Source organism: Salvelinus alpinus, chromosome 4 (assembly GCF_045679555.1).
Source record: "Salvelinus alpinus chromosome 4, SLU_Salpinus.1, whole genome shotgun sequence".
Lineage (NCBI taxonomy): Eukaryota > Metazoa > Chordata > Actinopteri > Salmoniformes > Salmonidae > Salvelinus > Salvelinus alpinus.
The window spans coordinates 38,698,589-38,770,677 of record NC_092089.1 but is presented as its reverse complement, the minus strand read 5'-3'; the positions used below and the strand labels follow the sequence as shown (position 1 = coordinate 38,770,677).

The following is a 72,089-nucleotide window of genomic DNA, read 5'->3' as shown; positions in this document are numbered from 1 at the left end:
TCACATCCTCTTTGAGGAAGACTTATGTTACCCCTGGCAGAGGTAGACTTGGAGAGTAAACCGTCAGCCGTGGCCACCAGGACCTCGGAAGCTAGGAAATCTTGTCCTACCAGACCTGGAGCTGCAGCCAAGTTCCCCTAACCCAGAGGAAGCATCTTAGCCAGACAACATACCAGAGCCTCAGCCCCCTCCTCTCAGAGAGAGAGATAAAGGTAGGAGAAAAATAACTCCTCACACATTGACAACCAAAGCTAGTAAGTGTAGTGTAAGTGTGCTTAAAAAAAAATCTGTTGTATCTGGAGGTCGACCGAGTATGACTTTTCAACGCCGATACCGATTATTGGAGGACAAAAAAAAGCCGATAACAGTTAATCGGACAATTTTATTTGTATTTTATTTGTATTTTCTTATATATATTTTATTTATTTATTTTTGTATTTATTTATTTTTTGTCTTTTTTTTTATTTTTTATTTTTAATATTTTTTGTATTATTTTTATTTTATTTTATTTTATTTTATTTTTATTTATTTTTATTTATTTGTAATAATGACAATTACAACAATACTGAATGAACACTTTTATTTTAAACTTAATACATCAATAAAATCAATTTAGCCTCAAATAAATAATGAAACATGTTCAATTTGGTTTAAATAATGCAAAAACCAAGTGTTGGAGAAGAAAGTAAAAGTGCAATATGTGCCATGTAAAAAAGCTAACGTTTAAGTTCCTTGCTCTGAACATGAGAACATATGAAAGCTGGTGGTTCCTTTTAACATGAGTCTTCAATATTCCCAGGTAAGAAGATTTAGGTTGTAGTTATTATAGAAATTATAGGACTATTTCTCTCTATACCATTTGTATTTCATATACCTTTGACTATTGGATGTTCTTATAGGCACTTTAGTATTGCCAGTGTAACAGTATAGCTTCCATCCCTCTCCTCGACCCTACCTGGGCTCGAACCAGGGACACATCGACAACAGCCACCCTCGAAGCATCGTTACCCATCGCTCCACAAAAGCCGCTGCCCTTGCAGAACAAGGGGAACAACTACTTCAAGGTCTCAGAGCAAGTGACGTCACCGATTGAAACGCTATTAGCGCGCACCCCGCTATCTACCTAGCCATTTCACATCAGTTACACCAGCCTAATCTCGGGAGTTGATAGGCTTGAAGTCAGAAACAGCTCAATGCTTGAAGCACAGCAAAGAGCTGCTGGCAAACGCACGAAAGTGCTGTTTGAATGAATGCTTACGAGCCTGCTGCTGCCTACCACCGCTCAGTCAGACTGCTCTATCAAATATCAAATCATAGACTTAATTATAACATAATAACACACAGAAATACAAGTCTTAGGTCATTAATATGGTCAAATCCGGAAACTATCATTTAGAAAACAAAACGTTCATTCTTTCAGTGAAATACGGAACCGTTCCTAAATATTCCTGTTACATTGCACAACTTTCAATGTTATGTCATAATTACGTAAAGTTCTGGCAAATTAGTTCGCAACGAGCCAGGCGGCCCAAACTGGTGCATATACCCTGACTCTGCGTGCAATGAAGGCAAGAGAAGTGACACAATTTCCCTAGTTTAATATTGCCTGCTCACCTGGATTTCTTTTAACTAAATATGCACGTTTAAAAAAATATACTTCTGTGTATTGATTTTAAGATGTTTATGGTTAGGTACATTCGTTCAACGATTGGGCTTTTTTCGCAAATGCGCTTTTGTTAAATCATCCCCCGTTTGGCGAAGTTGGCTGTCTTTGTTAGGAAGAAATAGTCTTCACACAGTTCGCAACGAGCCAGGCGGCCCAAACTGCTCCATATACCGTGACTCTGTTGCACAGAACACAAGAAAAGTGACACAATTTCCCTAGTTAAAATAAATTCATGTTAGCAGGCAATATTAACTAAATATGCAGGTTTAAAAATATATACTTGTGTATTGATTTTAAGAAAGGTGTTGATGTTTATGGTTAGGCCCACATTGGTGCAACGACAGTGCTTTTTTCGCAAATGCGCTTGTTAAATCACCCGTTTGGCGAAGTAGGCTATGATTCAATGATAAATTAACAGGCAATCATGTGTAGTTAACTAGTGATTATGTTAAGATTGATTATTTTTTTTATAAGATAAGTTTAATGCTAGCTAGCACCTTACCTTGGCACCTTGCTGCACTCGCATAACAGGTAGTCAGCCTGCCACGCAGTCTCCTTGTGGAGTGCAATGTAATCGGCCATGATCGGTGTCCAAAAATGCAGATTACCGATTGTTTTGAAAACTTGAAATCGGCCCTAATTAATCGGCCATTCCGATTAATCGGTCGACCTCTAGTTGTATCAGAGTTAGAACTATATCTAAGTAGTATAGCACATAACAGTACTACAGTATAAGTCATAACACTAACATTTACCACATGTTGCTGTGTGGTTGTACTCCTGATTCAGACTAATGTTGCTATGTGGTTGTACTCCTACCAGGTCCAGCCTGTGGTGGTCTGATGGTGGGTGTCAGTCCTTCGCTGCCTTAATGTTGGCTACATGTTGATGTGTGGATGTTCTTTAGGTCCAGACTGTGGTCTGATGGTGGGTGTCAGTCCTTCGCTGCCTTAATGTTGGCTACATGTTGATGTGTGGATGTTCTTTAGGTCCAGACTGTGGTCTGATGGTGGGTGTCAGTCCTTCGCTGCCTTAATGTTGGCTACATGTTGATGTGTGGATGTTCTTTAGGTCCAAACTGTGGTCTGAGGGTGAGCAGTGAGCTGGTGGCGGGGGTTCAGTCCTTCGCTGCCTTCCTCCAGCAGCAACATCAGATGAAGACGAGAGGTCGCCAGGATACCAGTCACACGGTCTCCTGGGAAACCAAAGGTCAACAGGAAGCCAGCCAGACTCAGGAGACTGAGTGTCCATCAGAGAGGAAAGTAAGTCAACATACTGGAGTAGTTTTTCAGTCTGTGGAGCATCAAGTTCGTTCATCAGTGTGCTGCAATTTCTTTTCAGATAAGTATGACTTTTTCTCCATTCACCTGGTCATATGATAGGGGTGTGACTTCTACTTTGTTGAGTTGTCCAACCCAGCTGATTGCTCCTTGCTCTATCATAAGTCTGATGGACTGATTTTAGTTTGGATCTTATGTAGTCTCAGGGATGCAAATTAGTCACCTTTCGCCGAAATTCGCCCTTTTGTCCAAATTAAGTGACCTACATGATTCGTGTAGATCCGATGAACGATATCGAAGAGGTAAGCTTTAGGTGAGAAGCCTGACCATGGAGACAGGGGTGAGAAGGTGATGAAGCGTACTTCATGAGCTGTAACCGAAAAACGACAGATATTTTGAAAGTTTGAGGTTAAGGGAGAAAGTGTGGTGGAACAAGTATTAGCACTGTTAAGTATCTTGTTAGCTGGATCGAATTCTTCGTTAGCTAGACAGAGAAATATTGAGCAACATTAGCCAACTTATCTGATCAAATCATTTCGTTTATGGTGTGAAAATTAGCTTTCTAATAAAGTCAGACAGCTAACATTAGCTAGCTAACGTTACAACATCAGATGAGCTAACATTAGTAACCTAACCAATTCACTATACTATTAACTGGTATACCGCTCCTTGCCGTTCAAGTTATAACGCATTAGTTGCTTACTGGACCCTGGCAATCTGTGTGAAATGTTAACTAGCTAACGAACTAACCACTATCTGTTAACTAATGTTTTCCCTCTACAGTATGTGGTACATTTTTAGAATGAGAGAATTAGGTGAAAATGAGGCATTGCTTGTTAAACAAGTGGATTCAGGGATCAAGTGGAGCTGGAGCTGGGCCTGGCTTAAACTGGATGCCACTATAAAGGTGAAAGGAACACCACATACTTTCCCTCTTTCTCACTTTACTGGCACATTGTAGAACAGATGTCCACAGGCAGAACGTGTACAATGTAATAATGTGCAGTGTAGCCCAAAGATATTGTTTTTGTTGTGTTTAACTTGACAGTAACGTGTGTGTGTGTGTGTGTGTGTGTGCGTGCGTGCGTGCGTGCGTGCGTGCGTGCGTGTGTGTGTGCGTGCGTGTGTGTGTGTGTGTGTGTGTGTGTGTGTGTGTGTGTGTGTGTGTGAGGGGGGATTATATATTTTTTTACTCTGAACGTTATTTTTGCACACATGTAGCCTTGTGCACTTGATCGATGTCTGTAGTGGCCACTATAATAGAGCAAAAATAGAAAGGCTGTTTGTTTCATTCTACTTCTACTTTAAGATGTTTTTTTCCCCAAGTGCAATATTTATGTGTGTGGTTACTGGATAAGAGCGTCTGCTAAATGACTTAAATGTAAATGTAAATGTAATGGTTACAAGCATTATATTATAAAGGCTGTCATGTCTAACTGCAATATTAGTGTATTGTTTTTTTCTCAAGACTTGAGTGTGATTTGCAGTAAAGTCTAGGCAACAAATAACATTGGATTGCTTTCTTTACATTTTTTAGCTGTGTTAGGTTCACATTAACCACTTTTTATTTTACACACAGAGACTGGTCATGCAGATCATATTCTTTGTTGTTTAATTTGTTAAAACCTGCATTTCCCCCTAGCAGGGATGTTTTGCATGTTTCAGTGCAAAAATAAAAGTGTCACCTTTTTGGGCCCTCAGCAGTTTGCATCCCTGGTATCGTGTGTGTCTGTACCTTGATGACTATAGCAGTCAAACATTTTTGCATTATTGGTGCCTAATTTTGTTTGTGCTATTGACAATTATGCCAATATTATGGCCTTCAATACACGTTGAAGTGCTAGCAACTATCCATTATAAAGACTCTAACCATGTGTTACCCCTCTGTCTGTCAGAGTGAGCCCAGGGAGGAGGGCAGGTCTGGGGAGGTGGAGGAGAGCCCCCTAGTGTCCAGGCTGAGACTGCAGCTAGCCCAGAGGGGGAGAGAGCTCCACACCAGAGAGGAAGAGCTACTGCTGCAGCATGACACAGAGCTCAGCTCACTGAGACAGGAGAACTACCTCCTGCAGAGCAAGGTAGAGGGAGACACACACACACACACACACAGTTACATTCACAGGGACAGTCATGTCTCTAAAGAGTATAGATCCAAATGTTTGACCACCTGTGTCTTCCTACATCCTTCTATTGTAACAGAAAATAACATGTTCTCCATGACTGTCGGAACAGTTTAAAACCCCTACGTCAGCACTCCTGTTGCTATGGCACTGCTCATTTTATTTAGCTGCTTTGTGTGTCTGAATTTTGTAATACTGTTATTCAAGCTATTGAATAAAGCAGTTGTGAAGGACCCAGCTGACACAGGAGCAAAATAAAATATTCCTTTAAACAATAGCATGTTATCTAAGATATCTCTGCCATTCACTGAAGGCCAGTTAAATTAGCTCAAACTGTATTTTGTGAACTCAAAACTGTAGTAGATGCATACATCACTTGTGTGTTATTTGTGATGTGTACTGAGTCTTGTCCCCTGTGTTTCAGCTGCACAGTACGGAGGAGGCCAACAGCAGGAAGAAGGGCCGGTTGGGTCGCGGTCTGGACGGGCCCTTGGACCCCCTCACTGAGGACAAACTCAGACTGCTAGAGAAAGAGGTGAAGGAACAGGAGACCATCATCCAGGGATACCAGCAGGTCCGTACACATGTCTATTTGTCTCTGTCTACTCTGTGATTGTTTGGCCGTCTCTCTTGGTCTTTTCTCTTCCAGTCTGTGTTTTAAGGAAACAAGACTTAATTGTACTGCATTTGTTCAGCGCCAGGCCGGCGGTGACTCATTGGCTTTGAATCCATCCCAATTACCCGGAGTCTCTGCGACTGCAGAGGTTATATATACAGGCCACTGTTCAGGGTAATGGAATTCCTCTGTTCACTGACTTAATTCCAGGAGGGGGTGTGGGTTTGTTGCAGGCAGCACAGTTAGCCTTTTTTCCTCCAGATTGTGAGCAGCTTAGCAACACTGTCAGAACCTTTCATAATTACAAAGCCTACAGCCGAGCTCCTAGAATCAGTGGCTACAGTACACACACCACCAAGGTGGAACTGTAGCAGTTCTTATTTAGGCATGCTGAATGCATTCCCTCATCTCACAGCTTCTAGTCATATTCCTTTCACGTTTGATTTGATGTAGGTTAAATGCGTAGAACAGGTATTTCTGATCAAACTAATTTACCCAGATGGCCTATAGTTGAGACAATGTGATTCTCTCTCTCTCCTTGCGGTGTGTGTGGGTAACAGGAGAATGAGAAGTTGTACCTGCAGATGAAGGCTCTTCAGGCTCAGAGTAAACTCAATGAAGAGGCCATGTTCATAGAGAACCAGAGACTGCTAAACAAACTGGCCCTTACCAAGTGAGTTGACTCATACATATGCACAGACACGTACCTATCCACGTCATTGAATGTTGACACTGGCGCTTATTTATGCCCCGGGAGCAGATGAGCAACTCGCCGAGGAACTCGCGCATCACACAGCTGCTGGGCCAGATGCAGGGAGCACAGGTGAGTGTTCAGAGTCATGTCACACAACCATCTCTAAAAGGAAGGTCTAGATGTTGCTTTGTAGATGAAACAATCAACTCATCTTAAAAGGGAAGGACCAGTCTCACCTTCGACCGTCTGCATGTGTGTGTGTGCAGAGGACTGAAGAGAGACTGGTGGAGGAGACCCACAGGCTGAAGCAGGAGAAACAGGCCCTGGAGGTGGACCTTCAAATGATGAGGAAAGAGAGAGACCTGGCCAAAGCGCAGGTCGTCTACACCTCAGGTTAGTGCGTGAGAGACATGGAGGCTTGACTGTGGAATCAAACCTCTTGTTTCTACTCCCAAAGGACAATGTTCCCTGTTGCAAATCCAGTGACTTTTACAGACGTGTGTTTTAAACCTCCGTTAAAACATCCCATTGTTGTGGTTGACAGTCAAGTGGAGCTCTGACATGCTGTGGTCTGTATTGTCCTTGTCTCTGCCAGGGGATAAGAGCTTTGAGCTGCAGGTGGCAGAGGACAGGCATAAGGAGGAGGTGTGTGTTCTGAAGAAGAGGCTCCAGTGGTATGCTGAGAACCAGGAGCTGCTGGACAGAGACTCTGCCAGACTGAGGGCTGCCACCGCAGACACACACAAACGCACATAGCAGGTAGGACCCAAACGCACAGAGCAGGTAGGACCCAAACGCACAGAGCAGGTAGGACCCAAAGCACAGAGCAGGTAGGACCCAAACGCACAGAGCAGGTAGGACCCAAAGCACAGAGCAGGTAGGACCCAAAGCACAGAGCAGGTAGGACCCAAACGCACAGAGCAGGTAGGACCCAAATGCACAGAGCAGGTAGGACCCAAAGCACAGAGCAGGTAGGACCAAAAGCACAGAGCAGGTAGGACCCAAACGCACAGAGCAGGTAGGACCCAAAGCTCAGAGCAGGTAGGACCCAAACGCACAGAGCAGGTAGGACCCAAACGCACAGAGCAGGTAGGACCCAAACGCACAGAGCAGGTAGGAACCAAAGCACAGAGCAGGTAGAACCCAAAACACAGAGCAGGTAGGACCCAAAGCACAGAGCAGGTAGGACCCAAAGCACAGAGCAGGTAGGACCCAAAGCACAGAGCAGGTAGGACCCAAACGCACAGAGCAGGTAGGACCCAAACGCACAGAGTAGGTAGGACCCAAACGCACAGAGCAGGTAGGACCCAAACGCACAGAGCAGGTAGGACCCAAAGCACAGAGTAGGTAGGACCAACTCAACCTTATTTGAGAGTGTGTATTGTATTACTGTCATTTCCTGTAGGTCAGTATTTAGAATGAAACGTTTGTTGCTCCAATCAGGTGGAAAAGCTGAAGATGGAGGTGGGGAAGAGAGCCAATCAGAGTAAGACTAAAGAGCGAGCTGGAGACGCTAAGAGGATACAGGACCTAGAACGACAGGTGAGTCAGTTGAGAAATATTTCCTGTGCATGTGTGCGCGCATGTATCCCTGAATAGCGGCATACCTCTCCTTTCTCTCATGACTCATGCCATATTTCTGTTCCCTTTCTCTCCCAGGTGAAGGAGATGGAGAAGATTCTCAGACAGAGGAACCCTAACTCCCTCCCAGCGCTCATCTACGCTGCAGCCAACGCACCTGCAGTGGATGAGGATGTAGGGGCCACGAGCTCCCCGCCCACTCAGACCAGGGCCCTATTGGAGCGGCACATCCAGAGGCTGGAGGCGGAGCTAGAGAGCCGTGACGACGAGGCCAAACTCCGAGCCATGGAACAGTAGTACCAGCGGATTAAGGTCTGTTCATACTCTCAGCTGAGTGGCACTGTTATGTACTCATACAACTCTGTGTTACCATTCCCTGTCACTAGGCCTCACAGTCCTGTACAAATTAACGCACTACACGTACTTACGACGACTTACTCCGACGTACATGGCCTTGCTGTAAACACAACCGCTTCAAACTGGGTCTTAGAACTACCTGAAGATGTTCATCCTCAACACAAAACACTCTGAATGTCCTCTCTCACACAAAGGAAAGATAAGAACAGGGTGATGAGTCCTCGCTGTTCCCCCAGTTCTCTTCATGTCTTTTTAGAGAGGGGTCAGAGGGCAAGTTCCAACAGCCTTGTACAACACAACACTTGAATTGACAGTTCTGTCCGACACTCACGGTGGAGACCTTGGGGATGTCAGTGATTCATCCTCTGTATAATATTTGTTATCCTTTCCAAATGTGTGATGTCATTAGTCATGAAGCCTGAACTGGAATGTGAAGCTAGCTGAAGCTGGCTAGCTTTAGAAAACCCTGAGTAAATCTAGCTAATATCGTAGTCACCCCTCTGGAGCGCTGGGTTGGAGGATGCTAGATGATTCATGGTGGTGTATCTACCTGTCCTGCAGGGTACAGCAGCATTCAGCAGAGCAGGTGTCCTCTCTCAGGGCTGACCATCAGAGGGAGCTGGAGCGCCTGCTTACCGGCCACGCCCTCGCCCACTCCTCCTCTAAAGTGGCCGAACTGACCAATCAGGTAACCACGCAGGAGGTAAAGGCTCACAATGGACCAATCACATGTGAACTGAAAGTTATTGGTGGTGGTGGTGTTCCAGGTATAACGTATAAACAGGTTTGTGTGGTTTTATGAACCTTCAGATCATGGTGCAGCATTTGCGTGACCAGGTGAAGGAACTGCAGGGGACCAAGGATGCTCTGGCTGTGTCCAAGCTGAGGGAGGACACCCTACAGAACCAGGTACTTGTGACTCCGATAACATTTATTGTCCTGTCACACATTCACAACTTCATCAACACACTAGTACTTGAAGTGTCATAGCAAGGAAACAACACAAGGTATTTTGTATTTATTACGGATCCCCGTTAGATTCTGCCAAAGCAGCAGCTACTATTCCTGGTGTTCAGCAAAATTAAGGCAGTTAATACAATTTTCAAACAATACAATATATTCACAGATTTCACAACACACTGTGTGCCCTCAGGCCCCTACTCCACCACTACCACATATATACAGTACTAAATCCATGTGTATGTTATCGTGTGTGTGTATGCATGTCTGCCAATGTGTGTGTTGCTTCACAGTCCCCGCTGTTCCATAAGGTGTTTTATTTATCTGTTTTTTAAATCTAATTTTACTGCTTGCGTCAGTTACTTGATGTGGAATAGAGTTCCATGCAGTCATGGCTCTATGTAGTACTGTGTGCTTCCCATAGTCTGTTCTGGACTTGGGGACTGTGAAGAGACCTCTTGTGGCATGTCTTGTGGGGTATGCATGGGTGTCTGAGCTGTGTGCCAGTAGTTTAGACATACAGCTCGGTGCATTCAACATGTCAATACCTCTCATAAATACAAGCAGTGATGAAGTCAATCTCTCCACCACTTTGAGCCAGGAGAGATTGACATGCATATTATTAATATTAGCTCTCTGTGTACATCCAAGGGGCAGCCGTGCTGCCCTGTTCTGAACCAATTGCAACTTTTTGGTTGCACCTGACCACACAACTGAACAGTAGTCAAGGTGCGACAAAACTAGGGCCTGTAGGATCTGCCTTGTTGATACTGTTGTTAAGAAGGCAGAGCATTGCTTTATTATTCAGACCGGACTGTATTTCCTGGGGAAAGCTCAACATTAATGCTTGCTTCATCTCTTTAACGCTCTGTTTAGCTGACAAGGCTGTTGGAGGAGCTGAAGCAGGCCAAGGAGTGCCACAGCCCAGAGCTCAGACACTTCACTAGCCTGGAGAGAAAGATCCACAGCATGGAGCTACGACACACTCAGAGGGAGAAAGAGCTCCAGCAGGTAAATACACACACACAGAGAGGAAGAAAGAGCTGCTGCAGGTAAATACACACACCCACAGAAAGAACACTGAATAACACATATGCCCACGGTGCTATCCTGCAGGTGATAGGTCAGACTCGGCTGGTGGTGGAGGCTGAGCAGCAGTCTGAGGTGGAGCGTTGGAGGAGGCTGGCTCAGGGGAAGACCCGGGAGCTGGAGGTCTCCTGGACGTCTTGAGAGAACTTCAGAGACAGGGAGTGGTCATCCCTGCTCCGGACCGGGCTTCTGCTGTACCCTTCAGCTGGAGGACCTGAAACATGGGACATAGGCTTTTTCTAATTACTTACAAATCTGTCCTCACCATGACCAGGCCAAAGCCAGCCTAATGATGAGCTTCCACTATTTCAGTTAAGTATTTTTTATTCAGTGCAGATAAAGGGGAGAAGACAAGGAGAGGGCAGATTTGGAAGCAATTCACACAACCTTTAGGAGAACCCATCATTGTGCTGAACAATCAGGTTATTTATTTTTGTAGATTTGTATTTTTATACTTGATCATTGGAATTTATTTTAAGTTATTTAATGCATGTTAGAAAAATAAAGGACCTTTTTGTATATTTTTTTCCTGTGTGTGTTTTGAATTTGTAACGTGTGTTCAGTAAAGCACACAGATGAAACATCTCAAAGGTGACTAACTAATTATTCAAATTCATACATTTTGAAATTGGCCTATTGTTATCCCCAAGATGATTGTTGCTGTTGACCCCAGTTGTGGGTTGTTGCTACACATTAGCATATCATCAAATATGTATTATTAATATGTATAACTTTTTTATTTAACCAGGCAAGTCGGTTAAGAAAAAATTATTATTTACAATGACGGCCTACCGAGGAACAATGGGTTAACTGCCTTGTTCAGGGACAGAACGACAGATTTTTACCTTCTCAGCTCGGGGATTCGATCCAGCAACCTTTCGGTTACTGGCCCAACTCTCTACCACTAGGCTACCTGCCGCCGTATTAGCATAACATCTGACAAGAAAAAAGTGGCTGTAGTTATTCATGGCAGTGAAGCATTTTGTAAACCCAGCCCAGGTGTCTCCTGTAAACCCAGCCCAGATGTCTCCTGTAAACCCAGCCCAGGTGTCTCCTGTAAACCCAGCCCAGGTGTCTCCTGTAAACCCAGCCCAGATGTCTCCTGTAAACCCAGCCCAGGTGTCTCCGGTAAACCCAGCCCAGGTGTCTCCAGTAAACCCAGCCCAGGTGTCTCCTGTAAACCCAGCCCAGATGTCTCCTGTAAACCCAGCCCAGGTGTCTCCTGTAAACCCAGCCCAGGTGTCTCCTGTAAACGCAGCCCAGGTGTCTCCGGTAAACCCAGCCCAGGTGTCTCCGGTAAACCCAGCCCAGGTGTCTCCTGTAAACCCAGCCCAGCTGTCTCCGGTAAACCCAGCCCAGGTGTCTCCGGTAAACCCAGCCCAGGTGTCTCCGGTAAACCCAGCCCAGGTGTCTCCTGTAAACCCAGCCCAGGTGTCTCCGGTAAACCCAGCCCAGGTGTCTCCGGTAAACCCAGCCCAGGTGTCTCCGGTAAACCCAGCCCAGGTGTCTCCTGTAAACGCAGCCCAGGTGTCTCCGGTAAACCCAGCCCAGATGTCTCCTGTAAACCCAGCCCAGGTGTCTCCGGTAAACCCAGCCCAGGTGTCTCCGGTTAACCCAGCCCAGGTGTCTCCGGTAAACCCAGCCCAGGTGTCTCCGGTTAACCCAGCCCAGGTGTCTCCGGTTAACCCAGCCCAGGTGTCTCCGGTTAACCCAGCCCAGGTGTCCCAATAATAATATTAGGTTGATTCTTCCCGATTGTAAACGAAACTGCATCAAACACAGCAGGGATTTTAAAGTTCTACTCAAGTCTCCTTTTCAACTCATTTACTTAACAAAAGGCATCTCTCAATAGGTGGTCCAGGTGAGTCATTATATAGCACAATGGGGGGTTTGGCCTTTCCTCTTTTGTTCTCTATTGCTACTCAATTTTTTCTCAAGCAAGGGGAGGCTGATGACATCACATCAAACCAACTCCTTGAATGCAATACTACTGTCTAAAAAACAGTATTTTGCTCAATGTATTTTAGTGTGTACTTTACTGTATTTATACTTGGGATATCACTTTTCAAAAGGGAAAATTAAAAACAAATTGCTGGAGGACGTCTTAAAATCCTGTAAAAACGATAATAGTGAAACAATTCATCACTTGTTATCTTCAGAATTAGAGAACTTTACTCTATTTCGTGGTTCCAAGGTACTTTGAAATGGTTATATAATGAACACAATCAGCTGGCGTTTAAATGGTTTTATTAGTCACAACCTTCTATAGACTTGGCAGACGAGACCTTGATATGACATGTAGGTAAAGCATTGACAGGAGCAACACATGGTGTATAAAAAGTAAGGTATATAACAGTTCTCGTGATTAACAGGTGTGCTACAATTAGTACTGAACAAGGACAACATTCAGACGGCTGTTGAATTGAAAACCGAAAAGAAGAGTCTTGCCTTTCTGGTACATTTTGGTTATTGTATCAAATTCTCCTTGTCCCTTCTGTTGTCTCCATCCCCTTAACTGATTCCTGCAAGGCCTCCACCACTATACGGGGGGACCGAGTGGCGCAGCATCACTACAGACCCAGGTTCGATTCTGGGATGTATCACAACAGGCCGTTATCGGGGGTCCCATAGGGTGGCGCACAATTGGCCCAGCATCGTCCGGGTTAGGGGAGGATTTGGCTGTGGTAGGCCGTCATTGTAAATTACAATTTGTTCTTAACTGACTTGCCTAGTTAAATAAATAAAAACATTCAAATCAACTTGATGAAGCTGGACTTCCAGTTTAGCGTTGAGATGTGACGTCACAAGTTCTGGCTCTGCGTAGGCAACCTTGTTGACATAAAGATTAGAAAAGTAGCTCATGTCACATATGTATATTTAAATCTATTGTTAATTAACGTTTATATATTTTGACTGTACAGTATTTTAGCCTGAACCAAATCTGAACAGAATGAAAATGTCAGGAGGTACAGTTACTGTAGGAGGATCCATAATAATCTAGAATGTCCTCACAATGAAGGTGGTGTGAGAATCTGGAACCACAGCCTAATTAGGAGAGCTTGCACTGTACATGACTGGCACAACACAGAATGTTAGATTAGGACCTTGACACAACTCTCTCTATATAAGGCTGAGGAGTCCTGTGATGTCCTCATAATTATCTATAATGTCTTAACGGAGGTGGGTGTGGGAAGTAAGCAGGACCCTAGTCTATTGTGTGATGGGCAGGACAGTCCGTCTTCTGAAGGGCACTAAGTGGCCGATGACACCGCCCCTCTAGGATGATTGATGGTTCCCCCAGTCAATCGTGTGAAGGACCCCATGGGAACGACACTACCCCTCCAGGATGATTGGCAGCACCCCAGGAAGTAGAGAGGACCTTAGTCCATCATGTGATGTGCACTGTGGGGCCAATGACACACCCCCTCCATGATGATTGGCGGCTCCCCCAGCAGCAGATCGTCCGCCCCCAGGGCGGAGCAGTGCTCGGAGTTCACAACGTTAGGGATGTTGAAGTGGGACAGGGACATTGCCTCTCTGTGGTCAGTCCGGTTCCCCCCCAACATGGCAGCCCCTTGCAGGGCACGGCTGACACCTACTTCCATCCCCACCACCACCCCCTCCTCTGGGCTGCCTGACCTGCCTCGCCCCGGCCCCTGGACAAGCCCTCCTCTGGGTGCTCCCACAACTCGTGCCCCAGCTCTAGGCCTGGACCCCTCCTGGGCCTGTTCCTCATTGATGTAGCAGTGGAAGAGGGAGCGGCTGAGAGAGGAGTCCAGTAAGGGGCGATGGAGGCAGGGCCGGTTGTCAGGGTCTGCAGGGGGGCGGAAGTCCTCCACACAGCTGGTCAGACGAACACGCTTCTTACAGGGCTCAGCTCCTCTAGACGGGGGACAGTTGAGGACCAGGAGTGTATTAGAAGAGAAATAGGTGTGACTACCTCACAATTAAAAGTGAAAAACATAAACTGCCTTAATCAGAATCAGGGAGGACAGGGAGAGGGAAGAAAGAGACATGGATGGTAGGTAAGAGAGGGTATCATGTATTCCCTTTTGGGGAGTATGACTCTTCATTCATGCTCAAACAAACAAGTCTTTGGATTGAATAATCAATGCATGTTTAGAAAGAGCTGTGTGTTGCGTGTCCGTGAGCTAATTCTGTGTATATTGGCACTCGTGTATATTGGCTCAACACCATATTTCTATCCTCTTAGCAGGTGTCTTTGTTTTATGGCTTTAGCTCAGCTCAGTATATAGCTGCATTAAAGCAGGCAGAGAGCGAGAGGAAGAGAGAAAGCTGAGTAAATGGATGTCATGGCGTTGGACTAGAGCAGTGAAGCGCTGTGATCAGCAGACCTGGGAGGTTAACAGGCTTAGCCCTGTTGGGGCCCCTTGAGGCCCCCTGACCTCCATTACTGAACACAGCAAGACAATTTGCTCCTCTACTCAGCAGCCAGCACTCATCAGCTCTCACATTCACTTAGGGCCTAATAGGCTGTGTTTAGACAGGCTGTCCAATTAATTATTTTTTGCCTGTTATTGGCCTTTTGACCAATCCTATCAGATCTTTTCACATCAGATCTTATTCAGAGCTGATCTAAATGATAAAATGACCAATTAGTGAAAATCAGAATTGGGATGCCTGTCTAAATGTAGCCATAAAGAAGAGAAGCCTGATGTGTTCTCAGCACACCCATGCAAGCATGCGCGCGCGCACACACACACACACACACACACACACACACACACACACACACACACACACACACACACACACACACACACACACACACACACACACACACACACACACACACACACATGCAAGCATGCGCGCGCACACACACACACACACGCACACACACACACACACGCACACACGCACACACTGGGCTACAATTGAAAATGCAAGACTTTGAGGGAGACTGATGGTTATCATTTAGTCTTTCATTTGTTGTTGTTATAGTCACACACACACAGAGACAGATTTCCATCCTGCTTCCTGTGCTGTGGTCCTGCAATAGATAGAGCCTGGGACGTATCAAGGTAGAGCAGCATGCAGATCAGTCACTGATCCCTGCAGGCTGTTTGTTTTCATCAGCAAGCCAGTGAGGTCTGTCTGGAAGGCAGTGAGGTTTGTCTGCAAGGGATCCCAGAGCTGAGCCTCAGCTGAGCCTGGCAGAGATCCACTCCAGAGGAACAGATACATACAGACTCACGGGCTCAGCTCTCTGGCAGCTAATGAAAGAGCCGTGGCAGCTGCCACACACACAGGGATAAGGGTGGTTCAGAGAGCAGCATAGAGCAGCATAAAACGTTCACAGGGGAAAACAGAACAGGGCTCCGGGCAGCCGAGCGGAAATGGAGGAAAACTCGCCTCCCTGCGGACCTGGCATCCTTTCACTCCCTCCTCTCTACATTCTCCTCTTCTGTCTCTGCTGCTAAAGCCACTTTCTACCACTCTAAATTCCAAGCATCTGCCTCTAACCCTAGGAAGCTCTTTGCCACCTTCTCCTCCCTCCTGAATCCTCCTCCCCCTCCTCCCCCCTCCTCCCTCTCTGCAGATGACTTCGTCAACCATTTTGAAAAGAAGGTCGACGACATCCGATCCTCGTTTGCTAAGTCAAACGACACCGCTGGTTCTGCTCACACTGCCCTACCCTGTGCTTTGACCTCTTTCTCCCCCCTCTCTCCAGATGAAATCTCGCGTCTTGTGGCGGCCGGCCGCCCAACAACCTGCCCGCTTGACCCTATCCCCTCCTCTCTTCTCCAGACCATTTCCGGAGACCTTCTCCCTTACCTCACCTCGCTCATCAACTCATCCTTGACCGCTGGCTACGTCCCTTCCGTCTTCAAGAGAGCGAGAGTTGCACCCCTTCTGAAAAAACCTACACTCGATCCCTCCGATGTCAACAACTACAGACCAGTATCCCTTTCTTTTCTCTCCAAAACTCTTGAACGTGCCGTCCTTGGCCAGCTCTCCTGCCATCTCTCTCAGAATGACCTTCTTGATCCAAATCAGTCAGGTTTCAAGACTAGTCATTCAACTGAGACTGCTCTTCTCTGTGTCACGGAGGCCGTCCGCACTGCTAAAGCTAACTCTCTCTCCTCTGCTCTCATCCTTCTAGACCTATCGGCTGCCTTTGATACTGTGAACCATCAGATCCTCTCCACCCTCTCCGAGCTGGGCATCTCCGGCGCGGCTCACGCTTGGATTGCGTCCTACCTGACAGGTCGCTCCTACCAGGTGGCGTGGCGAGAATCTGTCTCCGCACCACGTGCTCTCACCACTGGTGTCCCCCAGGGCTCTGTTCTAGGCCCTCTCCTATTCTCGCTATACACCAAGTCACTTGGCTCTGTCAAATCCTCACATGGTCTCTCCTATCATTGCTATGCAGACGACACACAATTAATCTTCTCCTTTCCCCCCTCTGATAACCAGGTGGCGAATCGCATCTCTGCATGTCTGGCAGACATATCAGTGTGGATGACGGATCACCACCTCAAGCTGAACCTCGGCAAGACGGAGCTGCTCTTCCTCCCGGGGAAGGACTGCCCGTTCCATGATCTCGCCATCACGGTTGACAACTCCATTGTGTCCTCCTCCCAGAGTGCTAAGAACCTTGGCGTGATCCTGGACAACACCCTGTCGTTCTCAACTCACATCAAGGCGGTGACCCGTTCCTGTAGGTTCATGCTCTACAACATTCGCAGAGTACGACCCTGCCTCACACAGGAAGCGGCGCAGGTCCTAATCCAGGCACTTGTCATCTCCCGTCTGGATTACTGCAACTCGCTGTTGGCTGGGCTCCCTGCCTGTGCTATTAAACCCCTACAACTCATCCAGAACGCCGCAGCCCGTCTGGTGTTCAACCTTCCCAAGTTCTCTCACGTCACCCCGCTCCTCCGCTCTCTCCACTGGCTTCCAGTTGAAGCTCGCATCCGCTACAAGACCATGGTGCTTGCCTACGGAGCTGTGAGGGGAACGGCACCTCCGTACCTTCAGGCTCTGATCAGGCCCTACACCCAAACAAGGGCACTGCGTTCATCCACCTCTGGCCTGCTCGCCTCCCTACCTCTGAGGAAATACAGTTCCCGCTCAGCCCAGTCAAAACTGTTCGCTGCCCTGGCACCCCAATGGTGGAACAAACTCCCTCACGACGCCAGGTCAGCGGAGTCAATCACCACCTTCCGGAGACACCTGAAACCCCACCTCTTTAAGGAATACCTAGGATAGGATAAAGTAATCCTTCTAACCCCCCCCTCCCCCTTAAAAGAGTTAGATGCACTATTGTAAAGTGGTTGTTCCACTGGATATCATAAGGTGAATGCACCAATTTGTAAGTCGCTCTGGATAAGAGCGTCTGCTAAATGACTTAAATGTAAATGTAAATGTAAAACTGAGCTTAAAGAAAGAGTCAGCTTAGAGAGAGTTGAGAAAAGGGAGAGTGGTAGAGAGAGAGGGGATGAAGCTCCAAGAGAAATTGAACTCAGACACCGCATGCAAACAGACTGCATCATCACATTGCCGTACGATAATTTCTATGCAATTGTTGCAATCTATGCATGGCATCACCACAATCAGAATCACACAACATGGAAGTTTTATGAATGATCTTCCAGCCACATGCCAGGTGTGTGTAACAACAGGCTACACCCCCACAACTTTATTATAAACAAAATCACCAATAGCAATATATGATACATAAAACATAATTGGTAACACTTTACTTGACACCCAGCGTCATTACAGGTTATGACACGGTCATAACCATGTCATAATATGTAATAGCAGCTGACATAACTTGTCAGAACCTATTATAATATGATCATAACACTGTCATGACACATATATATAGACCTGTTGTGATGTATATTGTGTTATTTTATGGCTGGTTATGACACCTACATAAGAGTGTCAAAACCCACAAAACCTACCACACAAAGCAAAACATTCCATTACACCATAACCTACAAGTCAACAGTGTCAATGATATGTATACAGTACAGTACCAGTCAAACGTTTGGTCAGATGTACTCATTCAAGGGATTACTCATGCCAAGAGTGTGCAAAGCTGTCATCAAGGCATAGGGTGGCTACTTTGAAGAATCTCAAATATAAAATATATGTGGATTTGTTTAACACTTTTTTGGTTACTACATGATTCCATGTGTTATTTCATAGTTTTGATGTCTTCACTATTATTCTACAATGTAGAAAACAAATAAAAAATAAAGAGAAACTCTTGAATGTGTAGGTGTGTCCAAACTGTTGACTGGTACCGTATATATATATTTCTTTATTTATGTTGTTAAAGTATCATTGTAATTGCACACACATTGATGTCAGACATGCACCTACCCCAATGCTCTGTTGATGACGAGGATGAAGTCAAGAGTAGATTTCAGGAGCAAGACCAGACCCCCTCTTTTTGACTGATGACTGATATAAGGGCATGTACGTGATAGTCTTATCTGGCTTATATGATTATGATCATAATGCTTCTTGACTTTGTCATGACATGTATTTGCTACAAGTTATTTAAAACGATGAAAAAAATATGACTGTAAAGAATTAATTTCAACAAAAACAAAGGATTTAAGAAAAACTTTCAAATGAAAGGAAACTTTTTGGCATGGAAAAAAACTAATTTGAATAAATGTAGGTTTTCACACTCTTATGTACAGTTGAAGTTGGAAGTTTACATACACTTAGGTTGGAGTCATTAAAACTCATTTTTCAACCACTCCACACATTTCTTGCTAAACAATAGTTTTGGCAAGTCGGTTAGGACATCTACTTGTGCATGACACAAGTCATTTTTCCAATTGTTTACAGACAGATTATTTCACTTATAATTCACTGTATCACAATTCCAGTGGGTTAGAAGTTTACATACACTAAGTTGACTGTGCCCTTAAACAGCTTGGACAATTCCAGAAAATTATGTCATGGCTTTAGAAGCTTCTGATAGGCTAATTGACATCATTAGAGCCAATTGGAGGTACCTGTGGATGAATTTCGAGGCCTACCTTCAAATTCAGTGCCTCTTTGCTTGACCTCATGGGAAAATCAAAAGAAATCAGCCAAGACGACAGAAAAAAAATTGTAGACCTCCACAAGTCTGGTTCATCCTTGGGAGCAATGTCTAAACGCCTGAAGGTACCGCGTTCATCTGTAAAAACAATAGTATGCAGGTATAAACACAATGGGACCACGCAGCCGTCATACCGCTCAGGAAGGAGATGCGTTCTGTCTCCTAGAGATGAAAGTACTTGCGAAAAGTATAAATCATCCCAGAACAACAGCAAAGGACCTTGTGAAGATGCTGGAGGAAACCGGTACAAAAGTATCTATATCCACAGTAAAACGAGTCCTATATCGACATAACCTGAAAGGCCGCTCAGCAAGGAAGAAGCCACTGCTCCAAAACTGCCATAAAAAAAGCCAGACTACGGTTTGCAACTGCACATGGGGACAAAGATTGTACTTTTTTGAGAAATGTCCTCTGGTCTAATGAAACAAAAACAGAACTGTTTGGCCATAATGATCATCGTTATGTTTGGAGGAAAAAGGGGGAGGCTTGCAAGCCGAAGAACACCATCCCAACCGTGAAGCACGGGGGTGGCAGCATCATGTTGTGGGGGTGCTTTGCTGCAGGAAGGACTGGTGCACTTCACAAAATAGATGGCATGATGAAGAAGAAAAAGTATGTGGATATATTGAAGCAACATCTCAAGACATCAGTCAGGAAGTTAAAGCTTGATCGCAATCTTCCAAATGGACAATGACCCCAAGCATACTTCCAAAGTTGTGGAAAAATGGCTTAAGGACAACAAAGTCAAGGTATTGGAGTGGCCATCACAAAGCCCTGACCTCAATCCTATAGAAAATGTGTGGGCAGAACTGAAAAAGCGTGTGCGAGCAAGGAGGCCTACAAACCTGACTCAAGTTACACCAGCTCTGTCAGGAGGAATGGGCCAAAATTCACCCACCTTATTGTGGGAAGCTTGTGGAATGCTACCCGAAACATTTGACCCAAGTTAAACAATTTAAAGGCAATGCTACTAAATACTAATTGAGTGTATGTAAACTTCTGACCCACTGGGAACGTGATGAAAGAAATAAAAGCTGAAATAAATCACTCTCTACTATTATTCTGACATTTCAAATTCTTAAAATAAAGTGGTGATCCTAACTAACCTAAGACAGTGACTTTTTACTAGGATTAAATGTCAGGAATTGTGAAAAACTGAGTTTAAATGTATTTGGCTAAGGTGTATGTAAACTTCCGACTTCAACTGTAGGTGTCATAACCAGCCATAAAAAAACATAATATATGTCACAACAGGTGTAAATATATGTGTCATGACAGTGCTATGACCATATTATGACAGGTTATGAGAAGTTATGTCAGCTCTTTTGACATTATGACATGGTTATGACCGTGTAACAACACTGGGTGTTAAGTGAAGCGTTACCACATAATTGCAGAAAATTATAAACATCATAAACTTCGATCTTGTACTTTTTCAAGTAAATGTATTGACCTGTCAAAAAATGTCTTGATGCTATCCCATAAACACATAGTTGAAAGCTACAGATTTGCACTGTCTTCTGTGGTTAATCTGCTTCCATTCCTGAGATCACACGGCAAAGCAATGCACAAGTTGGATCCAAAGTATGTGGCACACTGCACACACCGACCGCAGCCTAGTTCGACAGATGAGCTGCAGCGGCGCGGCTCGCCTACCATTGAAATGAATGGACTTCCGCCGGAACGCATACAGATTACCGCAGTTTGTTTGCACAAGGCTAGAGAGAGAGATGAGGGGAGTGGGAGAGAGACAGGGCACGGAGGGAGGCAGAAGAGAGGGACCACCAAGGGAGAGATCTCTGACTGAAAAGGAGAGAAAGAAGGATCGAAGCAGAGCTAATAGTAAGAAAAAAGAGGGAGCTGACGGAGAGCGAGAGAGAGAGCACAGTGTGCAAATGAGACATATGCTACAACCACGGATACAAGGGAAGAGGGATGCTAATAATTAGAATCCTTTACTAAGATGGCATCAAACATCAGAGTGCACTGAGACTGGGAGGGAGAATTGTCTCATTTACAGAGAGGACAACCAAGAGACACTCTGAACCAGGCGCTCTCTGTGGTGCTGACGCAGAACTAACCACAGCCTGTGTAAGGCTCTGCCACTAACACGACTGATGCTGTCCATGGTGCTGGAAAGAAAGTACCACAAAACTTGGAATATGAACAGCCACACTGCCAATGTTATTTACCTGGTGTGATAAATAATTGTGCATGCTAAGAAACTGTCTGTGCTGCTGAACCACCACTAACAAGCATGGTGCTATCCATGGACCTGAAAAGCACCATGAAACATGAACCAGTCACACTGTCTGCCATTTACCTACCGTGGTAAATAATTGTGGACATGTTAAGAGGCACTGGAAGTTGGTGGATTGCTAAGTAATTCACTTGATTGACATGTGATGGCTGGTTGATAAGGAGACTCACTCTGGATGTGGAGCTCCTGTCTTGGTGAGAAGCGTCAGGACAAAGAACATGAATATGACAAAGACAGCCAGGCCCACCCAGAAGCCTATCACGATGGAGTCTGCAACACAACAAGACTTGATTGACAGGTCAAATACATGTTTTAGTTCCAATGTATAGTAGGTCATTATATCTATAGAATGACAAAAACAACAGTATTTTAAGCACAATGAGATGGAGAGGAGAGAACTATGAAAATGTATTATGATCCAAGTGTCTAGACTGAGGTGACAATGATTGGTGCATGTTATCCTAGAGGAAAAATAAATGTATTGATTGTGTGTGTCTGATGTTAAAAGGCTGACACACATACAGGCCTAAACAAGGAACCCCTTTACTCAGACACTCAGCATTGACTTGCTTATATTTCTCTGCAGGGTTTACACTCTAAGGCGGTTCCCCCTCCTCTCTCTCCATAGCTCTCATAAACTACACACATACCCTCTACCTATTTGTCATTATGAAGACTATCGGCTATACTTAACTTTAACTTCTAGCCACAAATATGATTTTGATGCAATGAGCCATGGCAATTCTCACGCATAAATACATGCACACGATTTAATCCCAGTTCACTTCTACAATAAAGTCATGCATGCGTAACGCAGCGAAGATGGGTGAAAGGGGTGGAGGGGCAGCACAGGACTGACTGTAAACTGAGATCCTGTACTTACATCGGTGCGCTTTGAGTCCCTCGAACGAAACAGGCTCATCATCGTCGTAATATTCATACGTCCACTTGTAGTCCGGGTCCGGAGCGTTTCCGCCTGATAGATTTGAGTGGTTAAACTCAGACATCTCCAAAAAGATCCAAGAGCACAGGCGGACTAAAAACAAAAAAGGCGAACGTTAAATACAACACCGCATTGTGCCAAACAATTTCAAGTAATGGTCATCAGTAGATGCGCAAGATTCAGTCATTGGACAATGTTGGTGCCGTGCGTGCGCAGTGAGACAGGTTTATTCCCCCACACCAATCTTTTTTTTTTAATCTAGCGAAGTAGGCGAGGATTTCTGAGGTATAGTAAACTTCACCACACGCAGCTGTGCGCTTACACTGCGCGCTCTCTCGCTCTGTCTCTGGATTCGGAACGAGGGTGTGCCTCTCCATTGACATCATATTGAATTGCTTTCGGACTCGCGCGCTTGGCTAGGATGCGCAGAGCAATAAAGAGTTGGAGGGCGGTTAAATGGAGGGCGGTAGCTAGGATATGTAGCCTACACTTTTAGAAGAGAGGGACTGCGACGTGGAGTGATCTTATCACTATCCATCAATGAAAATATTTATGCAAAGGCACTAGTGGCTTTTAAGACGTTCTGGATCTGTGTTTTGGAATACTGTTAATAATCCATTATGTTCAAAGGTCAAGCATACTCTATTTTATTGTCACGAAAACAGAGTGAAATTAGCGAAGTAGGCGAGCGAAGTAGGCGAGGATTTCTGAGGTATAGTAAACTTCACCACACGCAGCTGTGCGCTTACACTGCGCGCTCTCTCGCCCTGTCTCTGGATTCGGAACGAGGGTGTGCCTCTCCATTGACATCATATTGAATTGCTTTCGGACTCGCGCGCTTGGCTAGGATGCGCAGAGCAATAAAGAGTTGGAGGGCGGTTAAATGGAGGGCGGTAGCTAGGATATGTAGCCTACACTTTTAGAAGAGAGGGACTGCGACGTGGAGTGATCTTATCACTATCCATCAATGAAAAATATTTATGCAAAGGCACTAGTGGCTTTTAAGACGTTCTGGATCTGTGTTTTGGAATACTGTCAATAATCCATTATGTTCAAAGGTCAAGCATACTCTATTTTATTGTCACGAAAACAGAGTGAAATTAAAGCAGCAGAATCCAGGCTATTATTCATCTAAGGTTAAACACTTAATTAATCAGTGAATGTTTGAAAAGGGATGAAGAAGAGACATTTAATTATTCTCTCTTTGTTCACCATTGTCTTATTTAAGGATTAAATATTCCGCAGGCTGTGAAGATGAACTGAATTGATGCACAAGACACTATACAAGCAAAGGCTTTTGAATATATTAATTCAGGATCGGTGTTCAGTCCACGTAACAAGAACATTTCCCAGGACATAGACATATCTGATATTGGCAGAAAGCTTAAATTCGTGTTAATCTAACTGCACTGTCCAATTTACAGTAGCTATTAGTGAAATAATACCATGCTATTGTTTGAGGAGTGTGCATAGTTTTGAACTTGAAAAGTTATTAATAAACCAATTAGGCACATTTGGGTCGTGATACAAGTCATGATACAACGTTTTGAATAGAAATGCAATGGTTTATTGGAGCAGTCTAAAACTTTGCACAGCCACTGCTGCCATCTCCTCTCCCCTGTAACTATTCCCCAGGTCGTTGCTGTAAATGAGAACGTGTTCTCAGTCAACTTACCTGGTAAAATAATGGATAAATAAATCTAGTGGACAAAATTTAAATTGCAACTGGGCTGGAATAATATATTATGGCCTTTCTCTTGCATTTCAAAGATGGTACAACATTTTTTTTTTTTTAAATGGTTGGTTTTTTCTTTGTATTATCTTTTACCAGATCAAATGTGTTATCTTCTCCTACATTCCTTTCACATTTCCACAAACTTCAAAGTGTTTCATTTGAAATGGTATTAAGAATATGCATATCCTTGCTTTGGGGCCTGAGCTACAGGCAGTTAAATTTGGGTATGTCATTTTAGGCGATTCTTTTTTAAAAGGGGCGGAACTTTAAGCTGAATATTTTGAGCTGAAAATGGAACAATCACTTTAAAATTGGTGTAGGGCTATCATTGTAGTGCATGTAAAAGATGCACAAAATATGACAATTTGAAAAAGATCAATCTAGAAAAAATTATGTTTACACTGGGTGAACTCACATTGCAGTTACAGTAAGATAGCAATTTTCACTTTGGATGGCCTCGGGCTGATCATTATAGTACACATTCTTATCCCTGAGACATCATGTCCATGCCTCTAATTGATCACCCAGAGGGTCAAGACTAAAGAGAAATCCCTATGTCTGAAATGATCAATAGCCTACCTAAGCAACTTCTCAAAGTTAATGAGACATTTATCAAAGCAGCCACGTATTTAAAAAAAACACAATTACTGTAGGCAATATGAAAGATACAATTAGTAAATGCTCTGGTCCCTTTTTACAGTTAAATTATGCCAGCAGATTATTGACTATATCTGGCCAACATGGCTATATTGCATGTGTGTAACCCTGTGTGATCTGCTGTGTGAATGGCAGGTCAGGTGTGCTGTTCTATTGAGTCATCCTTCCAGACCTGCAGGCCAGTGTTTAGCTCTTATTAACCAGAGCTCAGGGAACACAACACACACACACACACACTCTGCTACAGCGGATTGGACCACAGGACAACAGTACCATATAATTGTACAATGCACCAGGGATATAGATCTGGTAGGTACGCCCTGAGCTGAATATTTAATTAGATTCACAAAAAAATGGTGTCATATAAACTAGTTATAGACTACCATGCTTGTTAAATATGACCTTCAGGAGAACACATGTGGATCAGGGTTTTCAGTGCCGTTCTGATACTCTTTCATGACCGATAGCACAGAGAATGATTGCACTTTTCCTTTGTTGATTCCTCGAGGATCATGGCCAGTTCCCTCAAAACTTGGTCATGCCTCCATCTGAATTTGCCAAGGGAGAGGACAACAGTGCACCATGTTAAAACATTCTCCATGGTACCAGGTTTGTTGCAGAGAGGGGTGTTTGGGTTTTCAGTGAGGCCCCACCTGTGTAAGTTAGTGAGGGATGGGAGCACATCATAGACAGATCTTAAAGGGAACTGGATTCTGGCAGGTTCCATCCTCCACAGCTCATCCCAAGAGACTCCAGGCTCCCAACCTCACTGCTTTGGCCCTTCTCTGTTCCTCCATTTGCCTGACTTCCTGCTGCACCAGGTGCCTCATTTCAGGGGTGTTGGCTTTGGCCCAGCATGTAATTTGTGTTGCTTCAAGGCCCTGTCTTTATTGGCAGATGTTCCCCATTTTTTTGCTAGCAGCATACCACCCTGCATCCCACTGCTGGCTTGCCTCTGAAGCTCAGCAGGGTTGGTCCTGGCTGCTCTTTGGATGGAAGACCAGATGCTGCTGGAGGGCCAGTACGAGGCACTCTTTCCTCTTATCAAAAAAAAATATCCCAATGCCCCATTGCCCCTGCCCTGTGTAGGGTGCCATCTTTCGGATGGGACGTTAAACAAGTGTCCTGATTAACTGAGGTCACTAAAGATCCCATGGCACTTATTGTAAGAGTAGGGGTGTTAACCCTGGTGTCCTGACTATATTCCCAATCTGGCCCTCATACCATCATGGCCACCTAATCATCCCCAGCTTCCAATTGGCTCATTCATCCCCCCTCCTCTCCCCAGGTCGTTGCTGTGAATGAGAATGTGTGCTCAGTCAACATACCTGGTAAAATAAGGGTTAAAAAAATTAAAACGTTACCATGCTTCAGCCTGTTTTGACGGCTGAAGCACCACTTTCTTTGTGTCCTGAACTCAATAATGGCACCTTGTATCTTCAGGTCTTTGGAGTCCCTGAGGATCATCACCAGCCTGGCCTTTACCACTTTGAATTCTACCAGTGATGAGATTGGTAGTTGTAGCTTTGCTATTCTACTGTACAGACCCACACGAGAAGCTCAGGGGCACGCCAAGCCATCTGCGTAGGTCTCGGTTCACAATTCTCTCTAGTGCTTGTTGCTGATGAGGTGACCTCATACAGGGTTAGTGGCCAGGTTATTCGGGGGAGGACATGTGTACATGTGGATTTTCTGTCCAGTAGGGTCTAGTCAAATAACTTTCCCAGGCACTTGATGGGTTATTGACGATTGATGGAATTTCTTCTTTCTGGATCGTCACGCTGAACCTGTCTTTGTCACCTTTCCTTATCACCATGCTTCTCCATTTGCAAGGTTTATTAATCAAAAGTAAAACATTTCATTTAGTCAAAATGTTCAAGCATTTAGCATAGTTGATCATAATTACTGTCAGTTATTGTGAATCATTCTTTGCAACACGATACATTCAATAAACTGTTGAAATTAGATTATTTTTGTTCCTCTGGGTTCCTGTTTCTCTGTACAGAAAGAACAAGAAAACCTGCTTTAGCTATAGACCCATCATTTTAAGTGTTTCAGCAAAGCCTCTCTCCCTCTCCCGCTGGTCACAACTGCACTAAGCCAGAGGGGGAGTCGTGTCATCAAAGACCTAACTCAGTGGGAGGAGGCCTCAGGAGGAGTAAACCTTTCTTGTCTCCTGATAAAAGCTGCTGTTGTGTGGAACTCACACAGTGAGGGGATCACAATTAGATGACAAATGAAGCAGGGATCAAGCTCCACATCGCTGGGGAGTGGTGGTCGTGCACTTCAAAATGATGAATAATTCTGTGTGTAATAGTTCACATGAACTCATGTCCAAAGTGGATCAAACATCTCATTAAAGGAAGCAGCTCAATAAAACATGCATCTGTTCTAATGGAATCTCTCTAAAGATACTCTTCTCCACTATGTCACATCAGCTGTACGTTGGAGTGGACGGATCTGGGGAGCACTAAGCTGAATGTTAAGGGGCCAGTATTGATTGATTGATTTGCTCAAGAACAAACTTCTCTCCAACCCAGAAAAACAGATATAATTCACCATTGAAGTACCGGCCATACCATAAGCTATATTTACATGTTCTTTGCTACATTGTTTCCACATTGCAGCAGAGAGAATGAGCCTACAAGGTTGACGCCTGGAGCAGTGATAAAAACTCATGACATTTAAATTAGTTCTAATTAAATAAAAAGGATGTGAAGCACATAAAACTAAAAAGTTAGGATATATAGGATATTGATGGGATATATAGGATATTGATAGATATAGGATATTGCTGGGCTATATAGGATATTGATAGATATAGGATATTGATGGGATATATAGGATATTGCTAGAATATAAAGGATATTGATGGGATATATAGGATATTGATAGATATAGGATATTGCTGGGCTATATAGGATATTGATAGATATAGGATATTGATGGGATATATAGGATATATATGATATTGCTAGAATATAAAGGATATTGATGGGATATATAGGATATTGATAGATATAGGATATTGCTGGGATATATAGGATATTGATAGATATAGGATATTGATAGATATAGGATATTGATAGATATAGGATATTGATGGGATATATAGGATATTGATAGATATAGGATATTGATGGGCTATATAGGATATTGATAGATATAGGATATTGATGGGATATATAGGATATTGCTAGAATATAAAGGATATTGATGGGATATATAGGATATTGATAGATATAGGATATTGCTGGGCTATATAGGATATTGATAGATATAGGATATTGATGGGATATATAGGATATATATGATATTGCTAGAATATAAAGGATATTGATGGGATATATAGGATATTGATAGATATAGGATATTGCTGGGATATATAGGATATTGATAGATATAGGATATTGATAGATATAGGATATTGATAGATATAGGATATTGATGGGATATATAGGATATTGATAGATATAGGATATTGATGGGATATATAGGATATTGATAGATATAGGATATATTGATATGAATCAACACACTCATTTGTATTTTCTTTCACCTACACTACAGTGAATGGAGTCTTGTAATGCCCAACCAAGATCAATATATGCAGCAGCAGTTATTGGAGGTGGTGACAGTGAGTAATGTTAGTGGTGGTGGCAGACGACAGATAGTGAGTGCCACTCCAGTCTCAAGCACCAGTCTATGTGTCAAGTACTGGTATTCTCCTCACCTCCTACACAATTCCCCTCAGCTTTCAGTCAATCATAGAGCTGCTGCTGGTAGACTAGATGGGGGCTTTCTCGCCTGTCTGGAACAACATGCTATTTGCACTACATATGTCATATCAGTAAAACCAAATTCACTGAATTGCATCTGTAATGCCATGACAACAGATGTAGATATCAATGTGACCTCACCTCTCCATTATTTCCCTTGAAAGTACCCCATGTACAACTTAGAACATGCCCTCGCCCTGCGAAGCCACCTCCCCCTCCAATGATGCTAACCACTTAGAATTCCTAATGCCAAAGCCATTACACTCCCGTTGACAGACTCGCTCTCTATACCCCCTCCTGAAGGTAGATACCGTAAAGCTCATTGAGAATCAGAGCCACACACAGTGTTTTTCATCTATGGAGACCTTTGATTTTCATCTGCCAAGACATGCAATTTCATCATATTGCCTAGTGGGTGGGGAACCTATACTCCTATACCTACAGGGAAGGGCTGGCCACCAACATGATGCCATTTACTAAGATAACACTGTGTGTGTGTATAGACGGTCCGGAGGGCAGATGGGGGGGCGAAGAGAAACAGACAGACACAGAGAGTGAAGCGAGAGAGACTGCAGGGTGTATTTTTCCTTGGATAATTGTAGCTTTGCATATGTGTCTTTCAGTGTAAGTCTTTAAAATCCTCTACTTCCTGGTGTGGTTGGGATATCATTCCCCTGCACATTTGAATTGCCTCTTCCCTGAGGTGAAGGATTTAATTAATGAATTTACTGTAGTACATTTCAGCCAGAAGCTACTGAACACAATACAACCAGGGCTCTGAATCTTAAAACAACAAAAATGTTTAGTGCATGTTTTCATTTGCTTCAGGACAGCTCATATGACTGACATGCTTGTTATAATGTGCATGATGTACAAAACTGGATATGCATTAAAAGAGATGTGGTTAGATCAACATTAGACGAGCTACAAAACCAATCGAAATAATCAGCTTGTGTATTTCTTTAAAAACCAGAACCCAACACATTTCAGTCATTGTTTCGCATGACAAAAACAAAGTGGTACTTTCATCAAGTACTTTTCATCCATAGAAGCTTGACTGTTATAGTATTGCACGTAGCATGGCCTTGTGTGTTACGTTGACAGGTGTGATCTTTGAAATTGTTATGTTCAGTGGCAAGAAATGCTGCAATTCATTTTGTGTGAAAAAGGAAGAAAATTACCATGAGATTATGTACTTTGATGTTATTGAAAAGTAAAGGCCACGCAGGGTAAGGTTTTTAAAATGGCACTTTCCATACGTTCTACAGAGTATAAATTCGATTTTTTTTAAATGTGAAAAGGCCAAAATCACATTCATTCATGGACATCCTTAATAGATACCAATGTCCAATATAAAAGTTTCTTCCTCCAAAACGACATCTACGAGATTTCATGAAAATACACCTTCAATTTCATGGACATTTTGTTCCATTTCCACCCAGATTGACTCAGTAATGACACCTGAAAGGATACATCTAAAGAGGCAGATGGACTGACTGCAGCTGGAAACGGCCAGATAAGAGCCCCTCTGGTAAGATGTAGCTCCGCTATTAACCTAATAAGAGGGAGCACTCTTAGCATAGAACAACTCTGCAGGATTGACATAGTTCGGTCTGGCAGTTTGATGTTCCACGAGGAGAAATCACGATAGTTGGTGCCTTACCAACCTCATGTATTTCACAAGAGTGAGAAATAGTAAAGGACACATGGTCAGGGTTCCCAGACGCATTTTAGAATCATTTAACTGCATCAAACATCAAGCACTTAATCAGATCACTGTGGGCTCGAGGTATTAATGAATTAAATACATATAATAAAAATATCATTTAATTATTTAAATACATTTACGTAGGTGTGTAATGTATTGCGTAATGTATTCCCATTGGTATGTATCACCTACTGTGAGTACTACAACAACCTGTGAGAGAGTAGGAGAGAGGGGAGGGAGAGAGATAAAAGAGCGAGAGATCGAGAAGAGGGGGAGAGAGTAAAAGTACTGATTCTGAAGACTGGTCTGCTTAACCATCAGTCTCTCTCAAACAGAACCACAGGCTGCAGAACAGACAAACAGCAGCAGCACAGCCTAAACAACTATCTGAATAATAATAACTCTCTGTAGGAGGGTATATGCCAACAGCAGGCTGGAAATTCTCATTACTTCTTCAACAAAAGGAAGATTTAATGATCAGAACTCCTCATAAACAACCCCAGACCTCTCTCTCTGTGGTCATGCCAGTGATCTCTCATAAACAACCCCAGACCTCTCTCTCTCTCTGTGGTCATGTTAGTGACCTCTCATAAACAACCCCAGACCTCTCTCTCTGTGGTCATGTTAGTGTACTCTCATAAACAACACCAGACCTCTCTCTCTGTGGTCATGTTAGTGACCTCTCATAAACAACACCAGACCTCTCTCTCTGTGGTCATGTTAGTGATCTCTCATAAACAACCCCAGACCTCTCTCTCTGTGGTCATGTTAGTGATCTCTCATAAACAACCCCAGACCTCTCTCTCTGTGGTCATGTTAGTGATCTCTCATAAACAACCCCAGACCTCTCTCTCTGTGGTCATGTTAGTGATCTCTCATAAACAACACCAGACCTCTCTCTCTGTGGTCATGTTAGTGTACTCTCATAAACAACACCAGACCTCTCTCTCTGTGGTCATGTTAGTGTACTCTCATAAACAACACCAGACCTCTCTCTCTGTGGTCATGCTAGTGATCTCTCATAAACAACACCAGACCTCTCTCTCTGTGGTCATGTTAGTGATCTCTCATAAACAACACCAGACCTCTCTCTCTGTGGTCATGTTAGTGATCTCTCATAAACAACACCAGACCTCTCTCTCTGTGGTCATGTTAGTGATCTCTCATAAACAACACCAGACCTCTCTCTCTGTGGTCATGTTAGTGATCTCTCATAAACAACACCAGACCTCTCTCTCTGTGGTCATGTTAGTGATCTCTCATAAACAACCCCAGACCTCTCTCTCTCTCTGTGGTCATGTTAGTGATCTCTCATAAACAACACCAGACCTCTCTCTCTGTGGTCATGTTAGTGATCTCTCATAAACAACCCCAGACCTCTCTCTCTGTGGTCATGTTAGTGATCTCTCATAAACAACCCCAGACCTCTCTCTCTCTCTGTGGTCATGTTAGTGTACTCTCATAAACAACACCAGACCTCTCTCTCTGTGGTCATGCTGGTGACCTCTCTCTCTCTCTGTGGTCATGTTAGTGACCTCTCATAAACAACCCCAGACCTCTCTCTCTGTGGTCATGTTAGTGATCTCTCATAAACAACACCAGACCTCTCTCTCTGTGGTCATGTTAGTGATCTCTCATAAACAACACCAGACCTCTCTCTCTGTGGTCATGTTAGTGATCTCTCATAAACAACCCCAGACCTCTCTCTCTGTGGTCATGTTAGTGATCTCTCATAAACAACCCCAGACCTCTCTCTCTGTGGTCATGTTAGTGTACTCTCATAAACAACACCAGACCTCTCTCTCTGTGGTCATGTTAGTGATCTCTCATAAACAACACCAGACCTCTCTCTCTGTGGTCATGTTAGTGATCTCTCATAAACAACACCAGACCTCTCTCTCTGTGGTCATGTTAGTGATCTCTCATAAACAACCCCAGACCTCTCTCTCTGTGGTCATGTTAGTGTACTCTCATAAACAACACCAGACCTCTCTCTCTGTGGTCATGTTAGTGATCTCTCATAAACAACCCCAGACCTCTCTCTCTGTGGTCATGTTAGTGTACTCTCATAAACAACCCCAGACCTCTCTCTCTGTGGTCATGTTAGTGATCTCTCATAAACAACCCCAGACCTCTCTCTCTGTGGTCATGCTGGTGACCTCTCTCTCTCTCTGTGGTCATGTTAATGTACTCTCATAAACAACCCCAGACCTCTCTCTCTGTGGTCATGTTAGTGTACTCTCATAAACAACACCAGACCTCTCTCTCTGTGGTCATGTTAGTGTACTCTCATAAACAACACCAGACCTCTCTCTCTGTGGTCATGTTAGTGTACTCTCATAAACAACCCCAGACCTCTCTCTCTGTGGTCATGTTAGTGATCTCTCATAAACAACCCCAGACCTCTCTCTCTGTGGTCATGTTAGTGACCTCTCATAAACAACACCAGACCTCTCTCTCTGTGGTCATGTTAGTGTACTCTCATAAACAACACCAGACCTCTCTCTCTGTGGTCATGTTAGTGTACTCTCATAAACAACCCCAGACCTCTCTCTCTCTCTGTGGTCATGTTAGTGACCTCTCATAAACAACACCAGACCTCTCTCTCTGTGGTCATGTTAGTGTACTCTCATAAACAACCCCAGACCTCTCTCTCTGTGGTCATGTTAGTGTACTCTCATAAACAACCCCAGACCTCTCTCTCTGTGGTCATGTTAGTGTACTCTCATAAACAACACCAGACCTCTCTCTCTGTGGTCATGTTAGTGTACTCTCATAAACAACACCAGACCTCTCTCTCTGTGGTCATGTTAGTGTACTCTCATAAACAACCCCAGACCTCTCTCTCTGTGGTCATGTTAGTGTACTCTCATAAACAACACCAGACCTCTCTCTCTGTGGTCATGTTAGTGTACTCTCATAAACAACCCCAGACCTCTCTCTCTGTGGTCATGTTAGTGACCTCTCATAAACAACACCAGACCTCTCTCTCTGTGGTCATGTTAGTGTACTCTCATAAACAACCCCAGACCTCTCTCTCTGTGGTCATGTTAGTGTACTCTCATAAACAACACCAGACCTCTCTCTCTGTGGTCATGTTAGTGTACTCTCATAAACAACCCCAGACCTCTCTCTCTGTGGTCATGTTAGTGACCTCTCATGAACAACACCAGACCTCTCTCTCTGTGGTCATGTTAGTGATCTCTCATAAACAACACCAGACCTCTCTCTCTGTGGTCATGTTAGTGTACTCTCATAAACAACCCCAGACCTCTCTCTCTGTGGTCATGTTAGTGTACTCTCATAAACAACACCAGACCTCTCTCTCTGTGGTCATGTTAGTGTACTCTCATAAACAACCCCAGACCTCTCTCTCTGTGGTCATGTTAGTGACCTCTCATGAACAACACCAGACCTCTCTCTCTGTGGTCATGTTAGTGTACTCTCATAAACAACCCCAGACCTCTCTCTCTGTGGTCATGTTAGTGTACTCTCATAAACAACCCCAGACCTCTCTCTCTGTGGTCATGTTAGTGACCTCTCATGAACAACACCAGACCTCTCTCTCTGTGGTCATGTTAGTGTACTCTCATAAACAACCCCAGACCTCTCTCTCTGTGGTCATGTTAGTGTACTCTCATAAACAACCCCAGACCTCTCTCTCTGTGGTCATGTTAGTGACCTCTCATGAACAACACCAGACCTCTCTCTCTGTGGTCATGTTAGTGTACTCTCATAAACAACACCAGACCTCTCTCTCTGTGGTCATGTTAGTGTACTCTCATAAACAACCCCAGACCTCTCTCTCTGTGGTCATGTTAGTGTACTCTCATAAACAACACCAGACCTCTCTCTCTGTGGTCATGTTAGTGATCTCTCATAAACAACCCCAGACCTCTCTCTCTGTGGTCATGTTAGTGTACTCTCATAAACAACACCAGACCTCTCTCTCTGTGGTCATGTTAGTGATCTCTCATAAACAACACCAGACCTCTCTCTCTGTGGTCATGTTAGTGTACTCTCATAAACAACCCCAGACCTCTCTCTCTGTGGTCATGTTAGTGTACTCTCATAAACAACACCAGACCTCTCTCTCTGTGGTCATGTTAGTGATCTCTCATAAACAACCCCAGACCTCTCTCTCTGTGGTCATGTTAGTGACCTCTCATAAACAACACCAGACCTCTCTCTCTGTGGTCATGTTAGTGTACTCTCATAAACAACACCAGACCTCTCTCTCTGTGGTCATGTTAGTGTACTCTCATAAACAACCCCAGACCTCTCTCTCTGTGGTCATGTTAGTGACCTCTCATAAACAACCCCAGACCTCTCTCTCTGTGGTCATGTTAGTGACCTCTCATAAACAACCCCAGACCTCTCTCTCTGTGGTCATGTTAGTGACCTCTCATAAACAACACCAGACCTCTCTCTCTGTGGTCATGTTAGTGTACTCTCATAAACAACACCAGACCTCTCTCTCTGTGGTCATGTTAGTGACCTCTCATAAACAACCCCAGACCTCTCTCTCTGTGGTCATGTTAGTGTACTCTCATAAACAACACCAGACCTCTCTCTCTGTGGTCATGTTAGTGATCTCTCATAAACAACCCCAGACCTCTCTCTCTGTGGTCATGTTAGTGTACTCTCATAAACAACACCAGACCTCTCTCTCTGTGGTCATGTTAGTGTACTCTCATAAACAACCCCAGACCTCTCTCTCTGTGGTCATGTTAGTGTACTCTCATGAACAACACCAGACCTCTCTCTCTGTGGTCATGTTAGTGATCTCTCATAAACAACCCCAGACCTCTCTCTCTGTGGTCATGTTAGTGATCTCTCATAAACAACACCAGACCTCTCTCTCTGTGGTCATGTTAGTGATCTCTCATAAACAACACCAGACCTCTCTCTCTGTGGTCATGTTAGTGATCTCTCATAAACAACACCAGACCTCTCTCTCTGTGGTCATGTTAGTGACCTCTCATAAACAACCCCAGACCTCTCTCTCTGTGGTCATGTTAGTGACCTCTCATAAACACCAGACCTCTCTCTCTGTGGCCATGTTAGTGTACTCTCATAAACAACACCAGACCTCTCTCTCTGTGGTCATGTTAGTGTACTCTCATAAACAACCCCAGACCTCTCTCTCTGTGGTCATGTTAGTGACCTCTCATAAACAACACCAGACCTCTCTCTCTGTGGTCATGTTAGTGTACTCTCATAAACAACACCAGACCTCTCTCTCTGTGGTCATGTTAGTGACCTCTCATAAACAACCCCAGACCTCTCTCTCTGTGGTCATGTTAGTGTACTCTCATAAACAACCCCAGACCTCTCTCTCTGTGGTCATGTTAGTGTACTCTCATAAACAACCCCAGACCTCTCTCTCTGTGGTCATGCCAGTGATCTCTCATAAACAACCCCAGACCTCTCTCTCTGTGGTCATGTTAGTGATCTCTCATAAACAACACCAGACCTCTCTCTCTGTGGTCATGTTAGTGATCTCTCATAAACAACCCCAGACCTCTCTCTCTGTGGTCATGTTAGTGTACTCTCATAAACAACCCCAGACCTCTCTCTCTGTGGTCATGTTAGTGATCTCTCATAAACAACACCAGACCTCTCTCTCTGTGGTCATGTTAGTGATCTCTCATGAACAACACCAGACCTCTCTCTCTGTGGTCATGTTAGTGACCTCTCATAAACAACACCAGACCTCTCTCTCTGTGGTCATGTTAGTGATCTCTCATAAACAACCCCAGACCTCTCTCTCTGTGGTCATGTTAGTGTACTCTCATAAACAACACCAGACCTCTCTCTCTGTGGTCATGTTAGTGATCTCTCATAAACAACCCCAGACCTCTCTCTCTGTGGTCATGTTAGTGTACTCTCATAAACAACACCAGACCTCTCTCTCTGTGGTCATGTTAGTGATCTCTCATAAACAACCCCAGACCTCTCTCTCTGTGGTCATGTTAGTGATCTCTCATAAACAACCCCAGACCTCTCTCTCTGTGGTCATGTTAGTGATCTCTCATAAACAACACCAGACCTCTCTCTCTGTGGTCATGTTAGTGTACTCTCATAAACAACCCCAGACCTCTCTCTCTGTGGTCATGTTAGTGTATTCTCATAAACAACCCCAGACCTCTCTCTCTGTGGTCATGTTAGTGTACTCTCATAAACAACCCCAGACCTCTCTCTCTGTGGTCATGTTAGTGTACTCTCATAAACAACCCCAGACCTCTCTCTCTGTGGTCATGTTAGTGTACTCTCATAAACAACCCCAGACCTCTCTCTCTGTGGTCATGTTAGTGTACTCTCATAAACAACCCCAGACCTCTCTCTCTGTGGTCATGTTAGTGATCTCTCATAAACAACACCAGACCTCTCTCTCTGTGGTCATGTTAGTGTACTCTCATAAACAACCCCAGACCTCTCTCTCTGTGGTCATGTTAGTGTACTCTCATAAACAACCCCAGACCTCTCTCTCTGTGGTCATGTTAGTGATCTCTCATAAACAACACCAGACCTCTCTCTCTGTGGTCATGTTAGTGTACTCTCATAAACAACCCCAGACCTCTCTCTCTGTGGTCATGTTAGTGATCTCTCATAAACAACACCAGACCTCTCTCTCTGTGGTCATGTTAGTGATCTCTCATAAACAACCCCAGACCTCTCTCTCTGTGGTCATGTTAGTGATCTCTCATAAACAACCCCAGACCTCTCTCTCTGTGGTCATGTTAGTGATCTCTCATAAACAACCCCAGACCTCTCTCTCTGTGGTCATGTTAGTGTACTCTCATAAACAACCCCAGACCTCTCTCTCTGTGGTCATGTTAGTGACCTCTCATAAACAACACCAGACCTCTCTCTCTGTGGTCATGTTAGTGTACTCTCATAAACAACACCAGACCTCTCTCTCTGTGGTCATGTTAGTGACCTCTCATAAACAACCCCAGACCTCTCTCTCTGTGGTCATGTTAGTGTACTCTCATAAACAACACCAGACCTCTCTCTCTGTGGTCATGTTAGTGATCTCTCATAAACAACCCCAGACCTCTCTCTCTGTGGTCATGTTAGTGATCTCTCATAAACAACCCCAGACCTCTCTCTCTGTGGTCATGTTAGTGATCTCTCATAAACAACCCCAGACCTCTCTCTCTGTGGTCATGTTAGTGACCTCTCATAAACAACACCAGACCTCTCTCTCTGTGGTCATGTTAGTGATCTCTCATAAACAACACCAGACCTCTCTCTCTGTGGTCATGTTAGTGTACTCTCATAAACAACCCCAGACCTCTCTCTCTGTGGTCATGTTAGTGACCTCTCATAAACAACACCAGACCTCTCTCTCTGTGGTCATGTTAGTGATCTCTCATAAACAACACCAGACCTCTCTCTCTGTGGTCATGTTAGTGTACTCTCATAAACAACACCAGACCTCTCTCTCTGTGGTCATGTTAGTGACCTCTCATAAACAACACCAGACCTCTCTCTCTGTGGTCATGTTAGTGATCTCTCATAAACAACCCCAGACCTCTCTCTCTGTGGTCATGTTAGTGTACTCTCATAAACAACCCCAGACCTCTCTCTCTGTGGTCATGTTAGTGATCTCTCATAAACAACCCCAGACCTCTCTCTCTGTGGTCATGTTAGTGTACTCTCATAAACAACACCAGACCTCTCTCTCTGTGGTCATGCTAGTGATCTCTCATAAACAACACCAGACCTCTCTCTCTGTGGTCATGTTAGTGACCTCTCATAAACAACCCCAGACCTCTCTCTCTGTGGTCATGTTAGTGATCTCTCATAAACAACCCCAGACCTCTCTCTCTGTGGTCATGTTAGTGACCTCTCTCTCTCTCTGTGGTCATGTTAGTGATCTCTCATAAACAACACCAGACCTCTCTCTCTGTGGTCATGTTAGTGATCTCTCATAAACAACCCCAGACCTCTCTCTCTGTGGTCATGTTAGTGACCTCTCTCTCTCTCTGTGGTCATGTTAGTGACCTCTCTCTGTGGTCATGTTAGTGATCTCTCATAAACAACCCCAGACCTCTCTCTCTGTGGTCATGTTAGTGATCTCTCATAAACAACACCAGACCTCTCTCTCTGTGGTCATGTTAGTGTACTCTCATAAACAACCCCAGACCTCTCTCTCTGTGGTCATGCTAGTGATCTCTCATAAACAACACCAGACCTCTCTCTCTGTGGTCATGTTAGTGATCTCTCATAAACAACACCAGACCTCTCTCTCTGTGGTCATGTTAGTGATCTCTCATGAACAACACCAGACCTCTCTCTCTGTGGTCATGTTAGTGTACTCTCATAAACAACCCCAGACCTCTCTCTCTGTGGTCATGTTAGTGATCTCTCATAAACAACACCAGACCTCTCTCTCTGTGGTCATGTTAGTGATCTCTCATAAACAACCCCAGACCTCTCTCTCTGTGGTCATGTTAGTGATCTCTCATAAACAACACCAGACCTCTCTCTCTGTGGTCATGCTAGTGATCTCTCATAAACAACCCCAGACCTCTCTCTCTGTGGTCATGTTAGTGATCTCTCATAAACAACCCCAGACCTCTCTCTCTGTGGTCATGTTAGTGATCTCTCATAAACAACACCAGACCTCTCTCTCTGTGGTCATGCTAGTGATCTCTCATAAACAACCCCAGACCTCTCTCTCTGTGGTCATGTTAGTGACCTCTCTCTCTCTCTGTGGTCATGTTAGTGACCTCTCTCTCTCTCTGTGGTCATGTTAGTGACCTCTCTCTGTGGTCATGTTAGTGTACTCTCATAAACAACCCCAGACCTCTCTCTCTGTGGTCATGTTAGTGATCTCTCATAAACAACCCCAGACCTCTCTCTCTGTGGTCATGTTAGTGATCTCTCATAAACAACCCCAGACCTCTCTCTCTGTGGTCATGTTAGTGATCTCTCATAAACAACACCAGACCTCTCTCTCTGTGGTCATGTTAGTGTACTCTCATAAACAACACCAGACCTCTCTCTCTGTGGTCATGTTAGTGTACTCTCATAAACAACCCCAGACCTCTCTCTCTGTGGTCATGTTAGTGTACTCTCATAAACAGCACCAGACCTCTCTCTCTGTGGTCATGTTAGTGATCTCTCATAAACAACCCCAGACCTCTCTCTCTGTGGTCATGTTAGTGATCTCTCATAAACAACCCCAGACCTCTCTCTCTGTGGTCATGTTAGTGATCTCTCATAAACAACCCCAGACCTCTCTCTCTGTGGTCATGTTAGTGATCTCTCATAAACAACACCAGACCTCTCTCTCTGTGGTCATGTTAGTGATCTCTCATAAACAACACCAGACCTCTCTCTCTGTGGTCATGTTAGTGATCTCTCATAAACAACACCAGACCTCTCTCTCTGTGGTCATGTTAGTGTACTCTCATAAACAACCCCAGACCTCTCTCTCTGTGGTCATGTTAGTGTACTCTCATAAACAACCCCAGACCTCTCTCTCTGTGGTCATGTTAGTGATCTCTCATAAACAACCCCAGACCTCTCTCTCTGTGGTCATGTTAGTGATCTCTCATAAACAACCCCAGAACTCTCTCTCTGTGGTCATGGTAGTGACCTCTCTCTCTCTGTGGTCATGTTAGTGACCTCTCATAAACAACCCCAGACCTCTCTCTCTGTGGTCATGTTAGTGATCTCTCATAAACAACCCCAGACCTCTCTCTCTGTGGTCATGTTAGTGATCTCTCATAAACAACCCCAGAACTCTCTCTCTGTGGTCATGGTAGTGACCTCTCTCTCTCTCTGTGGTCATGTTAGTGACCTCTCTCTCTCTGTGGTCATGTTAGTGACCTCTCATAAACAACCCCAGACCTCTCTCTCTGTGGTCATGGTAGTGACCTCTCTCTCTGTGGTCGTGTTAGTGACCTCTCTCTCTCTGTGGTCATGCTAGTGACCTCTCATAAACAACCCCAGACCTCTCTCTCTGTGGTCATGCTAGTGACCTCTCATAAACAACCCCAGACCTCTCTCTCTGTGGTCATGCTAGTGACCTCTCTCTCTCTGTGGTCATGTTAGTGACCTCTCATAAACAACCCCAGACCTCTCTCTCTGTGGTCAGAGCAGAGGAGTGTACAAGAACAGGATGGTTCAAAAAGCTCTGGTACAGACATAGACAGACAGTGAGCTGATGATGTTGACCTGAGGGTTCAGTGCTGCTGGGTAATTGGCCATTCATCCTTTGTGTGTGATTCACCAGCTCAGAGAGCCCAGCGGTCACGTCCTAAGCGACCAGAGAGAATGACTGTCCATCCGTGTTTCAAAGCACCAGAGAAAGAGAGACAGAGACACACACAGAGAAGGAGCGAGAGAGAGAGACAGAGACACACACAGAGAAGGAGCGAGAGAGAGAGACAGAGACACACACAGAGAAGGAGCGAGAGAGAGAGACAGAGACACACACAGAGAAGGAGCGAGAGAGAGAGACAGAGACACACACAGAGAAGGAGCGAGAGAGAGAGACAGAGACACACACAGAGAAGGAGCGAGAGAGAGAGACAGAGACACACACAGAGAAGGAGCGAGAGAGAGAGACAGAGACACACACAGAGAAGGAGCGAGAGAGAGAGACAGAGACACACACAGAGAAGGAGCGAGAGAGAGAGACAGAGACACACACAGAGAAGGAGCGAGAGAGAGAGACAGAGACACACACAGAGAAGGAGCGAGAGAGAGAGACAGAGACACACACAGAGAAGGAGCGAGAGAGAGAGACAGAGACACACACAGAGAAGGAGCGAGAGAGAGAGACAGAGACACACACAGAGAAGGAGCGAGAGAGAGAGACAGAGACACACACAGAGAAGGAGCGAGAGAGAGAGACAGAGACACACACAGAGAAGGAGCGAGAGAGAGAGACAGAGACACACACAGAGAAGGAGCGAGAGAGAGAGACAGAGACACACACAGAGAAGGAGCGAGAGAGAGAGACAGAGACACACACAGAGAAGGAGCGAGAGAGAGAGACAGAGACACACACAGAGAAGGAGCGAGAGAGAGAGACAGAGACACACACAGAGAAGGAGCGAGAGAGAGAGACAGAGACACACACAGAGAAGGAGCGAGAGAGAGAGACAGAGACACACACAGAGAAGGAGCGAGAGAGAGAGACAGAGACACACACAGAGAAGGAGCGAGAGAGAGAGACAGAGACACACACAGAGAAGGAGCGAGAGAGAGAGACAGAGACACACACAGAGAAGGAGCGAGAGAGAGAGACAGAGACACACACAGAGAAGGAGCGAGAGAGAGAGACAGAGACACACACAGAGAAGGAGCGAGAGAGAGAGACAGAGCTGCTTTCCTTCCATATTCAAAGAGCCTCTGTGGGTCTCTGGCATCGCTGCTAACCGCAGGAGTCAGGTCCATCAGTTCAGTCTACAGTGCATAGAAAGACATTGTGCCAAAAAACACATTGGCCGGCAGCCTAACAACATATCTTCTCTCCCAGACACTCTCTCACAAATCATGTCTTCTTTCACACACACACACACACACACACACACACACACACACACACACACACACACACACACACACACACACACACACACACACACACACACACACACACCTCAGGCTGTAAGGTTGAGATATGTCAGGTCTGAGACTGACGCTCAGCCCTGGAACACATAAATCTCCTCTTCACTGAAACATTGCTGTCTCACCAACCTGAGAAAGAGAGGAGGGAGATTAAGAGAAGTGAGAGGGGGAGTCAGAAAGCCTAAAGGTGGGAAAAGTTATGAAAAGTTATCCAATGTTATACAAGTTAACTTCCTTGCACTACATAGCCTGAAATAGCTTGAATCTACTAAATCAACATTAACATAAAAACATACAGCATGGCCTCTATATTTAGACATTTTTATTTGTATTTTTTATTTAACCTTTATTTAACTAGTCAAGTCAGTTAAGAACAAATTCTTATTTTCAATGACGGCCTAGGAACAGTGGGTTAACTGCCTTGTTCAGGGGCAGAACGACAGATTTTTACCATGTCAGCTCGGGGATTCCATCTTGCAACCTTTCAGTTACTAGTCCAACGCTCTTACCACTAGGCTACTTGCCGCCCAGCTAAATGCCTAACTGGAGTGTGTAGAGGGGTGTGGAGTGTCACTCACCCCACAGTCAGCTCGGTGAAGTCTGAGGGGCCACACACACACACAAAGACCTTTGAGTCTTCAGGCCTAACCAGGAAGTCAGTCAGCATGGAGGCCTCAACCCGCCCCTTCCTGCCTGTCCACCCATCACATGGCTCTGACAGAATATACTCCACCTGGAACCTGGAACCATAGAATAGAGCAGAATAGAACCTATCACACGGCTCTGACAGAACATACTCCACCTGGAACCTGGAACCATAGAATAGAGCAGAATAGAACCTATCACACGGCTCTGACAGAACATACTCCACCTGGAACCTGGAACCATAGAATAGAGCAGAATAGAACCTATCACACGGCTCTGACAGAACATACTCCACCTGGAACCTGGAACCATAGAATAGAGCAGAATAGAACCTATCACACGGCTCTGACAGAACATACTCCATCTGGAACCATAGAATGTAAGAAACAAATGTATCTTCTGCCTTACCAATTGACAGACAGATCATCAGAACATACTGTACACTGACAGAGATCACGAGAGAACATTCTCTGCCTAGCAGCAAGACTACATGTACAGTAACATGTATGTGTTAATGCTGCTTCACATAAGAATCTAGTCAAGATGGTAATGATGGGGAGTATTCACACACCATGAAGACATGCAATCATAGACATCTGGAGCGGGGCAAGAACACACACACACACACACACACACACACACACACACACACACACACACACACACACACACACACACAAACACACACACGATTAGATTCACCAGAGGGTCAGTCTTGCTGACATCTAACGCAGCCAACCTCAGAATGACCACACACACACCTCTCATCTTCAGCTGCGAGGCCATCAAGTTCAGAGTGCCACAGGATGTCTCTTTCCTGTCTGTTGAAGAACATCAGCTTGGTTTTCCTAGAACACACAAAGATCTAATGCCATCAGAACAACCTTGTCCTTCACAATGTATACACATCCTCAGAAAGAGAACAAAGACAGCCGTGTCCTTCACAATGTATACACATCCTCAGAAAGAGAACAATGACAGCCTTGTCCTTCACAATGTATACACATCCTCAGAAAGAGAACAAAGACAGCCTTGTCCTTCACAATGTATACACATCCTCAGAAAGAGAACAATGACAGCCTTGTCCTTCACAATGTATACACATCCTCAGAAAGAGAACAATGACAGCCTTGTCCTTCACAATGTATACACATCCTCAGAAAGAGAACAATGACAACCTTGTCCTTCACAATGTATACACATCCTCAGAAAGAGAACAATGACAGCCGTGTCCTTCACAATGTATACACATCCTCAGAAAGAGAACAATGACAGCCGTGTCCTTCACAATGTATACACATCTTCAGAAAGAGAACAATGACAGCCTTGTCCTTCACAATGTATACACATCTTCAGAAAGAGAACAATGACAGCCTTGTCCTTCACAATGTATACACATCCTCAGAAAGACAACAATGACAGCCTTGTCCTTCACAATGTATACACATCTTCAGAAAGAGAACAATGACAGCCTTGTCCTTCACAATGTATACACATCGTCAGAAAGAGAACAATGACAGCCTTGTTCTTCACAATGTATACACATCCTCAGAAAGAGAACAATGACAGCCTTGTCCTTCACAATGTATACACATCCTCAGAAAGAGAACAATGACAGCCTTGTCCTTCACAATGTATACACATCCTCAGAAAGAGAACAATGACAGCCTTGTCCTTCACAATGTATACACATCCTCAGAAAGAGAACAATGACAGCCTTGTCCTTCACAATGTATACACATCCTCAGAAAGAGAACAATGACAGCCTTGTCCTTCACAATGTATACACATCCTCAGAAAGAGAACAATGACAGCCTTGTCCTTCACAATGTATACACATCTTCAGAAAGAGAACAATGACAGCCTTGTCCTTCACAATGTATACACATCTTCAGAAAGAGAACAATGACAGCCTTGTCCTTCACAATGTATACACATCTTCAGAAAGAGAACAATAACAGCCTTATCCTTCACAATGTATACACATCTTCAGAAAGAGAACAATGACAGCCTTGTCCTTCACAATGTATACACATCTTCAGAAAGAGAACAATGACAGCCTTGTGCTTCACAATGTATACACATCTTCAGAAAGAGAACAATGACAGCCTTGTCCTTCACAATGTATATACATCTTCAGAAAGAGAACAATAACAGCCTTGTCCTTCACAATGTATACACATCCTCAGAAAGAGAACAATGACAGCCTTGTCCTTCACAATGTATACACATCTTCAGAAAGAGAACAATGACAGCCTTGTGCTTCACAATGTATACACATCTTCAGAAAGAGAACAATGACAGCCTTGTCCTTCACAATGTATACACATCTTCAGAAGGAGAACAATGACAGCCTTGTTCTTCACAATGTATACACATCCTCAGAAAGAGAACAATGACAGCCTTGTCCTTCACAATGTATACACATCTTCAGAAAGAGAACAATGACAGCCTTGTGCTTCACAATGTATACACATCTTCAGAAAGAGAACAATGACAGCCTTGTCCTTCACAATGTATACACATCTTCAGAAAGAGAACAATGACAGCCTTGTCCTTCACAATGTATACACATCCTCAGAAAGAAAACAATGACAGCCTTGTCCTTCACAATGTATACACATCTTCAGAAAGAGAACAACGACAGCCTTGCAATAGCACAGCAGTCAGAGTACAGCCTCCTTCAGTTTCTATTCAGTCACAAGTAGAAATGAAATACTCTGCATAACATACAGTGGGGAGAACAAGTATTTGATACACTGCCGATTTTGCAGGTTTTCCTACTTACAAAGCATGTAGAGGTCTGTAATTTTTATCATAGGTACACTTCAACTGTGGGAGACGGAATCTAAAACAAAAATCCAGAAAATCACATTGTATGATTTTTAAGTAATTAATTTGCATTTTATTGCGTGACATAAGTATTTGATACATCAGAAAAGCAGAACTTAATATTTGGTACAGAAACCTTTGTTTGCAATTACAAAGATCATACGTTTCCTGTAGTTATTGACCAGGTTTGCACACACTGCAGCAGGGATTTTGGCCTACTCCTCCATACATACCTTCTCCAGATCCTTCATGTTTCGGGGCTGTCGCTGGGCAATACGGACTTTCAGCTCCCTCCAAAGATTTTCTATTGGGTTCAGGTCTGGAGACTGGCTAGGCCACTCCAGGACCTTGAGATGCTTCTTACGGAGCCACTCCTTAGTTTCCCTGGCTGTGTGTTTCGGGTCGTTGTCATGCTGGAAGATCCAGCCACGACCCATCTTCAATGCTCTTACTGAGGGAAGGAGGTTTTTGGCCAAGATCTCGCGATACATGGCCCCATCCATCCTCCCCTCAATACGGTGCAGTCGTCCTGTCCCCTTTGCAGAAAAGCATCCCCAAAGAATTATGTTTCCACCTCCATGCTTCACGGTTGGGAGGGTGTTCTTGGGGTTGTACTCAACCTTCTTCTTCCTCCAAACACGGCGAGTGGAGTTTAGACCAAAAAGCTCTATTTTTGTCTCATCAGACCACATGACCTTCTCCCATTCCTCCTCTGGATCATCCAGATGGTCATTGGCAAACTTCAGACGGGCCTGGACATGCGCTGGCTTGAGCAGGGGGACCTTGCGTGCGCTGCAGGATTTCAATCCATGACAGCGTAGTGTGTTACTAATGGTTTTCTTTGAGACTGTGGTCCCAGCTCTCTTCATGTCATTGACCAGGTCCTGCCGTGTAGTTCTGGGCTGATCCCTCACCTTCCTTATGATCATTGATGCCCCACGAGGTGAGATCTTGCATGGAGCCCCAGACCGAGGGTGATTGACCGTCATCTTGAACATCTTCCATTTTCGAATAATTGCGCCAACAGTTGTTGCCTTCTCACCAAGCTGCTTGCCTATTGTCCTGTAGCCCATCCCAGCCTTGTGCAGGTCTACAATTTTATCCCTGATGTCCTTACACAGCTCTCTGGTCTTGGCCATTGTGGAGAGATTGGAGTCTGTTTGATTGAGTGTGTGTACAGGTGTCTTTTATACAGGTAACAAGTTCAAACAGGTGCAGTTAATACAGGTAATGAGTGGAGAACAGGAGGGCTTCTAAAAGAAAAACTAACAGGTCTGTGAGAGCCGGAATTCTTACTGGTTGGTAGGTGATCAAATACTTATGTCACGCAATAAAATGCAAATTAATTACTTAAAAATCATACAATGTGATTTTCTGGATTTTTGTTTTAGATTCCGTCTCTCACAGTTGAAGTGTACCTATGATAAAAATTACAGACCTCTACATGCTTTGTAAGTAGGAAAACCTTCAAAATCGGCAGTGTATCAAATACTTGTTCTCCCCACTGTATCTGAAAAAACAGGATCAACACTGCAGCAGTATATTTGACAGGATAGGCAGAATATTTTCCATACTGCTTATACCTTTCCAAGTCGTTCATATCTACATGAAGTGCTTAGGGGGAAGGGGCTATACTAGGGGTTGTTTCTGGGTGGAGCCATGACAGTGTATTTCACCTGAGTGAGCCCAGGTCCTGGAGGGCCAATCGGATCACTCGAGCCATGGGCGTGAACCCCGTGCCGGCTGCTAACAGGTAGAGTTGAGTGACTTCACGCAGGAGGCGGAGACTGAACGGACCATCCGGACTGCTGACAGACAGGTGGTCACCTAGGCAACCAGGGAAGAGGAGAGAAGGAAACCCATTAAGCTGAGAAACCACACAAACACAAGAATAAGCAAAAACAGATAACACATAAATGTTTTTTTTTAAAGGAGTACAAATCAGGATAGCTTTAATAATGAATACAGAACACAGTGTCTGTTCATTCCCTACCATCAGCTATCCATTTCCTCGTTCATGAGGTTCCTGTTTGTACTGTACAGCTAGTCCTTGTTATTAGGTGTTATCTAGATGTACTGTATATCAGTGAAAGGCACATGGTACCGTTGTAATGGAGAATGTTTTTCTTCTTTAACTGACTGACTGGGAAATAAACATCCTCCATCTGTCCCAATGTTGCAGCTGGGCCTGCATCGCCAGGCAACCACACACGCACACACATCACTCAACACTAGGATATATTCAGGTAATGGGGGCCAGATTAGGACAATTACATAGCCTGAAGCCATGTCACTGAGCGTAGTTAACACAGAAAGATAAAGAAACATCTATTTTCCTGTCCACTTCTGTGCAGATGAACTGGTAAGACAATTACTTTTCCAGGAAGGAGAAGGTCATGGATTTAGATTGTATTGATTCCACTGTTAAGAGGACAAGATAAAAGACAAAGGCCAGGAAATCTGATTCATTGTGGGTGGAAAGGAAAGAAGGGTTACATTCTGGCACCCTGACTATGTAGAAGGCTGGACTCTGAGAAAGGGTCGGGATGATAGATGAGATAAAACAACCTGTTTATGAGTTTTTAAATAGAAACTAATTACACCATCAATCCTGTTTGGGGGCTGAGCAATCTCTCCCCCTGTAATTGATTTATCTGAATAGTGCCTACTTCTGCTGATGTATGAATAAGAGAGGGGAGAGAGAGAGAGAGAGAGAGAGAGAGAGAGAGAGCGCGAGAGAGAGTGGTGACAAAAGGATACAGGATGAAAGATAGAAACGAGAGAAAAAGATAGGGTCTAACTAGAGCTGTGACGATTATAGAATTTTAGGTAACGATAAAATGTCTTGCAAATGACCACAGTCATTGCCATAATTGTCTTTTTTGTTGAAATTTTTTTTGAGCTTGTAATGGATCTTTGAATATTAGCTATGACATACTAAATACAACAGCATTGGTGACATCCCTATCTCAAAAACGAATGGTTTGGACTAGAGGTCGACCGATTATGATTTTTCAACGCCGATACCGATTATTGGAGGACAAAAAAAGCCGATACCGATTAATCAGACGATTTATAATTTAAAAAAAAATGTGTTTATATATATACAGTGGGGAGAACAAGTATTTGATACACTGCCGATTTTGCAGGTTTTCCTACTTACAAAGCATGTAGAGGTCTGTAATTTTTATCATAGGTACACTTCAACTGTGAGAGACGGAATCTAAAACAAAAATCCAGAAAATCACATTGTATGATTTTTAAGTAATTAATTAGCATTTTATTGCATGACATAAGTATTTGATCACCTACCAACCAGTAAGAATTCCGGCTCTCACAGACCTGTTAGTTTTTCTTTAAGAAGCCCTCCTGTTCTCCACTCATTACCTGTATTAACTGCACCTGTTTGAACTCGTTACCTGTATAAAAGACACCTGTCCACACACTCAATCAAACAGACTCCAACCTCTCCACAATGGCCAAGACCAGAGAGCTGTGTAAGGACATCAGGGATAAATTGTAGACCTGTACAAGGCTGGGATGGGCTACAGGACAATAGCCAAGCAGCTTGGTGAGAAGGCAACAACTGTTGGCACAATTATTAGAAAATGGAAGAAGTTCAAGATGACGGTCAATCACCCTCGGTCTGGGGCTCCATGCAAGATCTCACCTCGTGGGGCATCAATGATCATGAGGAAGGTGAGGGATCAGCCCAGAACTACACGGAAGGACCTGGTCAATGACCTGAAGAGAGCTGGGACCACAGTCTCAAAGAAAACCATTAGTAACACACTACGCCGTCATGGATTAAAATCCTGCAGCGCACGCAAGGTCCCCCTGCTCAAGCCAGCGCATGTCCAGGCCCGTCTGAAGTTTGCCAATGACCATCTGGATGATCCAGAGGAGGAATGGGAGAAGGTCATGTGGTCTGATGAGACAAAAATAGAGCTTTTTGCTCTAAACTCCACTCGCCGTGTTTGGAGGAATAGAAGGATGAGTACAACCCCAAGAACACCATCCCAACCGTGAAGCATGGAGGTGGAAACATCATTCTTTGGGGATGCTTTTCTGCAAAGGGGACAGGACGACTGCACCGTATTGAGGGGAGGATGGATGGGGCCATGTATCGCGAGATCTTGGCCAACAACCTCCTTCCCTCAGTAAGAGCATTGAAGATGGGTCGTGGCTGGGTCTTCCAGCATGACAACGACACGAAGCACACAGCCATGGCAACTAAGGAGTGGCTCCGTAAGAAGCATCTCAAGGTCCTGGAGTGGCCTAGCCAGTCTCCAGACCTGAACCCAATAGAAAATCTTTGGAGGGAGCTGAAAGTCCGTATTGCCCAGCGACAGCCCCGAAACCTGAAGGATCTGGAGAAGATCTGTAGGGAGGAGTGGGCCAAAATCCCTGCTGCAGTGTGTGCAAACCTAGTCAAGAACTACAGGAAACGTATGATCTCTGTAATTGCAAACAAAGGTTTCTGTACCAAATATTAAGTTCTGCTTTTCTGATGTATCAAATACTTATGTCATGCAATAAAATGCAAATTAATTACTTAAAAATCATACAATGTGATTTTCTGGATTTTTGTTTTAGATTCTGTCTCTCATAGTTGAAGTGTACCTATGATAAAAATTACAGACCTCTACATGCTTTGTAAGTAGGAAAACCTGCAAAATCGTCAGTGTATCAAATACTTGTTCTCCCCACTGTATATAATATATATCATACACACACACACATTTTTGTAATAATGACAATTGTAACAATACTGAATGAACAATGAACACTTTTATTTTAACTTAATATAATACATAAATACACACACACAGCTCTGAAGTGACAATGATACTGAAGAGTCTGCTTAGGAGACAAATACTCTCAACTGTTTGAATAAAAATGGAGTTTAAGTTACCTGTGATGAATGTTGAAAACAAAAACTGTCATTTCTATATGCAGGAAATCCTATTTTAATAATGGGCATGGTAAGAATTGACGACCAAAGTGTGAGTCATAATTCCCACGACACCTTCTAGCAAAATCTGAAAAGCGGTTCCTTCATTTATTCCATAGGATATTTTTAGATTCACTTAAAATAAGGTCTGTGTTTCGTGTGGGCTTACACCCCCTTGCCAATTTCATAACTGTGTAGATATCCATAGGACAAGGTAACTCTGATCATTATTGGCTAAATATAAGCGAAGATCATTTTTTTGTAGAGTGGATTTATGAAAATATGTTGACAAACGTTACCTTATCCTAGTGAGATTTACACGGGTATCAAAACGTCGAGGCGGTTTAAGCCTGCACGAAACACAGACCTTATTTGAAGTAGATCAAGACATTCTCTATGGAAGACATGAACGGTAAAATAACGAAGGAACCCCTTTCAAGTTCAGCCGCAAGTTATTACAGGAATTATAACGCGTCGACTATTTCTCTCTAAACCATATACCTTTGACTAATCCGGAAACTATCACCTCGAAAACAAAACGTTTATTCCGTTTCGTATTTTATCTAACGGGTGGCATCCATGAGTCTAAATATTCCTGTTACATTGCACAACCTTACATTGCACAACCTTCAATATTCCTGTTACATTGCACAATATTCCTGTTACATTGCACAACCTAGTTATGTCATAATTACGTAAAATTCTGGCAAATTAGTTCGCAAAGAGCCAGGCGGCCCAAACTGTTGCATATACCCTGACTCTGCGTGCAATGAACGCAAGAGAAATGACACAATTTCACCTGGTTAATATTGCCTGCTAACCTGGATTTCTTTTAGCTAAATATGCAGGTTTAAAAATATATACTTGTGTATTGATTTTAAGAAAGGCATTGATGTTTATGGTTAAGTACACATTGGAGCAATGACAGTCATTGATTGATTGTTTTTTATAAGATAAGTTTAATGCTAGCTAGCAATTTACCTTAGCTTACTGCATTCGCGGCACAGGCAGGCTCCTCGTGGAGTGCAATGTAATCAGTGTTAGAGCATTGGACTAGTTAACTGTAAGGTTGCAAGATTGGATCCCCCGAGCTGACAAGGTTAAAAATCTGAGGCAGAACGTTCCTAGGCCGTCATTGAAAATAAGAATGTGTTCTTAACTGACTTGCCTAGTTAAATTAAGATTAAATAAAAGGTGTAAAAAATTAATAATAATAATAATTAAAAAATATATATAATAATAAAAATCGGCAAATCAGTGTCCAAAAAAAGCTATTTCTGATTGTTATGAAAACTTGAAATCGACCCCGATTAATCGGCCATTCCGATTAATCGGTCGACCTCTAGTTTGGACCGCTTCAAACGTTTGGAAATTAAGCTTCTCCTCCTGACCGTGCCGTTCTGCTCGTAAAATGACTACCAAATGTACCCATTTCATATAAAAATACAATTATCTACTTGAATATAAAAGTTGATAATTGTCCATAATTGTTGGTTACAAGATTATACGATAATTGTGCCAGCCCTAACTAACATCTGACATTTAATACTCAAAATACATAATGAGAATAGAATTGCAAAGTGCTACTATTAATCATAAGTATATCCCTAATCACAATGCGAAGAGTATAGTCCTCCCTGTGAATGTTAACGTCATAATCATGTTATTACTAACGGTCATGTAAATGCAGTACCCTATCATAATCACAATCAACGCTTGTGTAATGCATTCTAAATACTAAATGTGGTTAAAGAGTTTTCGACACACAGGAGTCAAGAACTTCTGTCACCTAGTCTACTTGTGCACGCAGCAGGCAAACATGTAAATGACTTTATGTTAAACAAAAGGTTATCTAATCAATCCTGGTTGGAAGAAAAATAAACTTCCCTCCGGTTTCTGACGTGCTATCTTTTATTTCATGTTGTTGTTGCCAACCTTGCTCACTTCTCTGAAACATTAGTATTCCACAGCGTGGCTAAACCACCTGCAGATTGACGTACACTTGACCTCAATTCCACTTACATATGAACACACAGCACATGAACACACACAGAAACAAACGCACGCACGCACACACAAACAAAACTCACACAACCTACTCACTAACAATCATATATTTCTTTACTTTACTCGTATTATTATCTATCGGGTGCCTTTACCTTGCCTTCATGTATATATCAACCTCAAGTAGCTCGTACCTCTGTACATTGATCTGGTACTCCCTGTATATAGCTCCCCATTGATCTGGTACTCCCTGTATACAGCTCCACATTGATCTGGTACTCCCTGTATATAGCTCCCCATTATATAGCTCCCCATTGATCTGGCACTCCCTGTATATACAGTGGGGAGAACAAGTATTTGATACACTGCCGATTTTGCAGGTTTTCCTACTTACAAAGCATGTAGAGGTCTGTAATTTTTATCATAGGTACACTTTAACTGTGAGAGACGGAATCTAAAACAAAAATCCAGAAAATCACATTGTATGATTTTTAAGTAATTAATTTGCATTTTATTGCATGACATAAGTATTTGATCACCTACCAACCAGTAAGAATTCCGGCTCTCACAGACCTGTTAGTTTTTCTTTAAGAAGCCCTCCTGTTCTCCACTCATTACCTGTATTAACTGCAACTGTTTGAACTCGTTACCTGTATAAAAGACACCTGTCCACACACTCAATCAAACAGACTCCAACCTCTCCACAATGGCCAAGACCAGAGAGCTGTGTAAGGACATCAGGGATAAAATTGTAGACCTACACAAGGCTGGGATGGGCTACAGGACAATAGGCAAGCAGCTTGGTGAGAAGGCAACAACTGTTGGTGCAATTATTAGAAAATGGAAGAAGTTCAAGATGACGGTCAATCACCCTCGGTCTGGGGCTCCATGCAAGATCTCACCTCGTGGGGCATCAATGATCATGAGGAAGGTGAGGGATCAGCCCAGAACTACACGGCAGGACCTGGTCAATGACCGGAAGAGAGCTGGGACCACAGTCTCAAAGAAAACCATTAGTAACACACTACGCCGTCATGGATTAAAATCCTGCAGCGCACGCAAGGTCCCCCTGCTCAAGCCAGCGCATGTCCAGGCCCGTCTGAAGTTTGCCAATGACCATCTGGATGATCCAGAGGAGGAATGGGAGAAGGTCATGTGGTCTGATGAGACAAAAATAGAGCTTTTTGCTCTAAACTCCACTCGCCGTGTTTGGAGGAAGAAGAAGGATGAGTACAACCCCAAGAACACCATCCCAACTGTGAAGCATGGAGGTGGAAACATCATTCTTTGGGGATGCTTTTCTGCAAAGGGGACAGGACGACTCTACCGTATTGAGGGGAGGATGGATGGGGCCATGTATCGCGAGATCTTGGCCAACAACCTCGTTCCCTCAGTAAGAGCATTGAAGATGGGTCGTGGCTGGGTCTTCCAGCATGACAACGACTCGAAACAGACAGCCAGGGCAACTAAGGGGTGGCTCCGTAAGAAGCATCTCAAGGTCCTGGAGTGGCCTAGCCAGTCTCCAGACCTGAACCCAATAGAAAATCTTTGGAGGGAGCTGAAAGTCCGTATTGCCCAGCGACAGCCCCGAAACCTGAAAGATCTGGAGAAGGTCTGTATGGAGGAGTGGGCCAAAATCCCTGCTGCAGTGTGTGCAAACCTGGTCAAGAACTACAGGAAACGTATGATCTCTGTAATTGCAAACAAAGGTTTCTGTACCAAATATTAAGTTCTGCTTTTCTGATGTATCAAATACTTATGTCATGCAATAAAATGCAAATTAATTACTTAAAAATCATACAATGTGATTTTCTGGATTTTTGTTTTAGATTCCGACTCTCACAGTAGAAGTGTACCTATGATAAAAATGACAGACCTCTACGTGCTTTGTAAGTAGGAAAACCTGCAAAATCGGCAGTGTATCAAATACTTGTTCTCCCCACTGTAGCTCCCCATTGATCTGGCACTCCCTGTATATAGCTCCCCATTGATCTGGTACTCCCTGTATATAGCTCCCCATTGATCTGGCACTCCCTGTATATAGCTCCCCATTGATCTGGTACTCCCTGTATATAGCTCCCCATTGATCTGGTACTCCCTGTATATAGCTCCCCATTGATCTGGCACTCCCTGTATATAGCTCCCCATTGATCTGGTACTCCCTGTATATAGCTCCCCATTGATCTGGTACTCCCTGTATATAGCTCCCCATTATATAGCTCCCCATTGATCTGGCACTCCCTGTATATAGCTCCCCATTGATCTGGTACTCCCTGTATATAGCTCCCCATTGATCTGGTACTCCCTGTATATAGCTCCCCATTGATCTGGTACTCCCTGTATATAGCTCCCCATTGATCTGGTACTCCCTGTATATAGCTCCCCATTGATCTGGCACTCCCTGTATATAGCTCCCCATTGATCTGATACTCCCTGTATATAGCTCCGCATTGATCTGATACTCCCTGTATATAGCTCCCCATTGATCTGGTACTCCCTGTATATAGCTCCCCATTGATCTGGTACTCCCTGTATATAGCTCCACATTGGTCTGGTACTCCCTGTATATAGCTCCACATTGGTCTGGTACTCCCTGTATATAGCTCCCCATTGATCTGGTACTCCCTGTATATAGCTCCCCGTTGATCTGGTACTCCCTGTATATAGCTCCCCATTGATCTGGTACTCCCTGTATATAGCTCCCCATTGATCTGGTACTCCCTGTATATAGCTCCACATTGATCTGGTACTCCCTGTATATAGATCCATTATTGGGTATTCAATGTAAAGTCTACACCAGTTTTATTCGGTGTATGTGATAAATAACATTTGATTTGAACAACCCACTTAGCTGTAACAGTGAGGTTTACTGGGGGCCTCAGACTTACCGATGTTGAGGTTGTTTAGGTGTTGAGTCAACACTCCATCTGGGTAGACTTTGATCATGAGGAAGATGTCAGTGGCTGCAGTCCCCTGTGTGGAGTCCAGTGTAGCTGGTACCAGTGTTTCCTCGACTGGCGTGTAGGGCTTCACCACCTCACTGTCTACACATATAGCATTAACATTAGCAATGAATTACATGTGATGCTAAGGGATTAGCGGTAGCCCAGATATAGCGTTAGCCAACTGTCTACACATTTCATAAGGCTTGTTTTTCTCTGGAGGCCAGGAAGGAGCTGGTACGATGTACATTACTGGTGGTTTTAGATTTTAGTGATGTTATATATATATACTGCTCAAAAAAATAAAGGGAACACTAAAATAACACATCCTAGATCTGAATGAATGAAATATTCTTATTAAATACTTTTTTCTTTACATAGTTGAATGTGCTGACAACAAAATCACACAAAAATGATCAATGTAAATCAAATTATTTATCAACCCATGGAGGTCTGGATTTGGAGTCACACTCAAAATTAAAGTGGAAAACCACACTACAGGCTGATCCAACTTTGATGTAATGTCCTTAAAACAAGTCAAAATGAGGCTCAGTAGTGTGTGTGGCCTCCACATGCCTGTATGACCTCCCTACAATGCCTGGGCATGCTCCTGATGAGGTGGTGGATGGTCTCCTAAGGGATCTCCTCCCAGACCTGGACTAAAGCATCCGCCAACTCCTGGACAGTCTGTGGTGCAACGTGGCGTTGGTGGATGGAGCGAGACATGATGTCCCAGATGTGCTCAATTGGATTCAGGTCTGGGGAACGGGCGGGCCAGTCCATAGCATCAATGCCTTCCTCTTGCAGGAACTGCTGACACACTCCAGCCACATGAGGTCTAGCATTGTCTTGCATTAGGAGGAACCCAGGGCCAACCGCACCAGCATATGGTCTCACAAGGGGTCTGAGGATCTCATCTCGGTACCTAATGGCAGTCAGGCTACCTCTGGCGAGCACATGGAGGGCTGTGCGGCCCCCCAAAGAAATGCCACCCCACACCATGACTGACCCACCGCCAAACCGGTCATGCTGGAGGATGTTGCAGGCAGCAGAACGTTCTCCACGGCGTCTCCAGACTCTGTCACGTCTGTCACATGTGCTCAGTGTGAACCTGCTTTCATCTGTGAAGAGCACAGGGCGCCAGTGGCGAATTTGCCAATCTTGGTGTTCTCTGGCAAATGCCAAACGTCCTGCACGGTGTTGGGCTGTAAGCACAACCCCCACCTGTGGACGTCGGGCCCTCATACCACCCTCATGGAGTCTGTTTCTGACCGTTTGAGCAGACACATGCACATTTGTGGCCTGCTGGAGGTCATTTTGCAGGGCTCTGGCAGTGCTCCACCTGCTCCTCCTTGCACAAAGGCGGAGGTAGCGGTCCTGCTGCTGGGTTGTTGCCCTCCTACGGTCTCCTCCACGTCTCCTGATGTACTGGCCTGTCTCCTGGTAGCGCCTCCATGCTCTGGACACTACGCTGACAGAAACAGCAAACCTTCTTGCCACAGCTCGCATTGATGTGTCATCATGGATGAGCTGCACTACCTGAGCCACTTGTGTGGGTTGTAGACTCCGTCTCATGCTACCACTAGAGTGAAAGCACCGCCAGCATTCAAAAGTGATCAAAACATCAGCCAGGAAGCATAGAAACTGAGAAGTGGTCTGTGGTCACCACCTGCAGAACCACTCCTTTATTGGGGGTGTTTTGCTAATTGCCTACACAACAGCATGTGAAATTTATTGTCAATCAGTGTTGCTTCCTAAGTGGACAGTTTGATTTCACAGAAGTGTGATTGACTTGGAGTTACATTGTGTTGATTAAGTGTTCCCTTTATTTTTTTGAGCAGTGTATATATATATATATATATATATGCTTCAACCACTACCCTGGCTACCCTGGCTGGTCGTCATTGACCTTGCGTAGGCTTAAACACCAGTATAAACTGATTTATAAGGCCATATTGGGTAAAATGCCACGTTATCTGCTTAAAAAAAAAATCTGATCAGTAAATATATATAAACGGTCACATTCTCATTTGCTTTTAACAGTACCAAGAATTAGAATAGGTCATGGTGGAAATAGTTAAAGTTACTCAACTCAGTGGTCCTGGAATTCTCTCCTGAACATTTAAAAATTTGATAATCTAGTCATGTTGGTGGAGTTTAAACACTTGATCGACGTAAATATCATAGAAGCGTGTAATTGTCTTTAGGACAGCTGTTTTTTATTTTGTTATGACATTTGTGTTTCTTTATGTAATAGTTGTACTGTATGTGTGTCTATAGTTTTATTAAATGTTGTGTTAGTGTATCTAAGTTGTTTTGTCTGAAACGGTGTTCCCCCTGCTGCTGTTGGACCAGGTCTCGCTTGAAAAAGAGATTTTATCTCAATGAGAAAAGCATGTATAAATAAAGGTTAAATAAAATGTAAAACATGCAGCATAGCACAAGCACTAGCAATGGACCGCATGGGCTGCTATGGGATTAGCTCTAGCCTAGATGTAGCGTTAGCATTAGCATGGATCTATAGGCTAGGCTTTACCTTGGATGAGGGCCTTGAGGTAGATGTGTTTCCCAACTGGCACGTGCATGAGTGTCCCTAGAGGGAGTTGTAACCGGAACACCCAGGTGTCGTGTGTGACCTCCGTCTTAGAAACTAACATACACTCCCTGTAGAAGATCGCTGAGAGAGAGAGAGTGAATAACTAACATGTGATTTTGGTTAATAGGGGAATGTAATAAAATCAATTCAGAAGACCGATTGATAAACATCTCTTTGGATGTGTCTGAAATGGCATTCTGGCTCTTTCTTTCGTCTTTTCTCGATTCCTCACTTCCTCTCTCCTTGCCTCCTCCTCAAAACGCATTGGAGGAGAAAGTACAAGGTCCCTCCCCTCTTACATTCTCCTCCAAAGCGTTTTGAGAAGGTGAGGAGTGAGGCCGTGAGGAATCAAGGAAAGACATATTGGAAAAGAGCCCCTATTCATACCTCGATCTTTCTTCCTGAAAAGAGAATCATGGAATTCCAGTGGTTCACCAAGCTCCTCCCACTTTCCTTTGGCCGCTTTACGCATGCTGACCTGAATCTTCCCCACAGCACACACTGTGTGGACTGTACCAGCATAGCGAGAGAGCGAGAAGGAGAAAGATGGGGAGGGAGGGATCGAGGGAGGGAGTTGGTAAACGTTAACAGTTAGTCAGCTTTAGCTTAGGAAAAGACATCAGACCATAAAATGTTCTCCTTACCAGCAACGCTTCCATCTACTTCTTGGGCTAGACCTGAAAAAGAGAGACTCCTAGTGAGTTGTTTACCAGAAATGAATATAAATCAAATTCATCACCCCATTTACAGAGAGATAGAGAAGTAAAGAGAGAGAGTAAGAGAGGGACAGAGAGGGTGATAGAGAAGGAAAGAGAGAGAGTAAGAGAGGGACAGACAGAGGGTGATAGAGAAGGAAAGAGAGAGAGTAAGAGAGGGACAGACAGAGGGTGATAGAGAAGGAAAGAGAGAGAGTAAGAGAGGGACAGACAGAGGGTGATAGAGAAGGAAAGAGAGAGAGTAAGAGAGGGACAGAGAGAGGGTGATAGAGAAGGAAAGAGAGAGAGTAAGAGAGGGACAGAGAGGGTGATAGAGAAGGAAAGAGAGAGAGTAAGAGAGGGACAGACAGAGGGTGATAGAGAAGGAAAGAGAGAGAGTAAGAGAGGGATAGACAGAGGGTGATAGAGAAGGAAAGAGAGAGTAAGAGAGGGACAGACAGAGGGTGATAGAGAAGGAAAGAGAGAGAGTAAGAGAGGGACAGACAGAGGGTGATAGAGATAGACCGATAGAGGGTTTAGTGGAAATGGGCACCGTGTTTATTTCCTCTGGTTGACACAGTCAATATTTCCCTTCAACATTAATAAGCCAGTGATAAACACTGGACACTAATTGTGTCAAGTCCTCCAGGCTGGAACACAGATGGAGAAATAAGCCTTGAGAGCAATCAATAATATAATTACAGCTGATAATGGACGAGGTCTGTGATGGTCATGGAATTTTAAATGACGATAATTGGCCAGCTAAAATAACAACCGTTCGAATAGCAAACATATGAAGAATTAGAAGATAAAAAAACAGATTTTTTTTACACACATTTTCTCTTCCTCCTCTTCGCTCCTGACTGCATGCGCTGTGTAGTGCTGCGGGGGGGGGGGGGGGGGGGTCACTGCCTATGCAACCAAAGACTCATTTGTTTCAACACCTTGCTTGTTTCAGCAAGGAGCAACACCACAAAAAAAAGGGGGTATTCATCAGTTAAAGGGTAAAGGTAATTGTGCCAGCCCTAACTAGGGTACAGGATAGCGTTGTAACAAATGTAAAATATTTCTTAATGTTAAAACTGCAATATTTATTGTTTAAACAATAAGAAAAAAAATCATAAAACTATTCACATTGCAGATATGGTGCTGCGTATGACCGCCAGCGTGCAATGCAGTTAAAACTACCGCAGTCATGGCAACCCATAGACTGTAAAAGATATGGACGAAGCCATCGATGACATCACCCCATTGTTTCCTATGAGAATCCTCAGTGGCGCATTTGAAGATCAGAAAGTGTATTTTCAGGAAGTCCCCATCTTGCTTCATGGAGGACTTTTTGGAAACATTGCATGTGTAGTTAGAGCTAGTCTAAGAAGTGACGTTGCAGGCTAGCTCAGTGCTGCCTCCTCTCATTAAGTATCTCAAATTGAAGGCCGACCGAGGAACTGCAGGAACTACAGTTGAAGTCGGAAGTTTACATATGCTTAGGTTGGAGTCATTAAAATTCGTTTTTCAACCAATCCACAAATTTCTTGTTAACAAACTATAGTTTTGGCAAGTCGGTTAGGACATCTACTTTGTGCATGACACAAGTCATTTTTCCAACAATTGTTTACAGACAGATTATTTCACTGTATCACAATTCCAGTGGGTCAGAAGTTTACATACACTAAGTTGACTGTGCCTGTAAACAGCTTGGAAAATTCCAGAAAATTATGTCATGGCTTTAGAAGTTCTGATAGGCTAATTGACATCATTTGACTCAATTGGAGGTGTACCTGTGGATGTATTTCAAGGCCTACCTTCAAACTCAGTGCCTTTTTGCTTAACATCATGGGAAAATCAAAAGAAATCAGCAAAGAAAAAAAGAATTGGAGACCTCCACAAGTCTGGTTCATCCTTTGGAGCAATTTCCAAATGCCTGAAGGTACCACGTTCATCTGTACAAACAAAAGTACGCAAGTATAAACACCATGGGACCATGCAGCCGTCATACCGCTCAGGAAGGAGATGTCTCCTAGAGACGAACGTACTTTTGTGCGAAAAATCCAAATCAATCCCAGAACAACAGCAAAGGACCTTGTGAAATGAGTCCTATATCAACATAACCTGAAAGGCCGCTCAGCAAGGAAGAAGCCACTGCTCCAAAACCGCCATAAAAAAATCCAGACTACGGTTTGCAACTGCACATGGGGACAAAGATTGTACTATTTGGAGAAATGTCCTCTGGTCTGATGAAACAAAAATAGAACTGTTTGGCCATAATGACCATCGTTATGTTTGGAGGAAAAAGGGGAGGCTTGTAAGCCGAAGAACACCATCCCAACCGTGAAGCACGGGGGTGGCAGCATCATGTTGTGGGGTGCTTTGCTGCAGGAAGGACTGGTGCACTTCACAAAATAGATGGCATGATGAGGGAGAAAAAGTATGTGAATATATTGAAGCAACATCTCAAGACATCAGTCAGGAAGTTAAAGCTTGGTCACAAATGGGTCTTCCAAATGGACAATGACCCCAAGCATACTTTCAAAGTTGTGACAACATGGCTTAAGGAAAACAAAGTCAAGGTATTGGAGTGGGCATCACAAAGCCCTGACCTCAATCACATAGAAGATTTGTGGGCAGAACTGAAAAAGCGTGTGCGAGCAAGGAGGCCTACAAACCTGACTCAGTTACACCAGCTTTGTCAGGAGAAATGGGCCAAAATTCACCCAACTTATTTTGGGAAGCTTGTGGAAGGCTACCCAAAACGTTTGACCCATGTTAAACAATTTAAAGAAAATGCTACCAAATACTAATTGAGTGTATGTAAACTTCTGACCCTCTGGGAATGTGATGAAAGAAATAAAAGCTGAAATAAATCATTCTCTCTACTATTATTCTGACATTTCACATTCTTAAAATAAAGTGGTGACCCTAACTGTCCTAAGACAGGGAATTTTTACTAGGATAAAATGTCAGAAATTGTGAAAAACTGAGCTTAAATGTATTTGGCTAAGGTGTATGTAAACTTCTGACTTCAACTGTAAATGATCCTTCTAACTCGTCTGTGTGCGATTTTAAAGTAATCGGTTCAAGGACATATATCTGGTGAAATAGGATCAATTATTGGTACCATGGTCGTGTTCAGTTATTTTTTAATATAACCATGAATATTGACCAGAAAGATCGCCATTTCCCCATTCGCTATAATGGGGGATCCTGTTTTCTGGAAACAATGCCTACAATATCACGGTTGGCCTTTAACTTGAAATCCTCAATGCGAGGTGGCAGTTGTTCTCCTCTGTAGCTACCATACAGCCCTCACCATACTGCGGCACCCACTCAGCAACAATGGTAGTTCATGCCATTTTTAGGATCTTTGCTGTGTGCCTCCATGTTCTCAGTGGTCAGTACATGGGACTTCCTTTCAGGGCTGGGCGATATGGCCAAAATATCATATCACATTTTTGACGGTATGAAGGTATTTTATGTTTTTTAATAATAAAAGTTCTAAATATGCTTTAAGAGTAGCGAGTGATCCTAGGGTGGCAACACAAATTATAAGGGATTTCAATGGGGCTTTCTCCATTCTGATTGTGTTATACTATTCAATCCAACTTCAAACAAAAATAATGTTGAGCATTTTCATACCTTTCCTACACTTTTGTTATAATTTCCACACTGTGCCATGCAAGGCTGCATAATATGGTCAAAATGCACAATGCAGATAGCCCGGTTAGCCAACGTGCGGGAGCACTGGTTGGTCGGCCCAATTGAGGTAGTATGTACATTAATGTATTGTTAAAGTGACTATACATATATGATAAACAGAGAGTAGCAGCAGCGTAAAAAGAGGGTTTGGGGCTGGGGGGGCACACAACGCAAATAGTCCGGGTAGCCATTTGATTACCTGTTCAGGAGTCTTATGGCTTGGGGGTAAAAACTGTTGAGAAGCCTTTTTGTCCTAGACTTGGCACTCCGGTACCGCTTGCCATGCGGTAGCAGAGAGAACAGTCTATGACTGGGGTGGCTGGGGTCTTGACAATTTTTAGGGCCTTCCTCTGACACCGCCTGGTGTAGAGGTCCTGGAAGGCAGGCAGCTTAGCCCCAGTGATGTACTGGGCCGTACGCACTACCCTCTGTAGTGCCTTGTGGTCAGAGGACGAGCAATTTATTTTTATTTTTTTATTTATCCGTTATTTTACCAGGTAAATTGACTGAGAACACAATCTCATTTACAGCAACGACCTGGGGAATAGTTACAGGGGAGAGGAGGGGGATGAATGAGCCAATTGTAAACTGGGGATTATTAGGTGACTGTGATGGTTTGAGGGCCAGATTGGGAATTTAGCCAGGACACCAGGGTTAACACCCCTACTCTTACAATAAGTGTCATGGGATCTTTAATGACCTCAGTCAGGACACCCGTTTAACGTCCCATCCGAAAGACAGCACCCTACACAGGGCAGGGGCAATGGGGTATTGGGATATTTTTTTAGACCAGAGAAAAGAGTGCCTCCTACTGGCCCTCCAACACCATTTCCAGCAGCACCTGGTCTCCCATCCAGGGACTGACCAGGACCAACCCTGCTTGGCTTCAGAAGCAAGCCAGCAGTGGTATGCAGGGTGGTATGCTGCTGGCTCAGGTGGTATGCTGCTGGCCGAGCAATTGCCGTACCAGGCAGTGATGCAACCAGTCAGGATGCTCTCGATGTTGCAGCTGTGGAACCTTTGGAGGATCTCAGGACCCATGCCAAATCTTTTTCGTTTCCTGAGTTACCTGATGGGGGAACATGCTTTGTCATGTCCTCTTCACGAGAAACACCCTTTTCATGCCACTTCGATACATCTACGACCAGAAGTAACTTTTTCGCAGCAGGTTAGGAGAACTTACGCAGCAGATTAGGATAATTCATGCAGCAGGTTAGGAGACTGAGGTTAAGGTTAGGAAAAGGGTTAGGAAAAACACTCTCCTAACCTGCAAACCTAACCTGCAAAGAAAATCACATCTGGCCGTAGCTGTATAGAAGTGGCGTGAAAAGAGTGCGCCACAGTTGTTTTACCTAATGTAGCTAGCTAACATATTCATGCTTCACCTATTCATCTCTGAGTTAGAAGATACTGTTGCACAAACAACATGCTTATCTAGGCCTACACCAGCACTGGTACCTAGTGATGGGGAAACAAAGCTAATTCCAGTAAATGACTTCCTAGTACACTGCTTAGCGATTTCAACGCATGCCTTGGAGCTCCAGCATCAAACGTTATTTTTACTACTGGTACCAGGCTGTATAGCGTATGCTCTGACTCTTAGTAAATTGAGCAAGCTAGATAACGTTTGCAATTAGCATTAGCGGTTAACACAATTTATTTTTGTCAAAGCTTGCTAAGAAAAGACAAACTAGCAGACAGTAGTTTGCAGACAGTAAGATACACAAACTAATTGTGTAATTATAGAATGCTTGTGAAAAGCAGCATCGTTTTCACCAATATCTTGTTACATCCATCTGACCATGCAGACAGCAGAGTGAATGGCAAGAAAGTTCTCGTGACTCACGTGGTCGAGCAACTGCTCTCTCCTTGAGTGACAGGGGTCAGGGCTTGGTGTGGGAAGCGGTATGCATCAGGAGGAGAGGGAGAAAGATGACTCAAGTAGAAAACTACCAAAACTGACATTACACACGCCGGAGTTTCCAATTACATTTAACAAACCAAACATTGAAATATCGTTATAGAAGGTAAAGTAAAAATTCAAACCGTTCGTGCATCAATACCGGTATTTGGTAAAATATGGCATACCGCCCATCCCTACCTTATGTCCCACTTCTCATCAATGTGATGTTTCGTTGCAGTGATGATGGAAGACCGCGTGTTCATAGATGTCCAACAATGTATTTTGCTGCATCTGTGATAACATCTGCAAATCTGTGGACGCGACCAATAAACTTTGATTTGATGTTGTTAACGCAACGTATGAGGTGCTTGACTTTGAGAGCTCGCGTTTTGTACTTGCAGAGCAATCATTGTACAATTTCTCCATCTGGGCCATCACGGTTGTTCGATATGGCATCTTGTAGTCTGGTTCTAGATATGCCATTAGGGCATTGAAGCCGACATCCTCTACCATTGAAAATGGCTGCATATCAACTGCAATCATTTCTGTAATCAGAGCTGTGACTTTCTCACTCCGTCCCTTATCGCACTTCTTTCGTGTGAAGACTGAAGAGCCTGTCTAATGTCTGTTGTAGCCTGCGCTGCTGCTGCCAGCAACGGTTTGGGTGTCAAGGTGCATCCCTTTCAGATTGCATTGCACCTGTACTGCCACTGTAGCTCAATTCTACCTCGCAAAGTTTGCGTTTCATCACCTTCTCATTTAACTTCTCAAAGTATTGCCATACAGGACTTCGCTGCTGTCACGTCCCTGTCATTTTCCCAACTGTTAAAGTCGAAGTTCAGAGCGCTTTATATCCGTGGCAAATCATTTGAAAGATGCATATCTCCTCCTACTAACGTTACAGCATTGTTGCGTTAGGCATGTTCCCTTTATGATGATGATGATCGGGACCTGTTAGTGCTAGTTGTGATAACTGCACTGTGATTTACATTTTATGGGAGGAAATAAGAAAAATATATAATAGTAAACAGTTTTTCGGTTAACAATGCCAATTTGGTTTAAACGTTCACACCCCTAGTACAGGAAGGTTAGGGAGAAAGAGAGAGAGTATGGCTGTAATAGATGGATAAAAGAAAGGGGATTGAAAGAGGCGGCTATGACAACTCATGTCAGAAAACAGCTCCCTGGCATAGTGGACAGTCAAAGGAAGCTGCGACTTACGTTGACGCAGCATGTAGGACATTTTCCCCAGAAGAACTTCCACCCGTAGAACACCATCTTGCAGGTCAACTATGGTACAGCCAGAGCTGGGGAGCTGAGATAGGAGGGGGTAAAAGAGAGGAGAGAAAATAAGGGAGAAGAAGGAAAGAGGGGAGAGAAAAGAGGGGTGGGGGGGTGAGGTTAAAGAACAATTACTGCACGTTCTGGCTCACATTTCACTCAAATCTTGCCATTTCAAAATTGCAAAGTGGGGATGTTTACCTTCCGTTTAGTGTAAACCACAATATCGACTGTGACATCAGTTTGAAACCAGTCATACCTAAAAAAAAACAATGTACAGATACAGTATGTTCATTACCTTCTCACATCTATCTATCACACCTCACATCATCCAGTCTGTCACCATTCTCAATATCATAGCAGTTGTTCTTGTTGTTTTGTGAGCGTACCTGGGCCGGGCGTCTTTGGGTTGGGTTGGTGGCAGGGCGGCTGAGGGTTGCAGTGATGAGGAGGGTGAGGGAGGGGTGAGGAAAGCAGGAGGGAGCATGGAGGTGGGCGGAGAAGGGGGGGCTAGACCTGAGGAGAGAGAGAGACAAGAGTAAGGACTATGATTTCAGCCACACAGAATATAGAACACCCACACACAAACAGTACAGAACAATCACAGGGTTTTTAGTGCATTATTGTTATTGTTATTTTGTACATTACCATTTAAATGAGTGATGCTGTCCTTTATCACACACTGAGCTGTGGAGACGAATTAGAAAGGGTCAAAAAACATCCTGCATGAAAGAGAGAATACGGTGCATTAAAGTCCTGGGAGAGAGGGATTGTTACTGTACCTTTGAGAGCAGTGCTGGCCTTCACAGCCATCCTCCCTACCAGACACTCCTTTAACATGGACTCATAGTTCACCCACCGGTGGACCTGCTCATATGGCCACAGATTCAGGGACAAAGGCAGACAGGGAGAAAGTGAGCAAGAGAGCTTAGACACGCACGGCATCATAACACACATTATGTGCGTTAATGTTTTGAACTTGTGTGTTTTAACATGTGAACTTCCAAGGTAGTCCTTTAACTCGGGAAAGTCCAATGAGAGCTGACCTGGTCAAAAAGGTCTGTTCCGTCTATCCCAGCTGCCTTCATCAGTTCCTCTTCTCCTCCAGGGTGGAAATCCATGTAGGGGCTCACATTATAAACCATGCCTGAGACACACACAGGAAATAATAGTATTTATTCACAAAATACTCACAAAATTCACAATACATTTTTTATTGTGAATTGCTAAATAAGCAATTCACAATAAAACATGTATTAAATATCTGTATATTAGGGCTAACTCGTGTATGTGGGCCCACTCACACCGATAAATATAACAGTGAATTCAGCAAATACATTCAAAGAAATGGTTATGAATGATTAAACTATGATGGAACTATACACATTGTAATGTATGGTGTTGAGGGGGAGTTGAACGCTGTGCACAGCCTCCAATGCTTTCTATAGAAATCCTTCTCAGAACATAAAGACACATGCCCTACTCAAAGATATTATCCCAACAAACACAACATTTTCCTCCCAACATAAGGACATGGCCACGCTGTAGCCAGGTGAGTTACTGACCCTGAAAACAGACACAGTCTCAAGGAAAACACTGTGTATGAGAGGAGAAGGTATGGACACCACAGGGAACCTTCATTTGTGTATATAATCGCCAATTACTGTCTTATAGCCTACTGATATTAAATTGGTTGGCTAATGCCTTCATCACACATCCCTATGGGAGTGCTGATCAGAGTGCGATCAACAAATCTGAAAACATGAATAACAATGAGACATGATGATAATGTTATCAGCATACGGTTGTGTAATTCTACATTTCTTCTCTACAATCTAATGCTGCTGCTGGGTGCTGTTATTTGTTGTTTTAAGGACTGGTTATCAAATAAGTCATAAAAAATGATTGCTGTATGCCAAGCATATGTGAGTGTATGAGTTTGGGTAAGAGAGAGAGGTATAGGGAGGGAAGAGAGAAAGAGAGGCATACAGCGGGAGGGAGGGCGCCCCTGTTCTGCTCTGAATCAGAAGAAGTGGACAGAGTCCTAGTCACTAAAGCCTGCATAATCTTCCTTCACAGCAAATTCAATTAAGCTGTATTACTCAATGTCCTTTGACAAATGAACCCACTCCATGACTACCAATGAGTGCATTTAATCTCAATGACGCACATGTGGAAATGAGAGGATGAAATGTGTTAGATTCCTTCCGAAAGTGATTCCTCACGAAACCCAGACAAAAAAAGACCATGATTTTGGGGGTTTTCACTCTATTTAATCCATATACAGTGCTTTCGGAAATTATTCAGACACCTTGACTTTTTCCAAATTTTGTTACGTTACAGCCTTATTTTAAAATGGATTACATGTTTTTTTCCCTAATCAATCTACACACAATAACAGATAATTACAAAGCAAAAACAGGTTTGTAGAAATGTTTGCAAATGTATTACAAATACAAAACTGAAATATCACATTTACATAAGTATTCAGACCCTTTACTCAGTACTTTGTTGAAGCGCCTTGAGTCTTCTTGGGTATGACGCTACAAGCTTGGCACACCTGTATTTGGGGAGTTTCTCCCATTCTTCTCTGCAGGTTGGATTCTCAAGCTCTGTCAGGTTGAATGGGGAGCGCCGCTGCACAGCTATTTTCAGGTCTCTCCAGAGATGTTCGATCGAGTTCAAGTCCGGGCTCTGGCTGGGCTACTCAAGGACATTCAGAGACTTGTCCCGAAGCCATTCCTGCGTTGTCTTGGCTGTGTGCTTAGGGTCTTTGTCCTGTTGGAAGGTCAACCTTCGCCCCAGTCTGAAGTCCTGAGCGCTCTGGAGCAGGTTTTCCTCAAGGATCTCTCTTTGCTCCATTCATCTTTTCCTTGATCCTGACTAGTCTCCCAGTCCCTGCCGCTGAAAAACATCCCCACAGCATGATGCTGCCACCACCATGCTTCACCGTAGGGATGGTGTCAGGTTTCCTCCAGAACTCCAAAGAGTTCAATCTTGGTTTCATCAGACCAGAGAATCTTGTTTCTCATGGTCAGAGTCCTTTAGGTGCCTTTTGGCAAACACCAAGTGGCCTGTCATGTGCTTTTTACTGAGGAGTGGCTTCCGTCTGGCCACTCTACAATAATTGCCTGATTGGTGGAGTGCTGATGAGATGGTTGTCCTTCTGGAAGGTTCTCCCATCTCCACTGAGGAACTCTGGAGCTCTGTCAGAGTGACCATCAGGTTCTTGGTGAAGGAGGTGACCAAGGCCCTTCCCCCCCGATTGCTTAGTTTGGCCGGACGATCAGCTGTAGGTAGAGTCTTGGTGGTTCCAAACTTCTTCCGTTTAAGAATGATGGAGGCCACTGTGTTCTTGGGGACCTTCAATGCAGCAGACTTTTTGCGGGTACCAATCCCCAGGTCTGTGCCTCGACACAATCCTGTCTCGGAGTTCCACAGACAATTTCTTTCGACCTCATGGCTTGGTTTTGTCTCTGACATGCATTGTCAACTGTGGGACCTTATATAGACAGGTGTGTGCCTTTCCAAATCATGTCCAATCAATTGAATTTACCACAGGTTGACTCCAATCAAATTGTAGAAACATCTCAAGGATGATCAATGGAAACAGGATGCACCCGAGCTAAATTGTGAGCCTCATAGGAAAGGGTCTGAATACTTATTTAAATAAGATATCTGTTATATATTTTTTATACATTTGCAAACATTTCTTCAAACCTATTTCACTGTCATTATGAGGCATTGTGTGTAGATTGATGAGGGGAAAAAACAATGTAATCAATTTTAGAATAAGGCTGTAACGTAACAAAATGCACTGTAATAGTCCTTTGGAGGAAGGATTGTTGACAGACTTGACATTTGTATTTAAAACCATAATTGAGAAATGATTTATCAAAGTTGGCATATTATGACATTTTGTCCTAATTTAGGCCTCCTTTAAGATTAGTGGTTAATCTGTAGGTGCTACAAAACAAACATTGGTGTCATATGAAGCTATACTGCCTTCTCTGTAATATGAGTAGTATTTTTATTTCAATAACTTTTTCTTTACATTAACTTATGAATATTGAAAAATATAAACATGATATTGAAATTGGCAAATGTTTTAATATATGGTTGAACATAATATACTCTACAGGCTTAGCTAAGTTCAAGAGTGGGATCTCTGCTACAATTTTTAAGCATTAACAAAAGAGTGAATGTGAAAATTGATTAAAAATTGTGATTTGCAGGATGTGCAATGATACAAGTAAAAGGAGGGCTGTGATTGGTTACAATGCTGAACTATGGCAAAAAAAATTGTTTTAAAGGGCCATAACTTTAAAACTAGCAGAGATCCCAGTCTGGAACTTTGATATGCCTGTAGAGTATATAATGTTGAACAATATATTGCATTTTCAAACATATTTTCTATATTCATGTTGTATGATTAAATAATAATTAATATAAGACATTTTTTTGACATTTTTGCTTTGCATTGCAGCATCGACAGGTTAAACATTATTGGCTATTAAAGGAGGCCTGGGCAAGGCAAAATGTAATAAATATGCCACCTTTGATTAACTATTTCTCAATCATGCTTTTAGATACAAATATCAAATACAATCTTTCCTTGAAAGGACTATTCTATGGATTACATTTCGTAGAAATCCCCCAAATCATGGCATTTGTTTTGTCTGGGTTTCGTGAGGAATCACTCAATTAGGACTACGGAAGGTGGAGAGAAAAATTGTGTACAGATAGTATGCGGCTACTGTGTGTGTGTGTGTATGTGTACTTTTCACATTTATTTTCCTGAACAATTTAAGTAATACCCCAGTTTCTCCAACTCTAGCCCCGGAGAGGCATTGAGCTCTTGATTAGTTAAATCTAGTGTGTTACTACTGGGCTTAAACAAAAACCTGCAAAACGCCAGGACCAGTGTTGTGTGTGTGTGTGTGTGTGTGTAAAGTATTGGGCTAGCTTGTGTAACCTCGTATGCAGGTCCAACAGTCGTCCCGTGTGCTGTGTTTTTGCAGCTCCTCCTCTGTGACGTCTATGAGTCTACCTCTCAGCCCTGTCAGGTCCCGGCCACTCTTAGCCACACGGATCCAGTCCATCAGACTGTGGCCAGGCTTCAATGCTACCTGAAACAACATGGAAGAATACCCCTCCCAGTCAGAAAAGGTGGTATCATGATAACACAGCCTTACACTTCAGTAAAGAGTAAAGTGGTGTGGCATGATGTCAATCAATTTAAGGTTGACTTTGTAGACAGGGTCTTCTAACTCAATATAAAATTGGACTACAGCACAGAACATTCACATAGTAGGACCACAATAGTCTAGCCCATTGATGGAACATCAACATTATGTATGATATAAAGGCATGACTCTCACACAACAATCATGTCGTCAACTACCGGTACAGTACCTTGTTCCTGCCGGACTGACCGGCTGGAGCAACACGCTGCTGAGAGCTGGCTGCAGGGAACGACTGGGATGGGACGTTCAGCATCGCGACTTCGAATGCAGGCCAAATTCTGAAGGAATCCTGTATAAGACGGGCCTTCGATTAACACGACAATAAAGGACAAACTCTTGGGGTTGTGAACCACTGAGAAATTATGTTTCCGTTGTGTCACAAGAAACACATTTCCCTGAAGTGACACTAGTTGAGTAATTTAGCTGACTGGCTAGCACCCCGGAAAAGCAATTTCACAACAAAACGCCCAAATATGTCCATAATATCAGACATATGAAATAACCGGTGAGATGGATCTCGACCGAACAAAATGACACTTACAATTCATTGTTCGTACAAAAATATTTGACTATGTAAACAACACCTATTTGGCGTTGTCACTGTTAAAAACTACATTCCCGCGGTAGCTGCAGATGATGTCGCAATATGATGATGAAATGGTCAAACCACTTAAAGTAAAACTGTATCCAAAATACCTAGAGCGCCATCTAGTGTAAAGATACATCTCAACAGTCGCCCTGATACAGTACAAAGCGCCCCGAAAAATTCAGAAAACGATGTAAATAAATGTAAAATAGGACTCATATTTATGTTTTTATAGCGTATTTTTTGGGCAATATAAATATGAGTATTTGGAAATGCTAAATGATAACTTAGAACACATAGCCTACCTGGTATGAAACCAGAGAAAAAAATTGTCACAATAGAAACATATTTCGCTCTTCCTCCATCTCTCTCCCTCCTCCTCCGAATCTTCGTTGGAGTGATTTCACTTCCCAATATGTTAATAATTGCCATAGGCCTACAGTTATTTTGTCACGATTCAGAAATATGATTATCCAATGTATCACATGAGCCTTGTACGTACAATAGCCTATTGCAAAACGATATAAAAAGACGGCTTGAGTTTATTTACATGACCAACCAGCGTCAGTGCAGGG

The 72,089-nt window shown here is 43.7% G+C and overlaps 2 protein-coding genes and 1 pseudogene across 2 annotated transcripts; 1 reads left to right on the top strand and 2 right to left on the bottom strand.

The window, feature by feature from the left end:
* Positions 1-10,879, top strand: part of LOC139572585 (centrosomal protein of 162 kDa-like) — a 38,799-nt pseudogene extending 27,920 nt beyond the window's left edge.
* A 1,711-nt stretch (positions 10,880-12,590) lies between these two features.
* Positions 12,591-22,735, bottom strand: LOC139573499 (melanocortin-2 receptor accessory protein 2A-like). The gene is made up of 3 exons (XM_071397007.1): positions 22,601-22,735; positions 21,888-21,987; positions 12,591-14,242 (listed from the first exon to the last, which is right to left on the bottom strand). The coding sequence occupies exons 1-3, from the start codon at positions 22,722-22,724 to the stop codon at positions 13,741-13,743; spliced, it is 726 nt and encodes a 241-aa protein (XP_071253108.1). The 5' UTR covers positions 22,725-22,735; the 3' UTR covers positions 12,591-13,740.
* Positions 22,736-29,776: 7,041 nt separating this feature from the next.
* On the bottom strand, positions 29,777-71,573 carry LOC139573498 (cytochrome b5 reductase 4-like). The gene is made up of 18 exons (XM_071397006.1): positions 71,470-71,573; positions 71,098-71,217; positions 70,658-70,811; positions 66,729-66,829; positions 66,465-66,549; positions 66,331-66,369; positions 66,072-66,198; positions 65,884-65,941; positions 65,623-65,716; positions 58,752-58,784; positions 58,495-58,617; positions 58,048-58,188; positions 55,458-55,613; positions 47,288-47,438; positions 43,541-43,627; positions 42,713-42,874; positions 42,166-42,263; positions 29,777-30,386 (listed from the first exon to the last, which is right to left on the bottom strand). The coding sequence occupies exons 2-17, from the start codon at positions 71,179-71,181 to the stop codon at positions 42,209-42,211; spliced, it is 1,650 nt and encodes a 549-aa protein (XP_071253107.1). The 5' UTR covers positions 71,182-71,217; positions 71,470-71,573; the 3' UTR covers positions 29,777-30,386; positions 42,166-42,208.
* Positions 71,574-72,089: the final 516 nt, after the last annotated feature.

Bases quoted from the DNA above. Each gene is read 5' to 3' on its own strand.
- LOC139573499 (XM_071397007.1), bottom strand. From the start codon at position 22,724: ATGTCTGAGTTTAACCACTCAAATCTATCAGGCGGAAACGCTCCGGAC. The intron at 21,988-22,600 runs GTAAGTACAGGA...GTTGTGTTGCAG, and splicing joins GGGACTCAAAGCGCACCGAT to ACTCCATCGTGATAGGCTTC. The intron at 14,243-21,887 runs GTGAGTCTCCTT...TCCCCCGTCTAG, and splicing joins ACAGGAGCTCCACATCCAGA to AGGAGCTGAGCCCTGTAAGA.
- LOC139573498 (XM_071397006.1), bottom strand. From the start codon at position 71,181: ATGCTGAACGTCCCATCCCAGTCGTTCCCTGCAGCCAGCTCTCAGCAG. The intron at 66,370-66,464 runs GTACAGTAACAA...TCGTCTCCACAG, and splicing joins GGCCAGCACTGCTCTCAAAG to CTCAGTGTGTGATAAAGGAC. The intron at 65,942-66,071 runs GTACGCTCACAA...GTTTTTTTTTAG, and splicing joins CCCAAAGACGCCCGGCCCAG to GTATGACTGGTTTCAAACTG.